The sequence below is a fragment of the Pezoporus flaviventris genome, unplaced genomic scaffold (assembly GCF_033815535.1).
Source record: "Pezoporus flaviventris isolate CSIRO_AGI_PZ_B2104156 unplaced genomic scaffold, CSIRO_AGI_Pfla_v1 ptg000055l, whole genome shotgun sequence".
NCBI lineage: Eukaryota > Metazoa > Chordata > Aves > Psittaciformes > Psittacidae > Pezoporus > Pezoporus flaviventris.
Window position 1 is genome coordinate 7340463 of NW_026892603.1, and position 72089 is coordinate 7412551.

The 72089-nt window shown below is 42.4% G+C and overlaps 2 protein-coding genes and 1 long non-coding RNA gene across 7 annotated transcripts in view; 2 read left to right on the top strand and 1 right to left on the bottom strand.

The window, feature by feature from the left end:
* Positions 1 to 1359: 1359 nt before the first annotated feature.
* SDHAF3 (succinate dehydrogenase complex assembly factor 3) lies at positions 1360 to 35513 on the bottom strand. 5 transcript variants are annotated; one of them, XR_009746214.1, is made up of 3 exons: positions 16574 to 16848; positions 14871 to 14978; positions 1360 to 2133 (listed from the first exon to the last, which is right to left on the bottom strand). XR_009746214.1 is itself a non-coding variant. In XM_061469298.1 (2 exons), exons 1-2 carry the CDS (start codon positions 35442 to 35444, stop codon positions 1930 to 1932), a joined length of 366 nt encoding a protein of 121 aa, XP_061325282.1. In that variant the 5' UTR covers positions 35445 to 35513; the 3' UTR covers positions 1360 to 1929. The 5 variants fall into 5 exon arrangements, 1 of the variants encoding a protein (XP_061325282.1); XR_009746213.1 differs by lacking the exon at positions 1360 to 2133 and adding an exon at positions 12294 to 14103; XR_009746215.1 differs by lacking the exon at positions 14871 to 14978.
* Positions 35514 to 64295: 28782 nt separating this feature from the next.
* Positions 64296 to 67126, top strand: DLX5 (distal-less homeobox 5). Its single transcript, XM_061469299.1, has 3 exons — positions 64296 to 64848; positions 66002 to 66186; positions 66418 to 67126. The coding sequence occupies exons 1-3, from the start codon at positions 64494 to 64496 to the stop codon at positions 66748 to 66750; spliced, it is 873 nt and encodes a 290-aa protein (XP_061325283.1). The 5' UTR covers positions 64296 to 64493; the 3' UTR covers positions 66751 to 67126.
* Positions 67127 to 71740: 4614 nt separating this feature from the next.
* The window catches only part of LOC133277393 (uncharacterized), a 2027-nt gene continuing 1678 nt past the window's right edge, over positions 71741 to 72089 (top strand). Inside the window, exon 1 of the long non-coding RNA XR_009746188.1 lies at positions 71741 to 72074. This is a non-coding gene — a long non-coding RNA (uncharacterized LOC133277393). The remainder of the gene's footprint in view (positions 72075 to 72089) is intronic.

A 72089-nucleotide genomic window follows, 5' to 3' on the forward strand; every position in this document is an offset into this window, starting at 1 on the left:
TTTTTCATTATGAATTAATTTGGTCTCTAGATACATGCATTAGCTAGGTACATAAACGAGCGGCCAGATGCAGAACAAGTATTCAAGCTAGCTGCACTGAACTAAAAGCTTCATTAAACGTGTTGATAAAAATAACTGCTCAAAATTGCAGTATTTGAAATAAATTTGAAGCAACTTGGATATTGACTGGAAAGTAGGCACATGTGTACCATCAATCAGGGAGTAGAAAGAAACTCTGTTATCAACACACAAACATTGCTTTTAGTATTAAAACGGAGCAGTGATGCAAATTACTGGTTATTGTACACCTGATGGAAGCGCAACAAAATACATCCTTATGCCTTAGACTCTGGAGTTGGGTTAGATTTTTACAGACTTTGAACTTTAAAAAGCAAAAAGCTTTTGGAATGTGTGAACGGCAGTATCAGAGAAATTTTCAAGCTTCTCACATGCACACCCCATCCACTTCCCACTCTGATGCTGGGGCAAAACCTCAGTACACAGCAGGCCAGAAGGCAGCTGCTATTCTCTCCAAACGTGCCCTAGAAGCTCTAGGAACCAAGACTTATGACCCTCAGCTCTGCAGTCTGGATGTCATCTCTGCCCTTTGACCCTGTCTGGATTAAGCTCTGGTGCACAAAGGATGTTCCTACAGCAAAAGCAAGAGTTTGGAGCTGCCAGAAGAAGATGCAGCAAAGCAATCCTACGAGTTCCTTACGCAGGAATCTTGCAGTTGTAATAGGAATGAGCAAGCCACAACCTAAAACCATAGCAAAGAATTGGGAAAAGAGGTAAGGAAGAGAGAAGCAGGCTGCGCACCAAATTGCACCCTGTAAGGATCCAGGAGCACAGCTTTGGCAAGCAGCATGTTCTTACGTTAGACAGCTCGAAATATGCTTACGTGTCAAAGCTGTTATCCCCCAGGAGGAAAGAAATTATGTTGTCTTGAAGATGCTGTGGGTAACAGACAGGGAAAGGTCCAGAAATAGAACAGAACTAATAATACAAAGCTCAGTTTGGAATACAAAATGAAAGCTGTCTTTTGCACAGAAAGGGGTGGGTTTTTTCTTAACAGATAGAAGAGCTGAACCGTTTTTTAGTCCTGATATAGTATATTACAATAGGCATGCACTGTCCTGGTGAAGACTTAACTTACTACTGATAAATTACTCATGTTTGTCATGCAGTATTATCAACAGGAAAATTTCCATGATTGAGGAGTTTAACAAATTCTGGTCTATACAAAATACCAAATAATATTGGATACCGAGCTTTTGAAGAGCCTTTGAATTCTAACTATCATGGTACTAACAATAATCCAAGTTTAGCTATGAGAAAAATGCAGAATCTTCTTCATCAGCCAGTGGTTCCTTTGAGCTCAATTTCATAATCACATACATCTTTTATTTTAAAGTACATTTCACAATAAAGCTCAAGAAGAAAACCAACTTTCAGTTGCAACAGTTATATGTTTTTCTAATACAGCTCATTCCTTTCCATCAAAACAAAGCCACTCTAGTACCATATCTTTGTTCTTTGTCTACTTAGTCCATATCAGAAAACAAATGTTAATTGCATCTTTTCCATTAAGGCAGAGGACAATATGCAAACAGGAAGATGTTTTGCCCTGTGGGTGCTAAATAAACAAACAAACCTTTCTATTTCAAATATGTCAATTTACTTTTATTGAAATCTTCAAGTCTCCACCTTCCATTAGGAGAAAAAAAAATTGCAATTAACATAATATTGTTGTGATCATTCCATTTTAACATTTATTCTTGCACAGAAACCCTAACAGCCAGACACATCTGTTTCAGACAAGTCATGGCAGCAGCAGTGCCCATTATTCCAAAGAAACCACATTCAAGTTCAGCTGTAAAGGAAGTTTCAAAATGCTTCCATATGCATTAAAACAACTTTTAAAACCCTTTAGGTTTTGTGTTCCGAGTCTTTAGAAACGGTGAGTTTTTTCTGAGGTTTGGTAGTTTCGTCCATCAGTTCCTTCAGCTGCCCAATTTGTTCATCACGGAAGTCATTAAGTTTTTCTTCTGTGAGCTGGATTCCATATACAGTCTTTTCTGTCAAGTTTTGTTTGTCCTCATTAATTTGTTGCTGTATCAGTGCTGCATAGTTCTAATAAGGAAGGAATACAAAGGTCACAAAAATGACAAATGCAGGAGTCAGGTCAATGTTTTTTAATACCATTATATCATAATAACATACTCTTGCTCAACCTTCTACAACAGTCTGTTAATCAACACCAAATAACAAAAAACTACACTTTTTATAAGAAAGAAGAGTTATTAAGGTACTTCTAGTATCTATAGTCAATTTTCTTAGCTAAGTTAAAATGCATATCATATATGTACAAATTAATTCTGCCACGTACTACTGAAAACAAAACTTAATTCTAGATCAAATATATTTATGTCATTGTAACTATTAAAATACACGTTTTCTATCTAGCAGGATATCATCAGGATTCACTTTGTAAACTGATACATCTGGAAAGTATTATTCTTGAAGAAATGTATGAGAAAAAGAAATCTATAATTAGACAAATGTCCTAAAGCCTTTCTGCCAGTCTATGCATTTCAGGGAACTGATAAGGTTATTTGCACCCAGTCTCTGGGATGCTCCAAAGGCAGTAGGAACTCAGCAATTGTGAGACCTGGGTCATTATGCCAGATCTGAAGAAATCAGTTGGCAAAATTAAAAGCTAGGGGAGAATAACCAGGGGCTTCAAGGACAGATACCTCCATACTGTGTCTCGTTCTGTGCTGTTTTAAATATAAGTAAGCTTGTTCAGATTTACTTTCAATCCTGTTCTAACAGCAAGTGTTTGGACCATGTTTACTTAAATAACAGCATTTATGTCAGTGGATAGTTAAAACAGTGAGTATGTATTATATCAATACCAGGCTGAGGACCATTATAAAAGCAAAACTTTCGCATGGGCAGAAATGCAAGTGGCCAACAGGTCACAAGAGTAATGCGGACACACGGAAAATTACTTCCTCAATGCTTAGGAGCAATCTTTGACCTTTATGATTTTCCTAAATTACAACATTTGAGGGTTTGCAAGTGGTTCTGCAAATTTAATTCAGCGAGAAGTGACACCTTCAAACCCCCTCAGCACTGATCCTGTGCGCTCCCTGGCTCCCCTCTGCCCAGCACCAGCACAGCACAGCAGCAACTCTCAAAGAAGTTGTACTGAGTGAGTCTAACAAAAGCCTCTTGGTGCATGTACTCACCGAAGTCAGTGAACCTAGTCAGTCATTCAAAAGCTAATCACATTTTTAAACACTGGGTTGGAAGGCAGCCTAAATTTTCATTTTTCTAAAGAGAAACTTAAACTTCACAATTGCGAAATTAACTTCAAAAGTTAATTTATTGGAAAAAATATAGGCTTCTCTCCTACTTTCAAAAGCCATCCTTTAAAGCACCCTTAAAGTTTCAAGCACAACTCTGAATATAATGTAAGAAACTGAACTAAAAAAAAAAACCCTATACTCTGAATAACAGTGATGACTGTTACATGGCAACACTTTTTCTTAAAGGATTATGTATCATGAGTATTCAAAAGCACATGATTATAGCAGTGAGATACGAGATTATTTTTATCTCCAATTTTCAGCTAAAAGAAGCCTCATTATTGCATACTGAATTGTTAATCCAATTATAAGTAAAGTTACTAAAGCCATGACTTCAGCTGTCTGTCTAGTAATTCTAGAGAAGTGGGTAAGAAGGGAGAATGTTATTCATGCGTATCTGATACATCTCAAAATGACATTTACTAACATAAATATACTACATTGATTATGGACAACACCCAGCCTCACTAAAGTCAGGAGGATCTTACCAGTCTTGCTGCAAAGCTTAATTTATGGCTATTTAAAGAAAACAGATAAACCAGCACAAACAAATGTAAATTTTTATTGATGCAGATTCTGAACCAAAATGATTCCTCATTTCTAACAGACAGATCTATTGTGGTAGAACGTTGTGTTAAAGTTACCTTATATGAAAAATAGCAACAGTTTCATAATCCTGACCTCCCCACATCACTTCTCTCCTTTTTAGGTTAAATGTGTATTCAGGAGTAGTGACACTACAGCTAATCCCTGTAGTAATCCAACACCTCAGTGGTATTACTTTATGGCAGAGCTGGTCCAGGGTTTAGAAGGAACTAAATGCAGTTTTTTTCCTGATAACTAAATAATCAAACAGTAACAACAAGGTAAAAAATCATAATGGGTTAAAAAGTCTTCAGCTTTGTGATTTACAGAATTTCTTATCAAGGCAGATGCTGAAGCTATTAGCATATCAGTAACACACCAACACATTACACATCAACTATTCCACCTCATTCTACCTTCAAATTTCTGCACAGAAAAACCCAGCCATTATTGATTCTGGACTCCAAAAAAAAGAAACTCTCATTATACAGAACAACAACATTTGCAGTGTGTAATTCATTAACAATACTGAAAGCAAGCAATGTGAAACTCCCCATGTCTTACCAAGAGACCTGACCAAATGTACAAACCCTAAGAACCCCTCCATGCAATGTCCTACCACTGCAGGTTCCACAACAGCAGAAAAGTCCTCCCCACTGATAAAGATGAACCCCCTGGAGCAGCCTGTGCAGGCACGAGCTATGGTATCTGGAAACAACTGAAGTCCAGTGAAAGACCAGTTATGAATTTACAAGCTTTGTTGACTAGAAGATCATCATTTCCAAAAATATCAAATTAATTCCTTGTAAAGAGTCTGCAATTAATTTTTTTTTTATATCTAACATCAAAGCATCACATTTCACAAAGCATCAGCTTTAAAGAATCCACATCTCAGAAGCAGTGGTCCTCAACAAAGCCGCAATGTCCACTCACACAGATGCCCTACATCCAGATGCACAGCGACTGACTGTATTGCCCCATCCCTCAATACCAGGTGTTCTGCTTCACAGCACTCCAACATGCTCCCATCTGGACATGTCACCACTGGCTCTTTTTCCCCACTTATTTTCAAGCTGAACAAATGTTTTGTACATGCCAGAAAGCCTCAATAGTTACTGTGTCACATCGATTTGTAATGTGAACAAAAATTCAAAATTGGACCCTGAAAACATGCTGGGCTTTGGTTGGCTTATGACAGAAAACAGAAAACTATTTTCTCACCTCATTTTACCAAAAGGCAGTGATACACCAAAGATAATACATTTCAGCCCCTACAAAAGCACTGGAAAAAGATGAACTATGTAGCGTTATCTCATTTTCTCTGCCTGTGATGCCACAAGAGGAACAAACAAAGCTTGGTTTAACACATTACTGTTCCCTCAGAAATTCATACCGTGGTCAGTGATTCGTAGAAAGGTACTACATAATTTGCTGCTACATAGTTTCATAATTTAAGATCCGGCTTCTATACAGAAAATGTGTCATTTTGCTAACTGCACATGAACTTTAATATGATGAACTCCAAAGTTCAGTAATAGGTTTAAAAGCATAATGGGGAGGGGGGAAGGAGGGAAAGCCAACATTTGTTCTTTCAATAATATACCTTTGGTCACAAAATAGGATGATAACAGTCCCTCTCAGGCAGTAAGGAGGAGCAGCATGTTTGTGTATCAGAACAGTGAGGGTTTTCATTAGAACTTAACAGATACAGAATTTAGCTATTTTCTAGTGTCATCTTCCCTACTAGGAGAACTGAAACAAACACTTGCTTAGCTTTCCCAAGCAAAGAAAATTACCTGGCTTCTGCCTCTCATTTTATTTTACATATAACTACACTTTCCAAATATAACAAAACCTCTCTGTCAATCATGACACAATTTTCTGTAATCTGGCAGATTTTCCAAGGGCATCTTATTCGAATTACAGTTCACACTGTACAGTTTGCTTACAGAACCAGAGCCAGGAGACACAAAACGGAAGGCAGGTAAACCCAGCCGTGACACAGGCAAGCTCAATGTACACAACAATGGCAGAGGCACACAGGGGTTTCTCTTCCCTTGCATAAATGGTCAAGTGTTGTAAATCAGTCACGGACAACCCCTGCATCTTGGGTTGTTTAGGTCGGTTGGTTGTTTCTCTGTAAGCAGCTCTTACAGCAGTGACACTCTGCCTGCACCAGCTGTATACCTTCTTGGGCACCTACATGGAAAAAGAAACCCAAACAAAATCCAAACCACCAGCTGAACGGTAAAAGCCTTTGCCCCTTGTCTATAACTGCCATGATAAACAATGAGGATTAGAATCAAATCCAGTTCAATAAAACCTTTCCTGACCATTTACCATCAAAAGACAGCTGATTTATCCAGTATTCAATCCCAGCTGGCCATACATATCACAGGCACCCTGAGTCCCACTCCTCCCAGCATCCATCCCAGTCTTAAAGGAGGGTAACAGTCCGATGTGCAGACTGGCCAGGTCCCTGCACTGCCAGCAGTATATGCATCCACAGAGACACCCCAAAACTCTCCGCATTGCCAATGCAGAGGCAGATGCCTCACCTGAATGCTCTGATGCACTCTTTAGAGATCCTGGTTCTGCCCACAGATCACGCTGGCACCTACACCATGCAAGCTGAATCTAGCCATTAAGGTCCTTAAAATCCTATGACATGATTAAATACTTGAACCTTCAAGTGATTTCTACAAAAAACACAGAGGGTATTTGCTGTAATCGATAACCACAGGGGTTTTTATTTAAATTCACTATCTGAAGCAATACTGTTTTCCTCTGTATTCACAGAATGCACAAATTCATCAAAAGGGCAAGGGGATGGGTGACATTTTAAAATACCAGACATTACAAAAAGGATGTCAGCCTTGTTTTCAAAGTTGAAAAAGGATTAAACATAAGACTAAAAGCAAAACCACAACCAAAAGCCCCACTCCCTCACTGCAGATGTATAGTCTCCTACCTGATTCAGTGCATGCTGACAGACATTTGTCTCATATGTGAATACAAAATGCTAATAGACATTTATGCTTTAATCATACGATTAAATGGGTTAACAGTCCATTTGCCCATTTTTACTGGGAAGAGTAGTAATCATAATTTCTATTTTCTCTGGCATCCTCCTCAACATGTACAATGCTACATTTTAGACAATTGCTAAAAAAAAGGTCTCTAAGATTCATTTAGAAGAATTAAGGACAGAGATCCCTGTTCCAGCAGATACATGTACAATTAACTTTCTTGCCAGATTTTCTCTTAATAAAAGATCTAAAATTTAGTACCGCTTAAGCAATTGAAATAGAAAGCCAATGTATTTATCCATTCCAAAAAGGCTATCTCCACGTGCAGTCAAATTAATGATAACACTGATAAACAACACTACTGGTGCCAGATCAGAAGCCACTACCCTGAAACATGTTAAACAGGGCACAGTCAGGCACTGAAAAATGCTATCAAGTTTAACTTTATTCTTCTCAGGATGATATCAAAACCCCAAGCATGCTCTCTGGAAGTTAACTTAAACTTAAACCCCTCATTGCTCTCTGGAAGTTAACTTAAAATTGCAGCATTTGAAATTTTGCTGCTGCTACTAGAAGCAAAATCAAACACATGCTTCTAGGACAGTAATATGAATAAACAGCTGTGAACGAACAGCATAGCAAGGAACAACCTGTTCTTATTACTGTGCAGAGATATGTTGAATGAATTATTTAATGCATGTTCAGACAGAATTCTGCAACTGATTTACTGTATATTTTAATACAAAACTGGTTTGTTTGTTAAACTGAGTATGAGCAAATGACAAAATCTTTATAGAACTGATTTTTATATGGGACATACACCTTATGAAATTCCAGAGCATCTTCATACACGTTCTACCTGAAGCTGTAAGTACAGTTGGAAATAAACTAAGAAACCCAGAAAAATTTCAGTAGATATTTTCACACACTCACATACACGCTAAGCCATAACAACCTACACTTTACCCCATAATATCACTTAAAACAGCCCATAAGCATTTGTAAAAGTTCATGAAATACAGTTAGTGTCAAATGTGAGTTACTCAGTCTGAATAAACAGTTACATGAAGTCACACATCCTATAACAGGAACAACATATTATCAGACAATTTCAAACTACCTTTGTTTTTGTAAAGGACACACAATGATCACTTAAAAAAAAGTCAATATACTATAGAGGGTAATGAGTAAACCTTCCCCCTGCTTTTGAAAATATCCATCAAATGGCATTTGAATGATAGCAGGTAATGACATATAGCTGGCATTATCAGAGTTTCTTATGTAGAAAATTAAAACAGTAAATGCTAGGAAAAGGGCAACAGAATGAAGATGGGAATTCCGCTCTGAGGTACTCGGCACAGCAGATGACCTCTGGGAAATAAAGATGTCCAGCTGTCTTGACAGAAGGTGAAAAAAACAACTTTCTTTTCTGGCATTTAAATCACCTGAGCATCCATCACGTGTGTGACAGCAAACTACAGACAACTCAGCAAGAAGAACTTGCACGAACATTCAGCACTGGCTTAACACTGCTCCTGCCAAAAGCCTCAAGGGTGTAGAATTACTGCTCAGTGATTTTGAAAAAAAAAAAAAAAAAGAAGAAGAAAAAAAATACTGACTGTAGTGTGAGCACTCTCAAAGATTATTTTCTTTCTGAAAATGCTACAGGACTTTACATGTAACCCTGGAAAACACCAACATCCAAAAAATTTGAGGCCAAATGCTTCATCCACAGACACTCCAGCTCTGGTGCAGCAGAGAACACTTACATCCTGAGGCAAGAGTAAGGCCTCTAGAACAGCACTGCACTCCAGGTAAATAAAGCATTACAAACTAGTTGATCGTAACTACAGGGTTAAGCTGTAAATTTAACAGGCATATTCAAGAAAAAAAAAAATTAGTTACAAGCTTATTTGTGATAGAAAAAGGTTTTCCTCAGGTTTTCGTTTCTAGCATCTCCTTCATTACCAGTGTCACAGCACAGACATGATCAAAATGTTTAATTATCTTCCAAGAGAGGCAGAGTTGTGCAAAGCAACACTAAGCCTTCTGGTGACAAAACCAGGAAGATTTTCCCAGGGCAGACATGTTAAAGAAAGCCTTAGAACAGCCTTTCAACAGGGTGATTTGGGCTAAGGTGCCCATTAGCTGCAAAGTCAGAGCTGAGATGGTGCTGCACCAGCAAAGGCTGCAACAACAGAGGTAAAGGAAGCAAAAGTTCTTCAAGTCTTGTGTTCACCACTGCCTATCTTGAGGTAACCCTTAAATAATATTCTAATCCTCTTTGCATTCACACACAAACCTCTGTCACTTAAACTACACATACTGTAAACTCAAGGTTTTTGGCTTAATGAAGCACCAGGGTTGCTAATGGACAGGATACCAGTGGCTATGCTATAAGCTACAGATTTAATTAGATCTTCCATTGAATAATTTATCTGTATTTCACGAGAGCAATTTGATTATAAATACTGCTGTTCTGAGAGCCATTTACCACCTTCTGAAAACTCTTAGACATAAAGAATAAGACGCTTTAAACAAAGAAAAAAAAAATCTGCTATTCTGTTACATTTCAAATTTCAGCCATCCTTGATATTTCCTGTGAATAACAGAAGGGTTCAGTTAAGCAGCAGTTAGGATGTAACATACTATATAGGTCCATTTTATTCAGAGGTTTGCTACGTATAAAAATCAGACTGAGTAGCTTATATGACCAGTCATAAGAACACTAAGTTGAAACTCTAAGGACATGTAAGTAAGAATCAAAAAGGGGATCTGAACAAGTACATTATTTTTATTAAAGCTAAAACATTACTCACACTACTAAAACAAAAACCAAACCACTCTTCTCAGAAATTAAAGGAAAACACATTCATACAAATATTTGAAAACTTCAGGTTATGTGAAAGAACAAAAATAAATTTGTTAAAGTATTTTTTCCTAATCCAGCAACAGCGCAAACTCAGTTCCTCCCAGGATGAGACCCCAGTTCTTCCCCCCACCCCGTGCATCATCACCACTTGAGCAGGGCAGTAGAAGAATCCCCAAAGGGGGAAAAGAAAAAAATCTGGAACAGGGCTAAATCAGAGCTGGTAACCAACAACCACTGTCCCTGCCCCTCTGCTGAGGCAGCCACTACAGTGACACTCTAGAAAGGCAAATAAAACCAGGAAGTGCAGAGCAGCACACAGAGTTCATTTAATCACAGCTGCAAAATGCAAAAGGTACAAAAATGACGTTTGACACAGGCCAAACTGGTTCCTCGAGTGTCCACCATATGGTTCCACCATAAGTGTGGAAAACACACCTCACTACAGGATACACCTCTTACCCCCAAAGAAAAACAATGCAAATGAAATAAAATCCTCCTTTTTCTCGTAAGTATACACAATTATAATTAATTACAAGCTCTAAAACCAAGCTGTGTGCAGGGCAGCTTGGATAAGCTATTTTGTATAGTTTATTGTTCATTATTAGATGGAAAGAGCTGTAGAGGCAATTTCAAGCCAAGGGAATAATCTAGCACTGGCAATGCAATGGGATTGTCTACATCTAAATGTTACATGTCTGAGTGAAGCTAGGGATGTAGGTTGTCTTTGTGCTGAGCATCGGAGAGAGAAACTTCTGTCTTAAAACATAATGTGATGACTGGATACACTGTCCTCCAGAGATGTGGGTCTCATCACTGCAAAAGCAACTACACCCTTCTCTGACTGGCTGTAGATGACTGGCTTCAATCAACTTCCTTCCTTTCTTATGGTAAAAGGAAAGTGTTCATTAGTTGCTTTGTTTTGTGTTTTTTTAATTACAAAAGCCAACAAAAATACTATTTCTCCTTGAATGAATCTATAATGTCTCCCCTGGAGTTTGCTTTATCTTTGTGTAACACTGCTGAAATCAGACTCAGCAACATCCTGAAGTGACACCCATGATGGGGGAAAAAAAAAAAAAAAAAAAAAAAATAGTTCCTTTTTATCTTTAGAAAACTTTGAATTATGCCTATGCTAATTTCTGAGGATGAAAGACCGTATCAGCATCTTTAAGTATAATGCACGGAGGTAAAACAAATTTCTCCAGGACAAAGTCACTGGATCAGAATGCAAACAAGCAGAAAACTTCAAACTTTTCTAAAAGTTAATCTGAAAGGAAAAGCTATAAGAACTTTAACAATATCCTGCTTTCCCAGGAGATTCAGGAAGGATGCTAGAATATGTGATTATGGACCAAATTTCAGGGCAGCAATCACAGTAACACAATGATGCACATAATGTAACTATAGAGAAGCACATAACGTAACTATGTAGAACTGTTACCGTAAGGGTTCAGGGCTTTTTGTTTGCTTGTTTGCAGTTTGGGAGAAGAGAATGAAAAATTGTTCAGTTGAAATGGAGCCAGGGAATATAATTATGTAATACTTAGTAATCAGCATGGAGAATTATTATTTGATCAGGAAAGTACAAAATGGACTACTCTTTTTGAACAGAACTTACTAATATCGTTGAAGTGGAAGAAATTACATTTATTTAGAGGAATGCAAAAAAAGCTCAAGGACTAGCTCAGCTTTGTTTGTAGTTTAAATAACGTGTTATTTTAATGTCCTTTCTCATGTAAGATTTAAGAGATCATAATTTGAGATAGAAGTCGGAAGTCTGTGGCCTGACCATCAAGGTAAACGTATATAAATGCTATTAAGTCCAAAATGGAGCACAATAGCATTACAGTGCATCACAGTGACTGTAATTTGTGGAAAAACAAGCTGTGATTATATTTATTTCTGGATGCACAATACTTACATCAGTATTGTACATCAGGGCCAAAATCTAGGTCACTAAAAGCTTTTTGCATCATATGATAACAACCAGAGTCTTTAAGATCCTCTCCACTAACGTTAATAAGCTTCACCTCAGGCCTTAAATAGAAAGCATGAGCTTGTTGTAGGGAAGAAGTAAGGAAAAAACATTGGTGCATATTTGAAAGAAGAACAACATTTAAGAAAAAATAACATGACCAATTAAGTTCTGCAAAGAGAGAGCAATCTGAAATGTAGATGCTGTACAAGAAACAGGGCAGGAGAAAGAGATGGGAGGTAGAATGGAAGAGATAGTCACATAAATGTGTTTGAGCAGCTCAGCAAGATCCTGCCATAGTTCTCTTCCCCTGGACAGGTTGTATCAGTCAAAGTACGAGCTCCATTAAAAAAAAAAAAAAAAAATCCACTTTTTTATGAAAGAATAAAAAATATATTCTTCTGTAAAGTAGGTATCAGAATTGGAGAGTCTTTTAAATTGGCACTGCAGGCAAAAATACTTGGAAGAAAAATACATTAAAAAAAAAACATTAGACCTTAACATAGTTAACAATTTGAAAACAAAATACGGAAAATTATTCAGCTTGGGCCTTCACCTGTAAAAATTATAATGAAATTACACTAATACCAAACTCTAAGACTGCTGTGACTGGACAAATAAGCTACAGACTAGAAAAGTTAAAACTTCTTGCAAAAACATCATTTCATATTTTCATACAAATCCTAATAACTCCTCAGCAGTTTGAAAGATCATTATTTCTTGACTCAGTTTCTATTTTGCTTTGACTTTTTATGCTGTGCATGGCAGCTCCTTAGCTAACAAAAAGCTGCCCTGTGCACTTTGGTCTACTGCTGATGTTTTGGCTGGCAAATATTATGCTACAATCCCACAGAATAGTCAAGGTTTTATCACATGCTGTTTTATTTAAAGCAGGGCAAAGGCAAAGACTGGAAGTGCTAGTATCAGTTCATTTTTAGGAACTTAAATTCCTCAATGCAGTTATACTGCTATATTTCTATTTAAATATTAAGCTAGGAAATCGGCAAAGTGCTTCACTGTATGTAACTCCCAGACAAGTATCAACAATAAGTACAGGCATTTTACCTTAAAAAAAACTAAAGAAACATTGTTTTAGCAACATAATCATACAACTGTAATAAAAGCAGACAATGCAAACACCACTTACAGGCTCCCATATCAATTATTTAAATAGAGGACAAGCATCTAAAATTTGCAGTTATTTCTTTCAGAAGTATTAAATCCAGATTTTCAAGGAAGACAATGATTTCACATCTAGATATCTGCAAAAGGAAAATAAAGCCTGTTTCCAAGACAACCACATTAGTTTCCAGACTACTGGATACCAAGAACATGAAAAGATTATATATCCCAGGTGATGACACCTGAAAAAACTTTCCACACGTTCTTCTACTCAATTTATACCTAATGAAGCACTTCAAGTGTCCAAAAGAGACTCAGTATTATTTTTCTATTACTCGCATTCCTATATGCTCATTAGAGCCAAAACCTTAAACTAATACAGGAACAAAGAAAACCTCAAGTATAAACAAAAATTAATCTGCTAACAGGCACCTTGCATTGATTTCCCTGACACCAGAAATAACCTCTCTACTGAGGGTGCACCGAATTTCTTGCTTTAATAGAACTGTAAAAGAACAATGTGATTGAATTAATTTAGTAAAAAGTCATGGGCCATATTTAATAAACAGACCAGAAGGTCATTAGTGTAAAAGTCAGATCCATCCATTAGGACAAACAGGCAGAAAGTCCCCTAGTTCTAAGTCAACATATTCTACGTTACCTGTTCCAATGCAATACATGGGATACTAATTTAGCAAAGCAAATCTGGCAACAGAAAATACAGAGTTGGCTGACATTCTTGGCCACTCTTACCAAGTTCCCTCTAGCAGCAGAGGAAAGAGACAAGCCCTCCCTAGATGCTTGTGGAGGCATCTAAAACAGACAAGCAAGGGGTCATTAAAGTTTCTCTACCTGCTTCTTCAACATAGCATGAACATTTTGAGGTTTCTCTTCACAGAGCGCTACCTAGGAGACTGGCAATTAATAGAAGAAAGCAGGTGGACTTGTATGATTTCAAAAAGAAGAACTACTGCCAATGGCAAACACAGGTGAATTCTTATTTAAGGGTGCTACTTACCGAAGTATGATGTACAGTCTGGTACTTTTGAAAGTCCTACTCTATAGAATTAACTCGGTGTATCTGACCACAGTCATCTGGTTACCATTCAGTACTTCTTGCTGTTAAACAGCAGCAATAGGGCATCTCTATGAAAATGAATGCATATTGATGTAACTGACATTTTCCTTAAGACAGCTAACAACATGCTGGTTTATATTTGCAAACTCGCTACATGGAAAGAAGACTTATTACTGCAATTAACTTCACAGTACTTAATAAAAAGCAAAAAAGATTAATTCATTAGTCTTTGTGCTAGATGCAGTGCAAATTTTTAAAGTTCTTGTTGCTACAGCAAAAGATGCTAAACGACATTCAGGTTTTAATCCACACCATACCTCTGTCAAGTTAAGTTTGTAATAAAAATTGTTTAAAAGACTCCCATATTCTCCAAGCAAGGGAACAAATCACAGCATTTCTTTTTTCTTTAGTTTTATCTTAAAATTACAACAGAAAGTTCCTTACTCTTTTTTATTTTCCTAAAAATAGTGAGATAACATGTACACAGCTAGAAAGCCCTCTGATACAATAGTGCCCTCTGATACAACAGTGCAGACAAAAAAAGCCAGAGAAATTAAAAGTTCCCATTCTAAATATAATTCTAAAATTGTGTTGATTTTTTAGCAATTTCTTAAGGTTAAACACTCTAAAGCCTACAAATCTATGTATCTTACCAAGGTTTTTTAACGTGCAGTTTTTCAGACAATCTGAACTACTTCAGAATTAGCCACAGAAGTTAAATGAAGAAAACAAATGTGTCATCAGTATCTTCAAGAGTTGCTATAAAGGAGCATGCATCTCTACTGATTACATCAGAGCCCCAAAATCTGAAAAAGCCAAAAACTTCTGTAATCACCTGCAAGTTGCTGTCTCTTTATGCCTTTATCCAACGGCTCTGGCATTTAAGGGGATTTTGATAGCGTCTCTCCCAACACAGCAAGCAGGGCTGGGCTATCACAAAAGACTGGAGGGATTAAGTACAAAAGGAAAAAAGGAAAATTCACTGATCTGCAGAGCAATTTTCAAAATTCAGTAAAGTACTGTAGAGACACCTAATTTGAAAGAACTTCTGGAAAACTCCATAAAATATTCTGAACTGTTCTCTGGGAGATAAAGCACATACCTAATTCAAGCCTGAACATGTTCTTCTGTATTCTCTATACAACAAATACTTCAAAATTAACTCACCTAAATCTTGTTCCACGCCTTTTTTTTTTTTTTTTTCTGATGTTGCAGGAGGCTTTCCAACTATTAAGGGGGTCTTGCTTTGAATTAGTAAATGACAGAGAAAACAGGGTATGGCAGTAATAAGGGATGGAAATCAAGTAAGTCAGGAAGCTTAGAGTTCTACATAATTCATTCTGAAATGAACACTCAATTAACAGAAACTTAAGCTTTTGCAACAAAAATCCAGACTGACTACTTATTCCAAGAAATTCTCACCCACCTAGCATGTCTCCTTTGTGCAAGCACAAGCTGTCTGGCCCCAAGCAAAAATGCATGTTTAACTGGAACAACAGTTAATTTACCTCCATGATTTAAAGGAAAGCATCACAAAAAAAAAAAAAAAACATGAAAACACCAGAGCCACGAAAATATCAAGGCAACCTTTCAGAAACAGAAATGCACCACATCAAGACTAGTCAAGTGGGCTTAGCCCTGTGCTCTGGCTGTCAGTATCCCAGGTGCTTTCACAGCTGAGTACTGCAGGCTTCAGCTACGGGTAAAGCATTAACAATTAGAGCAGAAGCTGCCTGCCTGTAGAAAAGGTATCAAATGGAAAGTGTAGTATATTGGTTCTACTTGGGTATCACCCCCAATATAAACTACTTCTGCTCTAAGTGGTACCATTTAATCATTTTGGTATGATACATCTGCATCCGCTCAGATGCTCTCTCCACACTAATGCAATGATACTTTTATCATTAGTGTCAAACTCCTGCACTGTTTATACTGTACTCAGAAACAAGGCCTTTCTCTTCTGACACACAGCTTTCAAACTGATTATATAGTAAGCTCCAGAAAAACCTCAGCTTGCCATCCACTGATGACATGAATAAATAGGTTGCCTCAAGGTGTCTGTCAGCCAGAAAAAACTACAACAATTCAAGAGGTTTCATTTGTGTTTCAAGACTTTCCAACATTAAGGAATGATCTCAATTTACATTTGCATAGCTTTAGAATTACTCTGGACTAGTTTAAAGCAAAGCAACACAATGCTATGAGAACAATAAAAACTTGAACTATTTTTGAGGTGTTTATACATTTTAATGAACTTTGCTTGCTAGCCAAGAAAAATACGGAAAACAAAGTCTTGGGTACATCTGCCCACAAGTAGTTATGTGAGAATCAGGATGACTTCTTGTCTCACTCTCCACTCTAAAGAGGGCTTTTAGAGCTACCTGCTTAAGGTAAACTCCCAAATTAAGCGACTCTCCTTTTTAATTAGCACAGGATTCACTGTAGAGTTAGGACAAGACAGTAAACATGAAAAAACTCTCAAATAAGTTGGCTGGAAACACCAGCAGAATTATCTTGAATAACATTTACATTAGATACCACCCAGCCATGCTTCTCCTCGAACCACACTGATGGTAAATTACAAGGTTTTCATGAGCAGAGGTTTATTTCAGTCCTAAAGGGGGGGGTGGATATTAGCATGCTTTGCTGCCCTGCAGACTGTTTCATGTGCCTTTGGAAAAAAAAAAAATCTGGCTAAATAGCAAATAAAATAATAACCATAATCCTCCTCCTCCTAGTAGTGTCAACCCCCATGCATTTGTGAAGCCACCAGTCCAGGGGAGAGCTTAGACTAGTCAACAATACATCTGTTCAGTGATTATCCATGTCATGAAGATGCAGCAAGTGAGCACAACACAGATGCAGCAGGGCACAGCTCTGAGCACTGGCCCTGCAGAGAAAGGCATCAGGTTGCAAGGGTTGCTCTACCATTCCAGCACATGCTCCATTTCTATCACAGAAAAGATAGGTAGACTAGAATAAACAGGTGTTTATGGCAAAAACCACTTGTGGGCAGCTCACCTAACTTCCCCTGTGGGTGAAACATTGCAGACAGCTGCCTGGGCTGGTGTCAGGGCCATGGCCAGGCATCACCCTGGTGTTCTGACCATACTGTGCTTCCCAGATCACGCCAGCTCCCTGTGGACCTCTGACCTGCAGGAACACGTACTAAGGTAAACTCAACCATTAAATCCACTTGCTGTTACTATAGTGCAGGACTAGCCTTTACTATTGATCACTGCTCTAGAAAATCAGAAAAAAAAAAAGTTATCTTCTCTATGTCAAAACATTGTTTTAACATTAATTTTCGATTTCTTAAAAGGAGAACACTAAAAACAAGACCGTACACCAATGAAGGTGGGTGGAGGCAAAGGGATCATTTGTATTCTACTGTGTTTATTTACAAGAAACATGCAACAAATCTCATCTTCACTCAACTGATTGCGATATCCGCTAGAGCAATGATTTACAAATAACAGCTTTGAAAAAATATCTTCTGTTGCAGAACCCAGCTTAGTAATGCTTTATTTCAGCGAGCAGGTGAAGAACTTCCCTGGAAAAGTTCTGCCACAATTGCTGTCAAAATTATCACACCTATTTGAAGTATCCTTAGGATCCTACCTTCCCTCAAAAATGCTGCCTACAAGAAATTCAATCACAAGTGAAAACAAACAGAAAAGTTCCATTACTCAAGAAAAAGTAAACCTTTGGCAAGTAACTTGGTAACTTGCCAGCAATAGATGCATTACTGTACCAAAAGCTTTAATCAACAAATGGAATATGCTAAATAGTACAAAGAGTCATGAGAACTTAAACTCGCAAAACGGAACTGAACATCTGAAGGTGAAAAAAAAAAAGACAAAGCCAAATTAAAACAAATTCAGTGCTCGATCGCACTGCAATTAAATCCATTACACACTTTTGCATGCTTTCTGCTAGAATAAACAAATTCAAATAAAGAACTGTTGGATATCAATCTAGCTAATGCATCCTAAAATTGTAATGCCATGGAAGAGTGGAACTAAGTCTTTTGGATACTACGGAATCGATTTTCAGAAAGAAAAACAGCACAAACTCATATGCTTAATATATTCCAATCTATACTTGTTACTCTGAATTAAAAGTATATATTTGTACAAGGGAACAAACAACTAAAAACAAAACAATAAAAATTAGTAATTATGTAGACAGCATTCACATCAGTATAATACTGGTTTCCAAGTCCTTGCTAACTGCCCTAAAAGTCCTTCCATCACAGTTATACTTCATGCTGCCTAGCACACTAACTCTCATCTCAGCCATTTATGTAATTTTTATAGCTGACTTTGTGTCGCAATCTAAAAATCAGATAAACTAAAGCATACTAAACCTATTGCTGAAATATAAATACACAGCCGACATCACACAGAGTTACATTGATATGTAAAGTAAACAAATTATTAAGCACAACCCACAACAGTATGATTTTCAGTTCTTAAGGACTTGCTGCTCTTGGACTGAAAACAAATTATTAGGTGAACTGCAAAGGATACCAATGTGTGTCGGTGATCACATGCTTTCAGAGTACTCCGCACTTGTACTTCAGTACCGTTTAGTCTTGAATGCTGATTTAAATTATGATTTTCTGACTTTTATCGCTGTAGTAAGTTTTGCACCCAAAAAATACCTGAGCAAAATTTACAAGCAAAACTTCCTAAAGAATACGAGTTCACCAAATTAGGCTCAACCACAACAAGCATAAATTAGAAATGCCCTAATCTACAAACTGGCATTACACAAAGAGAAATAAAGTCTATTTTTTGTCTGCTTGACCTTGGGGTACTGCGGAAGACGACAGTAGCTCTCACTATTGCAGAGAACTCAGTTCTTCTACACCCATCATTACCAAGCAAGTTTAATCAAGCTTCTTCAGGCTTCAAGATCTTCACCCATTCAACACCCTCTTACAGGCACTGTGCACAATGTCATAGTCTCATCTGCTGTGGCCTTTGAGAGCTTAAACTTGGCCCATGACCCACAGAAATGGGTCAGTATAAGGGAATGATGAGGAAGTGTGCTTACTTGCTTGATCAATGCAAGGAGCAAGTATGAATGACAGCTTCCTTATGTTCTTCTTGCTTATGTTCTCAAGAGGACACTGAAAGAGTTAATACAAGAGAACACTCTAATTGAATGGAAACAGAAATTAAATTTTAAAGAAATAGTAGTATTCAAATAACGTTTTTCAGATCTAGGATGCAGAGTAACAAGACACAGGTGTGGCAATCCCTCCTGGCTCTAAAGACAGCAACGAGGTTTTTTTGTTGTCCTTCCAGGAATACATTTTCCACCTATTCAGAGCAGAACATTCACAACTGCTGTATTCCGTAGATGAAATTGCATGACATGCATTTCCCCTTATTTCACCAGACCAGAAAAAGAACAGCACTACAGAGTTCAGAACTTAGAACAGCTCCGATGTGCACACAGGTTCCAGACATAATGACTTTTGATTTTGAGAAGTTATGTAAATCTAACAGTTGATGAGACTCCGATACTGCAAGAGAGAAAGAATCCAGAAAAAAAGCACCACTTGCACTTGACAGCAGAGGAGTCAGAGCTTTGCCTGCAGTAACAACTTAAAACACTGCCAAGGAATGCTCTGAGAAGGTGTCATACCTCAACCACCCATGATGGGAGCCTGGTGCCAGTCCCTTGCATAGGTTTTGATTAGGGATAACTAGCTTTCTCCCAGACAACTCCCCAGCCCAGGCAGTGAGCTGGCACAAACTAGGAACTGCTCCCAGTAGGCAGTTTTGATGTGGCCACCCTGCTCTGGAGGGTAACAGTGCAGCCACATGGACATGGGCTGTTCCCCTGCCAGCTGCAAAGCAGCCCCAGGCACATCTGATTCAGCAGTACAGACACAGCTTTAGCCTGGCAGTGCTGAGGCCAGTAAAACCAACAGATCCCACCATGCTCCTCAAGAGGTGTATTCCCAAGTCAAATGCTTATTTCACACACTGCTTGGTGTGAAAACTTTGGCTGATAATCTTCCCTGTGATGTGCAGTTTTCGTATTGGGGTAGTTTTTTCCAAAAAATTATCACTCAGCCTGTGAAAACTCCAGGTGACAGAGTATACCATCTGAAAGGGACTAGATTTAGCAGTATGTTATCAAGCAGCATTAATATAAAGGTTAGCTTCAATGCAAACAGGTAAAAGTGTAAGTTCTTCAATTGCAAAATTCAAACTCCTTTCTCATAACCAAACACTCTGATACATGAATGACTTTACTTTCATACCTCAGTAAAAGAACTGAAAGGAACTTCACCTTCACCAAGTTTCCCATGCTTTCCAGGGAGGCAAGCAACAGCCAGAGATTGGTGGGCTCGTTGTTAATCCTTACTGTTTTCCTCCTTATTATAAGCAATATCACAACTTACTTCCAGTGTAAAAATTCCACTATTTTCTTTTTTCGATTTTCACTGTCTTCCCTTGTGTATCTAGTTTCCTGTTTTATCCATAAGCAATACTTACGAGTACTTTAGATAAAAATACTAAAACTGTGTTGTACTGAATACAACAAGAAGTTCCTTACTGGCTTAAGCAAGATACAAATCTGTCTCCTATGTGCAAATTTTCAATTCTACTTAGTAAAAAAAAAAAAAAAAAATTACCACTATACTAAGTATTCCTCATGTTGAATCTGTTTAGTTTTATTAACAGAAGAAATACCTTTCAAGTATCAGTGACGATACAGCAACAAAATTCCTCAAGTTTGTTCTCCACAGAGTATGCTACAAAAAGTACTCAGTGGTCTTTAAAAAGGCCAGTCATGGCATAACCAGGTGTATGTTCAATAACAGAGTCTGAAGGTTGAATGTATATTAATTTAGCAAAGTCAAAACGAAACAGCAAGAAAACTACAAAGCATTTAATAGACCCCCTCCAGACTTCTGCCTGTTCCAGGCAACAGAGTTACAAACTGCAACACGTTGGAATGCTGATCATTTTGTCCAACATTCTTTTTACTAGAACTACAGCAGTTTTGAGACTGTTTTCCTGCCTTTTCAAGATGCTTCAAGATTTTATGAGTACTTGTCCTACTGTAAGTCATTGAGACTTGAGCTCCTAAATCATCCTCCTCATTACATCTTTTCAGCAATCCCAACAAAGACAACTTTCCATCACCCAAAATCCTTCCATAATGAAACTTCCTGATTCTAAAAGATTTCTGGGTCATCCTCTATCCAACCAAAATACTGTTCTACACAAAACTTTGTAGAACAAATGCACCTTACTCTATGTACTGCCATTTTTCCAGCCCTGGGCTTTGATATATCAGCAGAAAACAAAACTTTAAGCAGCTCTATTGTAAAATATAAATATTTGTTTATAGCATAGGCTGTTCTTATCACAGAAAACAAAGACAATCCCAGCAAACTGCCATCAATGTTTCTAAATATAAAGGTCTATCACAACTATTTCTCGGGTCAAGCCTGGGAAACCAGCCTGCTGCTGAGGAGTGGCACCTGCTGGCAGAGAGGCACTTCGCAAGAATCAGATTCACCAATAGAATTAAAAAAAAAAAGAAAGGGAAAAAAAAAAAAGGAAAATCAAGAGTTCACATGACTCACAAAGCAACTTTCACTTCCTTCTTGGCTAATAGGATGATGATGCTTAACAGTGGAACTCCTTTCACTTAAAGCAACGGTACTGAATTGCCCGTGAACTAGAACGACACTGCTAGCACTCTGTAAACCACTAAGGACACAACATACGTTTGTTGTATAATTAAAACTCTTCACATCACGAGTCTCTTCAATAAATTCTTACAATGACTCACTGTAATGGATGTTAAAAAGCTCACTACTCCACTGAGGAGAATGAACTGAATTTAAAAATTCAACAGGCCCAGAGAACAACTGAGTGTCGTGATTCACTAAACACATTAAAATTAATTCTAAGCATTAAATCAAATTTAAACTACTGTAAATGAAGTACATGCATAGAACAAGTCATTCCACCATGAACCAGAATTTCCTTAATTTTAGAGCAACCTGCTTGTACCACAGCCTAAAGCCGACCTACGCTTTTGAAGAGGTGCTATCATTACAAGACACAGCTTCTGTAACTGTGGCAGACTATAGTTTTTTGGCCTAATATATCATGATGGATGACTGACCAACAGTCATCCAACTACCATTATCCAGTGTTGTTCTGAAATATCAACAATCACCCAGTTGTTAAGACTTTTAGAAGTCTAAGGGAGGCTGCTGTTGGTAAACACAAGCCGTGCTCACAGAAAAACTCAGCCCTGGTGTCCTTATCCCCTCATCGGGGACCTAGGCACAACACTTCCCAACTCCCTTCCAAGCTCCACTGCACTGGAAGCCCAAAGGTGGAAACCAGGGAGCTGCTGTGCACATCTCAGTGCAGAGCCCAAGACGCAGCCTAGGAACCATCACTGATGGGGGTACTAAGGGTATTTCCTTGGACAAGAAAGCTTGCTGGAAAACTTACATTACTGATCTAGATTACAAGATGAGAACTTGGAAAGAAAGACTACAATGGGGGAAAAGAAAGAACAAAATGCTATATGATATGTCAAAAACACACACCCATTACGGAGTACAGGAAGAATCATAGAATCATATAAAGTATTTAAGCTGATAAACGTGCCAGAGAAAAGCCTGAAGAAGAGCAAACAAAGCAAACCTGTCACGCTAGACTGTTCAATCGAAGACTATGAGAAAAAAAAGACTCCAAGAACTTTCCAACTGCAAGAAAATAGGAACTTTTACCATGCCAGAATCTGTTGAAAAATGTGGAGCATACGCTGACAGTTTATAAAGTTCCTACAATGTGCTTAGCATATTTTTGTCATTTTTTAAATATCGTGGAGGCTTGTGCAGAGTGTTTATCTCAGACTGGTTCTCCATTGCAGATTTGACTCATCTGCAAATCCAATTGTGAAAAGCAAGTTGAGTAAAAATTATCATAAAATTAGATAAGCACTCTAAAAAAGGAAGTGAGAAAGAAGAATACATGAGATCTCTTAGCAGAAAGGTCAGACATATTTCTCCAATAGAGAAAAATAAAAACAGGCTTCAGAAAAGCAAACTTTGCCTTAGGCAACCGCAAGTGCCAGGGCAACATTTCAAGGGACAACAGAGTGTTCTAAGTGCCCTTTTCCCTGTTAGGGTATTGAAAGGTAGCAGTACTAAACACTACAGACTACTGGGGTAGCTACTGCTGTGTTTCTCTACTGGGGCAGCAAACTATCCCAATGGAAATCAGAACCAGAAAGCATATTATGGAAACATTATGGCTACACCACGTGGAAACCACAATAAAGTTTTTGAATTAAAAAGACTCAAAATCTGTAGCAGTACACTAACAAATCTCAATCTGTATTTTAATAAATAACAAGAATATAATCTGTGAAAATTCTAGTTTATATTTGAACATCCAATATCTTGCTTGTTTCTAGAACAGGAACAAGCCTTCTCAATTTAGGTATTTGCTGCCATCATGTGTACACTTCAAAAACTGCAATCTTAGGAAGGACACCTTTATCATAATCAGCCGCCAGTCTAATATAATTCCTACCTCGATAAACATTGAATATACATAAAACAGCATACAATTCAATTCAATTCCAAAGACCACATGCTATCATACAAATCATACAAAACAAGAAAATGATTATGTGCTAAATAGTATTTGATGGTCCACAGAAAATAAACCAATTGCTCTGGTTCATTCCATGTAGATATCAACACTATCAACACAATTCAAAGTTTTCAAGTCATGACACCTCCAAAGAAGCAATGGTGATGGGGACTTAAGTTCAAATGCTTCCAGCAGGCTCCTTCTGCTTCAGCTTCAGAAAAAGAAAAAAAAAAAAAAAAAATGTTGCAGTAACCTCATGATTTGTTCACTTCCTCTAAATTACGGAACAGTTCAGAAAGAAGAAAAAATAGTATAAAATAGCATAACACTAATTCATCGGTTTTACATCATTCAGGAATTCACATGGAGCAAGGGAATATGCATCTACATTTGAAGGATCAGTTGCTAGCCACGCTTGAAAAATGGGTGCATGATCAATTCAGAAGGTATTCTACAGATTCAGCTAGGTACTGCAGGGGAGGGGGAAAGTGCATCATGCTCTCTTTCACCTCAGCCTGCTCTGTCTCCCACTAATACCCCTGAAACAACAAAAAAGGAGCGTATTAACCAGACTCAAGCTCCCCACATACCAGGAAGCCTAAAAACCAGCACTCAGTAACTCTACTTCTAGTATCACTTCTAACATCACTTCTAACTTACTTTTAGTACAACAGACATTTCATTACAAAGACCTCATGACCTTACTTAGAATCACAGAATCATAGAATAGTTAGGGTTGGAAAGGACCTTAAATCATCTAGTTCCAATGCCCCTGCCATGGGCAGGGACACCTCACACTAAACCATCTCACCCAAGGCTCTGTCCAGCCTGGCCTTGAACACTACCAGGGATGGAGCATTCACAACCTCCCTCGGCAACCCATTCCAGTGCCTCACCACCCTCACAGGAAAGAACTTCTTCCTTGTATTCAATCTAAACTTCTCCTGTTTAAGTTTTAACCCATTACCCCTTGTCCTATCACTACAGTCCCTAATGAAGAGTCCCTCCCCAGCATCCCTACAGGCCCCCTTCAGATACTGGAAGGCTGCTATGATTTCTCCACGCAGCCTTCTCTTTTCCAGGCTGAACAGCCCCAACTTCCTCAGCCTGTCTTCATATGGGAGGTGCTCCAGTCCCCTGATCACCCTCATGGCCCTCCTCTGGACTTGTTCTAACAGTTCCATGTCCTTTTTATATTGAGGACACCAGAACTGCACACAATACTCCAGGTGAGGACTCACAAGAGGAGAGTAGAGGGGCAGGATCACCTCCTTCGACCTGCTGGTCACACTCCTTTTGATGCAGCCCAGGATACGGTTGGCTTTCTGGGCTGCAAGCACACACTGAAGCCGACTCATGTTCATTTTCTCATCAACCAACACCCCCAAGTCCTCCTCCGCAGGGCTGCTCTGAATCTCTTCTCTGCCCAACCTGTAGCTCTGCCTGGGATTGCTCTGACCCAGGTGTAGAACCTTGCACTTGGCATGGTTAAACTTCATGAGGTTGGCATCAGCCCACCTCACAAGCGTGTCAATGTCCCTCTGGATGGCATCCCTTCCCTCCAGCATATCAACCAAACCACACAGCTTGGTGTCATCGGCAAACTTGCTGAGGGTGCACTCAATCCCACTGTCCATGTCAGCAACAAAGATGTTAAACAAGACCAGTCCCAACACTGATCCCTGAGGGACACCACTCGTTACTGGTCTCCAGCTGGACACTGAGCTATTGACCACATCTTTGCATGTGGCCACCCAGCCACTTCTTTATCCACTGAGTGGTCCATCCATTAAATTGATGTCTCTCCAATTTAGAGACAAGGATGTCGTGTGGGACAGTGTCAAATGCTTTGCACAAGTCCAGGTAGATGACATCAACTGCTCTACCCCTGTCCATCAGTTCCGTAGCCACATCATAGGAGGCCACCAAATTGGTCAGGCAGGATTTCCCCTTAGGGAAGCCATGCTGGCTGCCACCAAGCACCTTGTTGTTTTTCATGTGCCTTAGCATGAAATCCAGGACAATCTGCTCCAAGATTTTGCCAGGCACAGAGGTGAGACTGATGGGTCTGTAGTTCCCCGCGTCATCCATTTTCCCCTTCCTGAAAATGGGGGTTATATTTCCCTTTTTCCAGTTGTCAGGAACTTCACCTGACTGCCATGATTTTTCAAATATGATGGACAGTGGCTTAGCAACTTCATTTGCCAGCTCCTTCAGGACCCGCAGATAGATTTCATCAGGTTTGGGTTTATTTTTTCATTTTTTGTTTTTTTTTCCCATTTAGTTCTGGAAATGACCTTTAAAAACCTGCAAATTCAAACAATTTATTGGGCACTATGATTAAATATGTTTTCCAAATGGTATCTTTCAAACAATGCAGTTTGAAATTAGCAGCTCTGAGACACAGAAACAAAAATATTTCATCAGAAATTTTCCGCTCAGTGTATTCCCAGGAGTGAGCCACATAAACAGCAGGGTATCAATTAGAAGATGTATGACTGTAGATACAGTCAGCTTCAGTGTTAAAACAGCCAAAGCTCTTGGCATCACAAAAGGCAGCTAGAACAACATGAAGATTGATAAAGATGCTACTAAACACAAGATTATGAAGTCAAAATCTCAGGTTCAGCTTCTTGCAAAAAAACATATTAACTGACTTTAGTATTATATTAACATTATAAAAAAGCCTTCATCCATTAATGCATCCAAACATATCAATGTGTCCTAAGTAGAGCTCCATATTCAGATATGATACACAGATTCAAGGCTTCAAAAATCTTCCAGTTCGCATGTTACTTGTGCAGACACTTCACATTATGCTGCAAGAACAAAAAAAAAAGAAATTAATTCTGAAACAATTATTCAGATGTGCTCCAGATTCCATTTTAACTCACAGAAAATATCAATTTTGTGTCTACACAGGACAGAAAAGCACATCTATACAGTGTGCGCAATTACACCACTCATAATATTATTGCAGTAATTACAATATATGATACTTGACAGCACTTGTGGAAAGTTGGCAGTGTTTATAGTGGAAATGCACTGAAAACATAGGAAAACTACCATGCTTACAAAGCACTACAAGCTGACAATATTCACACAAGTACCAAACAAATGCTAGGAGAAATGTGTCAATAAAATAGAAACAAGCAGAAATCCTTATAAATTTGCAACTCCAATTCATAGTCAGTTTGTCAGTTTGACCTGCTACATTGTCTTAAAATACAACAAAGTTCAAAGATTTGTGGATTAGTTACCTCAATATTATATTCATCTGAATACATAACCTGGTATGATTCTCTAAACTCTACTGTAAAATAATTTAAATAATAAAAAAGACAGCACTGTAAAATGATTTAAATAATAAAAAAGACAGTACTGTAAAATACTTTAAATAATAAAAAAGACAGCTCCTGACAGAACATCAGGATGGGGGCAAAGCCACCAGAATACCCATTTCCTCTTTGTTTTGTGGGGTTTTTTTAAGTCTAAGATGAAACAAGAAATCTAACAAGATTCGTATTTGCATGCATACAACTTAAAAGACAATTTTTTGAGATACCAGTTTTCTTTCTGTATCCTGTGCCAAGTTAAACTTTCTGAAATGCCTGTACAGGAACACAGAAAGAGCAGAATCAGGCTAATTTGCAGCAGGTAAAATAAACCGTTCAAGTCAGAGTACTCAGGGATCTGAATGCATGCTGCCAAAACAATGGATTCCTGATCATTACAGCTCTAACTTAAAAGAATCTGGTGGCCCTAAGAATTATGTGCTATTAGGTATATAATTTATACATAAGAAAGGATTTTGATTTCCTAAGTATCAAACACATACACAAGTACTATGGTAAATTACCTAGAACGGTTACGCATATGCTCTCATATTGCTTGGACAGAATTTTATACCACCACTAGATGGAAACCTGAATTACCTTTTAAACTGATAACTGTAAATGCTCCATTGCTGGTTCTGCTTCTACCATGTCTGACCATTCCCATTTTTTTATTTAGAGATTGAAACACACACTGGCTGTCACAAACCTGCATCCATTAGGAAAGTATCCATGAGCAGGCATACACATAACTTCTACAGTGTCTTCAAATCTCAGAGCACCAATATAAATCTGCCCTGCTCATTTCCTAAGCCAGTAGTACTCAATGCAAGGAATATACTCTTACGCATCAGAGATCTATCCCACTTCCACAGCAATATAAACTTCTCCATCTAGGTTACAACTAAGAAAAATTACTGTATTCTGCCAACAAATTTCAGCTGGGGTTTAACTGATGCCATACATTAAATATCAAAAGCATCTTATATACTTTACAAATGCATGTAACAATCAAAAAAAATATATATTTTTATATATGTATATATATAAATCTATTTGCAAACGATGTATTCATACAAAGTTCCACCACCTCAATGGAATTTACCACACAGTGTATTGTGACTTGAGGTGACTGGCATACACAAGTGACTGACATTACTGTCTGATGTGACCCCAAAGACTCAGATATTATTTCCTGCTGTGTCAAAACAGTTGTAAATAAAAACTCCAACTGGCAGAGAGGCACAGTTATCAGGACAGCCATCTGACTAGCTACATGCAATGGTAGTTATGTTAATAAAGAGATAATTGTCATAGTAACATGACAGAAGCGTTAAGAGTACTAATGCCACAACTTACGAAGTTTTGAATTTGGAAAATACAGTAAAGGTCTAATGAAAAATCCTACATTTGCCTTTAAATCTCACTTTCCATCAATCCCAGACCACGCCATTTTTTAAAGCTGAAGAAAAAAAAAAAAAAGAAAAACAATGGAGTCTATTTACAGATAACAAAGTTAAACAAGAAAAGTTAATCAGATGCTATCTCACACCAGTAGGTACACCAAGAAATTACTGGCCTTAGCAGTGGGCAGATGAATCTCCAAGAACAATGCTTTCCAGATGAGAAGCACCAAATGTCCCTCCCTGCAACGGGCATGCGCCACACACAAGTTAGTGGGAATCCACCAGGTTGCCCCAAGCCTTTACGTATGAGAAGGCTCACAGGCTGCCTTTATTATCCACAGAAGAGGCACAGACACCATCTCCTTCTCTAAATCCAAATTTGAAGGAGCACTGAAAGGATGGAAGTGATACCATAATATGAAATGTTATTCCATCACTTCCAGTCATGTTTTTACCATGAAACTTTGCTATAGGGATCCATATGGTCAACCTTTGCCTTTATTTTTTTGGTCAAAGGGACAATTGCACATGAATGCTGGCTCAGGAAACTCACTGAATCATAGGTACACCAAGCTGCAATCTTACACAGGTAGACTTCAAACCTGACAGCAAAGAAGGCCACCATGAACACCAGGTCAGAGCAGCAGGCTGATTTCCTGTGGCTGGTCATACCCAAATCTCACATGTTCTCCAATTTCTCAGCCACAACTCCACATTTCTCAGAGAAGTGAGAAACTCTTTCCTGCCTTTTGAGAAGTATCAAAGAAAATAGAGGAAATTGTCTCCAATTTAGTTCTTACAAATTAATACCCAGTGAACACCCTAAGTGGGGGTTAAATACGTAAATCTCAGTAGGAATTTACTCTTAATAAGAGGGTTTTCATCCAGATAGCCATAAAAATCACTAAAAGCAAATTCCAGTGTATCCGGCAATGTTCCAGTGACATAGTACTCTTAAATCCTATTTCACAACTTTTATTAAAGTCATAAAATGGCAAAAACCTTAAAGTCATATTTCACTTCCAAAAAATGTATTTCTTTGTCAGGCAAAGAAAAGATCACTTATATAATGCACTTCACTGAAACTGAGAGCAGAATACAGAAAATCAGCAGCAGGTTTAGAATTACGCAACCTATATGTTTGCTGAAAGACACTACAAAGGGCAACCCACACGTCCCATCCCTATCCCAATCTGACTCCAGCACTGGCCAGAGCTGCTTCTTCTACCCATCCAACTTTCTTTGGCTATTTGCTCTTCAAATTCTCTTTTCAACATCTTGATGTATTTATCAGTGCCAGTAGCTTAAAAATAAATCAATAACGGGAAGACCTTAATAGCCCAAAGAATTAAGAAAAAAAAAAATCTGTTAAGAGTATCCACTCACAAGCAGAAAAAGATGTATCAGAACAACTATCCTGGGAAATAATGAGACCATCCCACAATCACCCTAGCAAACTATATACTACAAGCAACATGGGCAATGGAAAACAGATTTGATGAGTGACAATTATTTGCATCTTATCAAATAACATACCAAATAAAAAAATCAGCCATTCTTGAAAGGCTACATGATCAGGTTCTCAGATAGATATAATTCCACCTTAATTACCAATATAATAACCAGATTTGTTACCAGGAATGAAAAAAGTCACCTTTTTTCTGAGTACACAACAGCAGATGCCAGCTCCCAAATCAGTCTCAGTTCATTTGAAAGCTTATAAAAAGGTTTTCAGGGTCAGAGCGGCCAAAGCATTTCAAAGGCAATTTATTCAATATATTAGGTGTGAGAAAATGTCATGTAATTCTGCAGAATGATTCTGTTAATCTCAAAATAGTCCAGACCTTCCCATCTACAGGGTCAGACTTTTTAAACAAGCTAAGTATGAAATATTCATTTTCAAAATTAAAAGGAGAATTAACTTATATAAAACAAATTACTACTGAAATTACATAGCTGAATATTCTACATTGTATCATTTGTAACTTGGAATAAAGTAATCAATATTATCTTAGTATTACCTATTCTTAAGTAAGTATTCTCATAAACTACCATGAGATTTAGAAGACTTGAATTACTTCATCATATCTGTCAACATTAATTCAATAGCATTCCAATAATCACTATCAATCTAACTGTATCAGCCATCTCCTGTAAATGAGTACCGATTATTTTAATTAAAATATTAAATATTTACAAAATAGAAAGGAACATATATTAATAGTTTATATACTTAATTTGAATCTGATCAACCATAATTCCTGAACAACAAAGCTTGCTTTCCTTGTACTACTCTTTAACACTTCCCAGAGGATATCAAGACACAAACCATCAATCCAACACTAATTATAGGAAAAACACCTGAGTTTACATTGTTCTACTTTTATATAAATGTACATGTACATGGAAATTATTTCTATCAGTCTTATTCACTTAAGAAGTCTTCCAAGAATATTCAAAGGATAGTTTCCTCATTTTGTCAACACAAACAGGTCAGTTTAGGTTTCTCATAAAATGACATCGCCCATCTGTACAGCTGGGTTCTAACACTAAACCACTCAATTCCACTGCACGGCAAACAAGGTGATCCCTTCTCAACTCCTCTACGTGAAAACGATACAAATCATTCACATATTAAGACAATATCATTTAGGAGCCTTTTTACCTCTTTTCTGCCCGTTTATTTTTAAAGTTAGTCTTAGAAATTTCCCTTTAATACTCCATCCATCAGAAGGACTGTAAGAATATTCCAAATGCCTGCGCCCCTGTCTGAGAAACAGGCTGAGTATTCAGGCCCTGCACTGAGATTTGGGTTCTTCCCAAAAGCCATAGAACAGAATCTCCTATTAAGGAACTGCACCAACATAAGAAGCTACAGTTGCTTGAATGCCCTACAAGATTAAGATTTCTTTAACAGTTCATTTTAAAGCTTTTAACAGCAAAATCCTACAGGTTTTTCATCATGTATCACAAGAAATAAAGGGAGTTTGCTCAGCTTGTTTTTTCTGCTAAACAATAAATGCAGTTGCCTTGAATTATTTAAATACCAAGGTGGGGAGGAGGGAATCATAATCACACAATCATAATGCAATAAAAATGCCAGGCCTATTAACCAAAAAATTAGCAAATATGAGTCAAATTGGAGGACAAAAAAAGCATACCACAGACTATGAACTAGTATATTCAAGCACATAAAGGTCTGACTATCCAATAAAAGCCTGAAGAGTTTTAACAAAAGTAAGTAGTTTCATGTCAAATTAAGTCATCCTTGGAAATTTTCATTCAAAAAGCATATGGGATGGCTTATTAAGATTATACTTCATAGTGAAGTCCTTATAAAAAGTCAAGAAACACTGATTCAATCATTATATCCCTAGTCTTTACCCTCTGGTGAATATACAGTAAGATATAATATTTTAATATATATTCCTGAATACTATTTTTCTGTAACATGAGACATCATGCCACTCTGTACTAGACAACCTGCATGCAATAGAAGACATGAGAAAATAACTATTCCAGATGGAAGCTGAGTATGGCCAACATTGAAGTACATACAGAAAGGTATATGCGGAACTTAATGAACAAGCAAATAGGGAAGAAAAGTGCTTGACATGCAACGTACCAAAATACTGCTAACAGAGCTGTAACTTTGCATTTAACCCCTCCCCCTAAGGAAAATCAATATAAACACCATTTTGTATTAATGCTGAAGTGATTTGTTTGATTTGCTTGGTTGGTTTGGTTTTTTTTTTAATGTTTGCTTTTGTGTTTGTTTCTTTTTAATCAAAATAGATACAGAGGCAAGAAGTACAGTTACTATTCATGTATGTGAAGTAGCCTAACAACTGGGTGCTTTGTGGGCACACTGATGTGTTCTGCAAGAAACATTCTAGAGCCTCCAGCCTATATCTGATTTTAAAAGTATCCTGCTGCCCAGGAAGGGTGCAAAGAGGACTCCAACTAGAGCGTCCTTCTCTGTTACCTAATGTGTCAGTGACAACAGATAATGGTCTGTGGTGAGACACACAAAAATAGAAAAGTAGTTTGGCACAGGTTGTGGTAACATAGCCTTGAAAATACGGGAGTTAACACCGCTGTTAGCAAAAGGGAGTCTTACACCAGTAAACCTCTGTTCCACTCCAACCCGAGGGGGGATATAAGGACCTGTGCAGTGACAGATGGGTGAGAAGGCCATATGCACATCTTGATACGGGGGACGCCCTGACAATGCACTGCCTACCACCCCTCTGACTGGGCAACATGCTCCACCTCCTTCTGCTCAGCGGTATCCCATGCAACCAGGGACTGGTATGTATGTAACCTGCTTTGCATTGATATATATATATATTTGCTTTGCACTAATAATAAACAGACTGGAACATTGGATTGTTTACATTGTGTTTAGCGTCCAGTCTTTGTACATGCAAATCCTACAAGCCTGGAACACCTAATCAAAGTTGCCTACAGTCCACCTTCCTCAGTCATCTAGTCCAAGTTTTCAAGAGGCTGGAAACCACAGCACAGTGTAAGATACAGTGTGAGTCCTACAAGCCAAAAATGTGGAAGTCCAATTTAAATTCCACCCTGATTATTCGGGGGAGGGAAAAAAATCCCAGAATAAAACAAAAATTAAAGATGAGAAGAGCCACATCAACTACATGCTAATACCCAGTATCTCCCAGCATCTTGTTAGAAGACAGACATATTTGCAAAGTTCTTTATATGCACACGCTCAAAAGAGTTATTAGTTTCCTTCATAGCTAGCAGCACTAAACATCGGGTTTCAAAATATGACTTCTGTTCCTTGAAGTCTAATCTTTTCCAGTTTTTCCATGTAATATACAACATTTTAAAACTGAGAAACATTTTCACTACTTGTTTACTGCACAGGAATGACTAAAGATATTTCAATATAAACATTTTCTTCCTTTTCTAAGATTATTTTAACAGAGATTTTAGCACTGAAAATAGTAACCTGCAACTTGTCTTTTTACATCATGTTAAAACTGGAAGCAGTGATGTGGAAACATTTTGGCAATATCAAGTAAACGGCAATTGAGAATTACAATACCATTAGGTACATCTGAGAGACAGATACAGATTTTCCCGATCTAGGGAATCTATTAATTGGCAAGAGGCAATTAAAGTACACCTAATACCAGGCAGTGTTCTCCTTGCTGCCCCCTGATGCCCCAGCAGTAGAGAGCTGCTTTACCACTAAGATTCCAGCTACAGCAGGCAGAAGGCATGTGTCAGATTTCCACACACCACCCTTCTGCTGGCAAAGCGGGAGGCACTGCACGCTACCTGTGCCAACCAGCCTCCAAGACTGAACAGCATACAATTTTCTTCCACAGAAAACTACCAAAACAGCAGTTCAACAAACACAAAAATCCATGGAAAGCTTGCCTGTAGGTCAGTCTTTTGCAGTTGCTTTCATGTTCATATTTGACTTTTTCCTCTGTGAAGCATCGCTAACATTTGCCTGTGGATTTTGGGGGGTCTATTAACATGGTGGCATCTGATGGAATCAGGCATGCAGGGAAAGCACCTCTGTAGTCTCCTTCTTCTGCTATTTGTGAAACTCCTTACATCTTCATCATTTCTACATAATCTCCTTTTCTGTCTTGGTGAAACTGAGCACTGAATTCAAGGGGTAAGGCGGCAGGGGGTAGGCAGAGAAGCAATATTCACATGAGACTTGTTACCTTAGGAAACACTCCAAAAAAATGTCACTCAAAAATGAAATTCAAGTTCACATGATGGTCTGAGTTGGAAGTGACCTCAAAGCTCATCCAGTTCCAACCCCCTGCCATGGGCACGGACACCTTCCACTAGACCAGGCTGCTCAAAGCCTCGTTCAACCTGGCCTTAAACACTGCCAAGGATGGGGCAGCCACAACTTCCTCGGGCAACCTGTACCAGTGTCTCTCATCACAGTGAATAATTTCTTCCTAATGTCTGACCTAACTCTCTCTTCTTTCAGTTTAAAGCCATTCCCCCTTGTCCTGTCATTACATGCTCTCGTAAAAAGTCCCTCTCCAGATTTACTTTAGGCCTCTTTAGGTACTGGAAGGCCATTATAAGGTCTCCCTGGAGCCTTCTCTTGCCCAGGCTGAACAAGCCCAGCCCTCTCAGCTCATGGGGAAGCTATTTACACCTATGTATTTAGCTAGCTATAATTATGCAATTAGCTATGCATGTAGTTATAAATATATACATTTATATAACATATTATTATAAATTATACAGATAAATGTGCATCTATTTTTATATATGCATATATAGCTAATTATGTAACTTGCCATTCTGCCATATATACTTGTGTATAACTGTATACACAAGTATATAATCACACATAGATAGTACCAAGGACATATGAACCATAAAAGACAGCCTGCCCAGAGATGCAGAATTATGGGAAATTTTGTAACTCTTTAACACATTCACCCTTCAGAGGAGCGTGCTAGAGGAAGCCAGCCCAAGCACTCCAACCAGCTGTTCACCCTTCAGTGGCCACAAGCAGGGAAGAAACGAGCAGGCATTTCCTATCTCCCTTTCTATGACACGTGTCCTTAAACAAAGCGAAGTCCGGGAGCTGCTACCTCTGCTTCCACAGGTAACAGCAGGTCCGGCTGAAGGCCGGCTTACGAGTCCCGCTGACCGGGGCAAGCGCCTGGGCCTTGCGCGGGCCTCCCCGGCGCTCCTGGCCGGGGGAGGGGGAAAACAAGCGGCGGCTGCGCGGCACCCGCCGGCAGCGAGGGCCGGGCTCGGAGCCACGCCGCGTACCCACGGCTCGGGAGGCGAACCCGGTCAGAGCGAGCCCCGCGGGGCGCCGGGCACTTGCCTCCCACTCCCGCAAGAAGCGCTGGGCCTCGGCAGGTCCAGCCGCCTTGTGCTTCCTGAACTCCTCCTTCACGTAGCGGTCACCCAGCGCCCGCAGGGCCGCCGGCAGCGCCCGGTGCAGTAGCAGGATCCGCCGATACAGACGCCGCGCACCGCCCGGCATGGCGACGGCTGAGCTGGGCCCGGCAGAGCCCTGAGGCGGCCGTACCGGGGGCGGGGCGAGGGGGCCGAGCTCCAAGCAAGGCAGGGCCCCCAGGTCTTGTAGCGGAGGGAGAGATGTCCCGCTTGCCAGCTTCAGTGACTGCGGAGTGCAAGCGCGTCTTGGAACTAAAGCTCTGCTTTATATCAATGAACCATAGAACACCAGGTTGGAAGGGACCTCAAGGATCATCTGGTCCAGCCTTTCAATCCCATGTATTTCAATTCCAAATTACAGTACATTGCAGAAATGCAAAATTAAGAGACAAACAATGACAAACTCATCTGTTTGAATTTTCTGTCTGGCTGTATGTCTGTGTGCATAGAATCACAGAATAGTTAGGGTTGGAAAGGACCTTAAGATCATCTTGTTCCAGCCCCACCTGCCATGGGCAGGGACACCTTGCACTAAACCAAGACTCCATCGAACTTGGCCTTGAACACCACCAGGAATGGAACATGCACTTGTGTATGTGTACACCTGCATTTTAAAAATCAGATGCTTTCATTAATGCAGTAAGAAGATGGTCCACTGAATGTTAATGAACTTAACCTTAAAAGTGAAACCAGATAAATTTAAAAATAATCAGAACAAGAATATTCTCTGTTCTGTTAATGGAGTACTGATGAACAAGGCTTCCAATTAAAAAAAAAAAAAGTAGAACAAACTTAGAGTCTGCTGAAAATTCATCTGCACCATGTTCGTCTGTGCAGTCTTTAAAAGGTTACCCAGAAATTCAGCTGCAAATACTACTTTTAAAATAGGTAGAAGGTGAACAAGCAATTTGCATCGTTTCAAAAAGATGTGTGCAGATGGCAGGGGTCACGATAAAAAATTAAAACCCAGTTAATTTTTAGCTCTGTTTTCACCACCAAAGGAACAAACCACACTTTGTGCCTGGGCAGAATTTGGTACAAATTAATTAGTCCGCTAAAACCAAACTTAGATTTAATTTACCTGCACTTTTAAGCATGGGTGACAGATGAGAGGAGACGTAGTAAGAAATCTCACTGCCTCCATGTAGCTGCCCAGGACTTTGTGCCATCTCGGTGTTACCACCAAGCTCTGCTTTGTTACCTTCCAAGTACCTTCATTACCTTCCAGGTACCTTCCTTACACCTACAGCCTGAGCTCCAGCTCCCCAGTTTTCCATGAATTTTTTTCATCTGCTTAACATCACATCCAACCCACCCACATGGAAAAATCTTCAAATGTCAACAGTTACGGCTATTTCAGTAAAAGCAGAGTCTGAAGATCAGGCGGTGGCAGCAGTGACGGAAGCTCTGCCTCATCACGGGTGCCTGTTAGGCTCCCTCCAGCCAATCAAATCACTGATGTTTCAAAACGAAAAGGAAACATTTCCATAGGCCCAGGGAGCATTAAGCTTTGTCAGAATACTCAGAAATGCCCTAAAAATGCACTAAAAGCCCAAGTTGTTATTTGGGAGCAACAGAGGAAAGAGCAAACTACAGACTATTTTACTCACTACCCTTTCTTGATGTTTATTTATTCTCCTAAGTACTTCGGTGATGGAAAACTGACGTTCCCAGTAGCACAAACATTAAAACTATTGTAGTTTCACTTTTTTCTCAGTCTCAGTTTCCAGTTCTCTTTGTGCCTGTGATGCTCTCAACAGATGGACCCTGCCAGGAGAGGCCTGAGCCTCAAGTTGTTTGGTCTTGCTGTTATTTTCAAACTGTTTTCTACAGACATTTCTTTAAGGAAAGATTTCTAGACTTAATGCATTTTGTCTACCCCTGTGCCCTTCAGTATGTTCAGGTTTTTTAAAGACTGAGGTTAAAAACCTCATTTGCTTGATCAGTTTTTGCATTCACTAGCAGAATTTATTTAAATTTATTTTTATATAATGACCACCATACTTATGTTGCACATTGATAGCTCTCTCCTTGCTGCATCCACCCTGCATGGTTTGTAGGAGTCCTTTTCCTTTAGTGGCCTGCTTAAGCCCTCTACTGAATGATTGCTCTGTGGATCAAATACTGACCACAATGCATCAGCCAGCTCTGTGATCTTTAACAATTTTTCCGCCTTGTCTTTCTGTCCACAGAGACCAAAACCCATTTTGCCCATCCTCAGGGGCAGGTGGCTCTTGCCCAGCAGAAGAGAAGGATTCTTGCAGTATCTGTGCATTACTGGGTTGCTTCAGCCTTCACTAGGCACTGACAGAGGAGCAAAGTAAACTCCTCACGGAGCAGAAGATAGAGCTGTAAGATCAGCAAGCAGCTTGGTAACAGAGTAAATTGTCAGCCTTTGCTCATTAATTGTTTTTATATCCCAAAGTCCTCGAAGGGCTCTGCAGTGTCAGGGAATGTGTAGAGGCTGCAGAGGTAGTTGAATGGCATATCCCTTGTGTATGGGCACAGCAGAACTTGTTAAGATATGATATTAGAGGTATTATTTCCTTACAATGACCTCTCAGTCATCAGGACTCAAAATAGCTATGCCACAGCTGGAGTCCAGACACAATTTTAGCTAATGTGTGTGAGAGCAGCTCCTCCACTTGCCTCTTGCAGACACCTGCCTGTGCTTCCAGGCAGCTCTGCTCCTGTGCAGGGCACTGGGGCATCTGTGCTGCCGACCCCAGTGTTCCATGGCCTGGCAGCACTAAAGAAGGAGGAACCTCTGGAGAGGGATTCATCCCACCCCTTTTGGGCAAGTAGAGGCAGTTAATACCTTCTTTTTTTCAGCTGTCAGTAGAAGGATATGGCGGGGTATATATGATTTAGATACCACATAAAGGATTTTTCTGTATGCAGCTGGGCTTTTGAGCACTGGCTCAGTGTTAGTTATGCTACAATCCGAGTTGATCTTACAAAGAGACCAGAGTATCTCTGTGCCATATTCCGTAGCGCCTTTGGACCTGGGGAGGCAGCATAAGCTTTGCCATAGGACAGCACAAAGGCAGGCAGTGGCTTAGCCAATATACTAAATTTTTATTTATGTGGCTAGGACTCTGTGACTAGCATCTCAGCCTTTCCCCAAGGATACACAAGAGATCTGTGGTAAAGCATAGAGGCAAAGTGCTCTAGTTGCTTAGCCATCTTTCTGAGCTAGGAGCAAAACAGATTTTAACCTTGTGAATCTGCCAGAGTGGCCATGTTCTTTGCTACAGTCCTAACTCCAAATGTAGAAAGACTGGAGGAACATTTTCATGTTTATTTTTTTCTTTTATCAGTAATGTGTTGACTAAAGAAGATGAAGCTGAAGTATTTATTCAGCTGTTATAATTGCTGTAATTTTAAAAATTATCAAGAGCATCCTGAGTGGAGTTCTTTTTGTGAATCAAAATAAATTATTAAATATAGAATGCAATGACATCCCTTTCCAGAACTGCTGATAGTCGTGACAAAGCTAAATTTTATTGTCATCTGGAAAAAAACAGGATAATCTCTAATCTTCTTCCTTAAACTGCAGATAAATCTTAAAGTATAGTCTAATTTTCTGCTATTAAAGAAAAATAAAAAACAAAACCATATATTCCTGTGTCTTTTCCTGTTTTTGCATTTTGCAGATAACAAAATGCATCTCTTACTTCAGAACTATGAAATTTTTAATAAACTCTCTAAATATTAAATAGATTCAAGACAGTTCCTTTTTGCATACTATTCCAGACCAGGCAGACTCTTCTGATTCAGAAGCCAAGCCAGAGATCTGTTATGACAGCACAAATTGCTGCTAAATATTCTGCGGCATCTTCCAGTGTGCCTCATAAACTGAAAAGACACGGAATTATCCCTTCTTTGTGGGAAACAACTGCAAAATGAATAGTTTCACGAACAACTTAGGAAAAGCTCTGGGTAATTGGAGGGTGCTTCTGCCTGTGTCAAAGTGAAGCAGAGCTCTGTCCTTGATTCAACAGGAGCAAAATGAGTCTTAGCATGGGACGGGGACGGTTGCTTCAAAACTCACCAAAGAGTTGGACATGCAAACTGTTATACATGGATGCTGTTAAAAAATGGACCAGCTCTTTCCCCAAGGCTTGGGGAAACATAAGCTGATGAAGGTACCAACCATGTTTGCTGTTGGCTGCAAAGACAGCTGTCAGTGCCTGGCCCAGATGAAACTGGCATCCTTCACACAGGCTGTGCCTGGTGTGCCCCAGGCTGGGCAGCAGGGTACACAGAGCAGGACAGATGGTTTTCATTCAAAAGCTCCATTTCAGTGAGGAAAAAAAGATGCTAGAATAAATGCTATTTGGTGTAACTCATCTGAATGGCTTCAGGTTCTCATGTGTGCATCTTGTAGTATGAAACCAAATAACAGTATCTTTTATGAAATAAATAAATAAAATACATGATGATTTTGGAAGGGAGAGACAGCCAGCTGCTCCTGAACTTCAGTCAGTTGCATTCTTGGTGTGTTGATAGCTTTTGGACATTAAAAGGAAGTTCTGCTTTGGTTCAACTTATGCTTGAGCTGCTCATTCATTGCAGGATTTCTTGTTCTTTCATCTGAAGCATATGATCTGTATCATCCAAAACACATTTTTTTTGACATTCAGAAGAAGCAATTCCTGAGGAAGTTCTGCTTGCCTCCTGCAGACTTGAAAGATAACACATGCATTGGAAATCTTTAGGGAATTTAGCTGCCAAACTCTGTCAAGTTCTGTTTGAACATGTGTGAGCAGAGCTTTGCAGCAAGCCAAATGTAGGCAGCTTCCCACCAGGCTCATACGTGGACCTTCCTGCTCCACAACTCTCCTCTCCTTAGTCCATTGCCATATTTCAAGGCAGAGAGGCACCAGTGCTTCTCAGGTGATTGTGAAAGAAAGACAGTTGCAAAGAACCTCTGAGGGTTTTCTCTAATCTCATTTTCAGAAACATCTGCTATTCAGCTGAAACATTCTAAGTTCAACTCTGTGAACTGATCCAAAATTAAAATGCTAGGTAGAATGATTAAAGAACATCAAAACTCAATGTAATGACAGGCAAGATATTTTTAGGGGAAAAATCCTACACCTTCATTTATAGGCAGTGGTGCTAAATCAGACTGTGAGCTGAAAAACTTTTTGTCCTAAAGCTATTATTGGTTTCAACAATCAAAGAAAACATCCAAAAGATGGCCTATGTTACAAAACAATCTTTCTACTTCTAATAATTCAAACAGAAATTGAAAAATGTCAATATGATCTTTGTGTGTCTTCTCGTTCATGAACAATCTTTTTGACAAATCCCTACTAATCCACTTGGTTACTCTGCCACTATGCTGTTCTGTTCAACCACATTAACATTCTATAAAAGCTGCAATTTCTCCTATTAACTCACATAAAAACAGTTTGAAAGATCATGTTTTGTTATTTCAACTATAGTATAAAGTGTGCACCATTCATGGGTAAATCTTTGTTTTGCTGGTCTACTTAGTAAGTCATTGTAAAACGTAAAGCTATGCAAAGATGCTTCTGCAAATCCATTGAAATTGCTTCCAGAAGAAGACAAAAAGTGCACATAAGTTGTTATGCTGATGATTGTAACAGAGGGGAGAAACAGAAAAAGGGAGAAGGTGGCCAAACTAAATAAATGAATATTTTGAAAAGCTGCAGAAAAGACCATATGTGTGCAAATGCAAAACCATTCACCAGCCTTGGAGCATCAGGAGGGGAGCAGAAGCAAGCCCCTTCTGAAAACCAGTGTCCATGGATCCTGGGAGTTCCAGATGACATGCTGTCAGGCCCTGAAGTCTAAACTCAGGGAATAAAACTAGCTAGGCTACATCACTTTTAAACTTTTATCCCAGCTTCACGTTAACCCAAGGGGAATTTAAAACACAACATAAACATGTGCCTAAATGAAGTTAGAAGAAAGCTTGTTGTCCTGTCTCCTGTTTTAATTAAATATGTTTTATATGAAAAGCATAGCTTACAAATGCAAGCTATGTGGTTTCTCTGGCAGCATTGCAGGTCTAAATAAACACACTATAGTATTATTTTGTTTGCTTTCTTCCCTAATTAAGTTTTAAAAGTTTCCTCAGCTCTCTGTGTGGCTGCTTCAGTTTTGGCAGCAGTACTGTGGCAAAGGGGACTGGGAAGAAGATTATGCTTTCTCTTTTTCTTCCATCCACCGAGTAGACCAATCACAGATGGATTGGAAATCCCTTCTCATTTTTTTATGATATAGACGTGACAGACTACAGGCCACAAGGGAAGCTTGAGCCCTATGGATCACACTGGTGTGCGAGCTCATTCCCTCCCACTGGGAGAGAAACAAAGCAGTTAACAGCACTGATCTTGGGAGGTGCATGTAAACACCAGACTGTGCTGCACACTTTAGAGAATAAATCAGAACTGAAACACAAAATTTGAAGACAAACATTAAATTTGTCATCCTTTGAGCATGTTTGGGTTTCTCCTTTTACCTTTCTCAGAGGCTACAAGTTTTCAGGTTCAGGTCTTTGCTGCGTTTCACAAATCTGATCATCGCCTGCAGTTTAAAATGAAGCATGTATAATCCAGTGTCATTGAACATTTTGACACAAACAATATGCTATCAGAAAAGTACATTTCCCATCTCAGACTCTTCCTAACATTTTGATAGCCCTCTGAATGCTGAATGCATCCAGTCTGTCCAGGACAATTTATCATACTGGCCAAGTACTGGAATACATAACTGGCCTTGCATTAAAACACTTGACATAACCTTTGATGTGAAGCGCTGGATAGGCATCTCTTGTCTCTGTCTAGTTTCTGATGTTGTGATCAATCAGGAAAACAAATCTGATATAAAACTCTAACTCTGTAGCTCTGTAACTGTTTATGCCTGTTTGTGTGTGCTCCCTACACTTCAGGCTGGTTACTCATCCTGAGTTTATTATTCACTGGATCTGGTAATATCTGGGATTGCATTTCTTGGTAGTCAGGATTTTCCTTTCTGGTTTCTTGATGTAACATCATGTATTAATGGTTGAGATTCAGGATGGAACTGCAGGATACCACATGAAAAAAATGTAGCTTTAGTATAAATACTCAAGGTTCCTTAAACACATTTCATCCAACAGCGCAATCACTGTTCATCAATTCCTCCCTCCGCCCCCTTCCCAAACCACCTGAAGGCAGGATAGGTAGTGATCAAAAGACATGCTGCATTTCTTAGTATTGAAATTATCACATCTGTGAAATATGGTTTTTAATAATGAGTTTATTGCTGTTTGCTTTGTGAATTATGGCTTTGCACTTCTCCTAAACCAAAACAAAAGTTATTTACAAGGTGTCACAGGAATCATTTTTAGACTGAAAAACAAGTCAGTTAGCGATCTCAAACTCCTCACTGATTTGGGAAAGTGCTATTTGTTATTTTACTTCTTTGAGACTTGATTTTACACTGAGATGTTGAATGTTCCTGTATGCCATGGAACAGTGGAAGCTCCAGGTGCACAAAGCCCTTCAATTGCAAAAGCAAGCTGTAGAAGAAAAAACTATCAACTGTTTCAGTCTAACTTGCTAGATAGTAGGATGCTCACAATCTCTTCAGAAGAAAAAGTTGGAGACTTTCCACTGACGGGAGGTAGCCACTACAAAGTGTCATGCACTGTTTCTTTTTTTTTTTCCCACCATATATAAATTATATCACTCTTATATCAATCAATACGGTAGAAAAAAATAATGTATATTTTACAATCATTGACCATGAGTCTTGAAAGCAACGTGTTTAATGATGTGATTATGTACTTCTGGAGCTAATGGTGAAAACAGCATTCTGTAGGACAGCTGATTTTTCTGTGAGCTCTAAATTTCAAACATTTGCTGCATCATGTTGAGAAACTGGAGAATCCCACCCAGGTCTGTGGTACAGTCTGTATGTCAAATGTCAGGTTGTTTAAGAAATGGATACCCAAAATTAAGCCCACCATTAAAAAATAGCCGGCATTAATATGTCACAAGTCTTACTGCGATCAAAGGATAGTTTTTTTATCTTTTATGCATGGAGCAGCATGAGCATACCATGAGCTGTACTGGAGGGGGTCAATACTTCAGAAACTCTTCAGAAGGAGAACAACTGTATCCCTTTTGTTGTTCAGCTTCATATATCAAAATTTTGCTCTTCATAGCTTCCAGAGGGCTTTGCTGTGACTCATTTACTGTCTTCCTGCACTCTGTGTTCAAAGTTATGCCCTGGGAGCAAAACTTCTCATTTAAGACCTGGATTTCAAAGTGCTCTAAAATCCACAGGCATCTCCAGCATGTTTTGAAAATTGTTATACCTCATCAGAGCCAGGGGCAACACTGTCCATGCAGGTCTGAAGTCAGTTGGTTTAGTAGGTCTTTAGATAATACCCCTTCTTTTAACCTTTCCAAGAGGACTGCATTTAACATGCTCTTGAATCCACTGGGATATGATGGTGGTCTTGAAAACTCAGCCATGACAAGGATTTCAGGACAGTTCACATTGCAAATCTGGGGTCATTCCCCCTCCCCTCCCTACTTACAGCAATTTTTAATTATCTTTTCATGAACAGCTCATGAACCCTCAGAGAAATCTGAAAGTATGAATCCCATGAAATAGGCACGTGTTACAGTCTGATACTGACCTCTGCTCTTTGGCTGGCCAAACTGATGTTACTGAAATTTGGTAGACAGCCAGTTCAGAAATACTTACCAGTACTGATTGACTAGAAAAAGAGTAAAACAAAACTGAAAATTGCTTTTCTGTTTTTCTGATCCTAGAAGTGCTTTTCTGATCCTAGAACACAAATCATTTTTTGTTGCTGTCAGTAAATGCTTTCAATTCCTGCTCAGCTATTGTCTGTATGATACACGTGCTGTTGTACAAGCAAAAAGACCACCAGTAGTGTGTGCATATATATGCATATACCTATTTTTATATAAATGTATATACATATATATACACCCACATGCCCCTTCAAACACACATACGCCCATACACACACACATAGACAAGTGCACAAACCTGTTGTGTTATTGTAGCGGTCTGAAGTAATGTACCAAAACCATACTCCTCTGTTTTACTTTGTAATCAGATTTTTTAAGGTTTTTTAAACTGTGACTTTTTTCTTTTTTTCTAGTAATTCATCCCAGTACTACCCCCAATGTAAGCTGTACCCTGTGCGTGTGTACTTGACACTCACCAATTGCTTTGCATGCTTGCATTTCAAAATGTGCCTTCTGCTACATCAAGATTGCCTGTGAGTACTACATCCCCATTCAGTAGATGGGAAGCTTAGGAAACAAGGACATCCTGCAGACCTAGCACTCAGTAAGACAGTGGCAAAGATGACACAATAACTTAAGACTTTCCTGGGTCCCAATTCAGTGCTTTAGCCAATAGCTCATATTGTCTTTGAGGTTTGCACAACTTTGTATTAATCCACACTGTGCCAGTGTGATGGCTTTTATTAACAACTTTTTGGACAATACCTCGTTGTTGTGTGATGTGGCCCATACAAAACCATTGACTTATGGGAAGTTTGGTAGAATCTTTCTATATACACTGTAGAGTCTCTCTCAATAAAAGGAACATGCAGTTGTCAAGACTTGAAGCCTTAACCCTAAAATGAACAGAAAGATGTTCCCACAGAAGGTTTCCAAATGCCCCAAGCGGCAAAAGACTTGAAAGATACTGATTGTCTCTGACTGACATTGAGTAACAGTATGTCTTAAGGCAAGATTAAACAGGGAAAATAAAACAGCATGACAAAAAAAGAGTTTTTTCCCTTACGCTTTAGTAGTTACAAAATATTCTTCTGGCTCTTTAATTGCAGCTTGCAAAGGCTCTATACTGAGTCATTTAGTTTCAGTAACAGCCCTGTCCTAGCCTTCTTATTGGCATTTACTCCTATGCCACCCACATTGAACTCCAAATCTGGATCCAAGGATTGCTGAGCTGTGAAGACTGTATTTGTATAATTCTGCCAGTAACCACCCATATAACCTCAGAAGAATCAAAGAGAACTAAAGATATGCTGAAACATTCAAAAGTCATATGAACACCTCCTACCGGGAGGTGATCACAAGTTTAAGGATATTTTATATGTGTCTTATTCCATTCTCTGGTTGGTCTTTCCAGGGTGGACAAGGATGGGAAGAGGTCAAAGATGAGTGTTTGTGTTTGGTCATTTAGCAAAACAGAAGTTTTATGTTCCATCCATCTCACTTCCAGATGGTGGTAAGTCAAATCTCAGCACTGTGCCACACTGCAGCACCAGAGGAAGGCAACTGAGTGTTGCCACAGGATGAAAAAGCATGTTTAAAAGGTGATGAGGAATAAAAACTGCTAAGAATAATTAACATGGCTATGCTGTTCACCCATTCCACAGTTGGCTCATTCACTATCTAGTAATCATCCCTTCCTCAGCAGCTGTGTCTTCTTTTTGCCTGCTTGCTAAAGAAAATTAAGAGACATATCCAGGGCCAACGAGAGGTCAAGGCAAGAGCAGAGCACCTCCCTCTCCTGGCTTCACCCCTCACCTGGGGAGTTCCCATGTCTAGTTTTGCCATGTCCCAGGGGAGTTCTGTATTTAGGCTCCACAGACAATACTCTAAGGCTGGAAACAAACTGTTCATCACTTGAAGTGTCTGAATTAAGTGCCCTAAGGACGGTATAGGTTTTGTGCTCCCGAGAAGCAGGTCCTTCCAGGGTGTCTCAAAGTGAGCACCCAAAGATGAATAAGGCCAGCTCGTTCCTGAAGTGTGTCCAGATGGAGACTGCAGCTCTGTGCATGCAAAGCTTTCTGGTTCATCTCTACACACCTTTGTGAAAAAGATACATCTTTATGCATCCATATATGCAAGCAGACCTCAGTATTGAAAACAGGAAAACAGAAAATTATGTGGAAGCCCTCTCCCAGCTCTGTTTACCTGGCAATAGCAGTGATCTGGCAAACCTGAGGACAAAATGTTCTTCTGTGTTTTTAACCAGGGTGCTTAACCCTCCCACCTTTATTTCCTCAAACTTTATGAATGTTTTTCAAGCATTTAGCTGCCTTTCTGCATTTCCTCATTCTCCCAACTCAGACAAACAAAATGGATCAGTGAGTTTCAGGTTGAAATAATTAATTTCTCTCCATTTTTTCTCCCTGGCTCCCATGCACAAGCATAAGGCTGCATTGCCTGGGATGCATCGGCTGTGTGGAAAATGTTTATTTTTAATAAAGATACATCAAAATCCCCTCTATCCACTGGAAATTATAAACACAGAAATATCTCCATGAGTTTTTGGTTTGTTAAAAACCCCCTGTGTTTACAATTACAATGTTTAGGTCCCAGTTTGACATCACACTGTCGCTTTAAACAACCCAGGCAATGCAATGCTTTTCGGAGGGTAAGTGAAGGTTACCACTGGCTGTCTTCTTGCTGCCTAAGAGATTCAACAGATTTTTTGGGGTCTGGATGAAAAAAAAAAAACAAAAACAACGCATCCTTTACTATCTGAACAAATATTTTTAATTAACAGTTCCTATGTAACCAAGTTCATAGGAAATGTACGTAGAAGTCAAAAGAGGGAAGAGAATACTAGGGGGACTCTGCAGAGTGTTTGATTATTACCCGAAATTACTGTGGAGTGCACCCATGGACATTTACACATGTCAGCATTAAAAGCAGAAGTTTCATATCAGCACTAAACAGGGACACAAGTGTCATGCTTATGGTTTTCAGGCTGCATCTCAGTTACTGCAGTGAGAAGCCACTAGTACACATGACCACTTGCAGAAGCTGTGGTGGCATGGTAATGTAGGACAGCAGCCCAGAAGTCTGTGTCTTAATTTATGTTTTATTCTTTATTAGGTGCCACTGTGTTTAACATGAAAGTTCACATCCCATAATAGCTCTGTTTAAAGAAGTTACATATATCGGAAAATATGGAAGACATTTTCTTGCTCTTGGTTTTTTTTTTCTCAATACAATATAGCCATTCAGAACCAAAACCCAGGATGTCATACCCAAACAAGCAGCTTTGCAGATACACACATTCCTGTTTTGTCCTGCACCCTGAATGCTGCCAGTCAGGAATCAAATGCCACTTCTGATGCTCTGAAATTATTTGTGGAGGGAAATCCAGCCCACAGTTATCCCACTGCTAGCATCCCTACATCCCCTCCAGGGGATGTGCAAATTCGATGTGCAGAAGGATACATCTGCTGTATGTTGTCTGGTAAGAACTTGCTGTAATATTTTGACTATCAGATCATTTTTATCACACATTTCTGTTTTACTGCTATGAGGAAGGGCATTTTTAGATCTATATAATGACATACTGAAGTAGTAATACCTTACCATATTTTTCTTTTCTGTGTTTTGGTTTTTTTTCCTTCTGTCTCCTCCCTCTTCCCCTCTCTGCTCTTCTTCCTTGCAAACAGCACTGTGAAAAGCCCTTTGTTGAGCAGTGGGGTTGTGACATTAGGGTCAAATCCCTACCCCTTCACTCACATTTCCTCTTTTCCTCTGTAAGGGATGAAATTAAGTGAGGGAGTAGCATGCTACTGTGTTTGTACAGAGCTTTGGACTACTTGCTTATGTTATACAAGATGCTGCTCCAGTTCGAGCACATTCTTGACTCCCGCTAAAACCAATGCATAACAGTACTCAAGTCTCCATAAATTAGGGTGATCACCTGTAATACAGAGCTTTACATCAGTGCATTGCTTCTATTTGCTGCTCTTGCTTCTGTACACAATATTCACCATTTTTGGTCAGCCTAGGTTTTCTTCTTGCCACCTAGAGGCCTGTACAACCCTGAACTATATCTAATCCATGCTGTATCTCCCAGCTCTGGATTGTTTCCATGAACTGGAGGCAAAGCCTTCCTTTCTGCACAGTATATTCCTCTCCTGGATGCTACAACATTTCCAGCCCAGTGGTGCTCCCCAAGTAAACTGGCACAGCCTACCAGTTTAGAAAGCAAGTATGATGATTTTCAGAGGTGCTGGTTCTGCTGAACTGCATCAACTTGTTGAGACAACAGAACTAAAAATTATAGGAGCAAAGTTGATGGGGATTTCAATACAAGGGATTTCAGAATGGTGCACTTTGAATGTAAGAAGTGTGAGCTGGTAGGAAATTTATTCTCTTTGCTATCATTAGCATTCACATTTCCAGAAACAGACATGTTTTGATTGCCTCCTTTATTTATTTTTAATAACACTATTTGCAAGAGAAATACCCTACTGCTGGAACACTGTGTGTTTGGGGTTGATTAAGTATAATTTTCTGCATTAGACTTATAGAGATTGCATCACGTTAAGAGAAAAATGCATTAATAGTAGTGCAGTGCAGAAATCAGGACTCTGTCAGTTGAGGCTATCATAAACCCCCACTTAAATGTATCTCTTTCTGAAGAGCAGAGGAGGTGCATTTTTGCATTTTGGAACTCACTTGTGGATTTCATTTGATTATACACAGTGTAAGTTGCTTTAACTCTGTTTTTTCTCTGACAGCCACTACTGAAGGCAACAATCAGAGGATTTGTCTCATGTTTTGATTTTCTGTTTATTTGTTTTTCAACTAACAATAAACAAGTGGTACATGAGTAAAATACCTTCTATTTTCTGGTTTGCGGTTCCTATTGTATTACTTGAGGTATCTGCAGATGTTCTTATTTATCATCCTGCTTCTCAAAAGGATGACATCTCCTTTCCTCCCAGAGTTGAATCTGTGCTGTTTTCTGCATATAATCCTCCTGCAAACACTCCTACAGCCATCTGCATTGGCCAGTAGATGTCATTGTGTTTCCACCGCAGGAGCACATCAAACATACTAATCTGGCTGCAAATGCATGTTCAGTCCTGCAAACAATGCTGTTGACTATTTAGGACTTTTTCTACCCTGCAGCAAAATATTTGTTAAAGATGCTAGCCAGAAAAGAGTGAAAATTAAGTTCCAAGCATTTGATAGCTGTGACTAACTAGCCAGAATACCCTTGGTCTCAGCTAATACAGTGCCAACAGTGTTATACATAGATTACTCAACAGGACACAAATCATTCTTAATAAACTATTACAAAAGATGCCAACAGAAGAGGACAGAAATAATGTCTCATGGATTAGCCAGCTTCTTTAAGTAACCAGCTTGCTTTGCTGTGAGGTAATCTGCTCTTCAGTACTCAAAGAGACAGGACTGACGATTTATACTCCTGAACTTTTTAGGCCTTTGGAGTGTAATGAAAGCTGTGGCTGTAGCCTGTTATTTTTCAGCTATTTTATCCTGGAGTATGTTAACAGCTTCCTAATTTGCATGATATAATAATATTTGTGATGTAATTAGAAAGTTCCATTTGAGGTCAAAATAGGGTAGCAATAGAGAAGCAAACACTTGGCACTAATCCCAGAGGTAGGGTTTGCCAGAAAGTCTGACATATTTTTTATCAGCAAAAACTCAAGAGACATCATTTTAAGTTTTATTTTTAACCATGGTTTCATAAACTTAATGAATGTAAACCGGCTTTAATATCTAAAAAGCTACATTCTTAGTTACAGCTCATTTCCCAAGCTAAAGAAGAAGCACAAGATGAACGGAGGGTGAAGTCAGCTTGCAACATCCACACTGGAAATGGCACACAGAGCCAAATTCCCCACTGGCAACAACCAGAGAGGCTCTGCTGGCTCTAAGAACACAGGAGACCCTTGACAGATTCAGCAGAGAGCTGAACTTTTGCAATGTGTTTTGAGTCCCAGGGGCCAGCCACAAAACTGAGTGAAGTCAATGGAAATCTTTTGCTTGCTGGCAATGGACTGTGGATGAAGCCATGAATCAGGTTTTCTGGAGGCTGGGTGCAGCACATCTGTCTTGGGATGAGGTAGCTGAAAGGCGTGGGCTTGGATTTAAAAGGATGAGCTCTATCTCGAGTCTGTGCTCAAACTTTACTAGCTCAGGAATAACCTAAGATGATTCTGTGATAAATGATGCTCTTCCCGTGCAATGCCTATGGGAGCTATGATGAGAGTCGCTCATTCTCTTGCTTGCTCACAGAAATGTTGAAACCTCTTTCTGGCTTTGGAGACTTTTGCACAGGGAAAAATCAGAGTGGTTTTCATTGGAAGGGACCTTTAAAGATTATCATGTTCAGCCCCCCTTCCATGGGCAGAGACACCTTCCACTAGACCAGGTTGCTCAAAGCACTGTCCAGCCTGGTCTTGAACACTTCCAGTGATACGGCATTCACAGCTCTAGATGGGAACTGTGGCTATTTCCAAGTTTGGATATGAGGTGTATGCTGTACATACAGCAACCCTATAACTGCAAATACAGGAACCATCTACAGAGCAGAACTTGTCATTATATTCCAATGTCATCCCTTATAAAAAAGTAATTTCATGACAAAACAGTTCATCACTATTCATGGTCCAGCTGCAGGTGACATACCCATTTCCAACACACCACTCCACACTCATGTTATACATCCTGCTGCTGTTCACTCTTCAAAGCATGCAGGAAACTGCCCTACTCAAATGAGACTGGGCTCAGGCTGCTGAGATCCCATTGCTATGCCTCTAGACTTTCACATTTACCTGACATTTCTCATTGGAATAAGATAATTGAGACTTGCTCCCAGGTAACTTTTTTGATCCACATCAGCTGAGCCATAAATATAAAATAAGAAACATGCATCACTGTCTCAAAAAGCTGTATTCCCAGTTGACTGCTTTCCCATCTGATTCCTCTCAGTCCTGCTTCCTGTCCCACACAGCCTGGGCTTGCTGGCACATTTAGGTGACTAAAAGCACCTCAGGAACTTCTCTACTTTCAGGTGCATGCTATTTCCAGGCAACCTACCACATTATTACAGTATGACACTGTTAAACATACACCAAATGTAAAGGAGAAGAAAATAGAGCCCTGTTTTTCTATCTGCCTGAGGACATCCACACACAGGTGGAGACAATGGCATGTATGCTGGTGGGATGGATGTGGGAGCTGACTGTAATCTGGACTCCAGCAAGTCTCCTTTGTCTCATTTTTCCCTCTCAGACAGGGAAGGTAATGGTATTCATTATCTCATTTCACCTGAGGAAAAATGTTATCAGGGTTGGTAAGGCACTTACATACTGCAGAGACTAGAAAATTCCCACTCCTGCAAAAGATCATGAAGAAATGACTGACTCTACTTGTTGTACCAAATGCAGTAGCTAAGGGAGAGGATCACTAATTTAAAAATTACAGTGAAAGTACTGACCTGTCTCACTTCCTAAGCATGCCTTGGATAACCGCGCCAACAAAACTGTGCCAATTAAAACCAAAAAAAATAAAAAGGTGGTTGATGATGTAGTTAGAACCTGCGTTAGAGCACACTTCCAGGAGGGAAATGAATGAAGACTTTCTCAATATCATGCATTTGGATAAATCCAAGGTTTGCTGCATTTATAGATGCCACTACCTTAATATTCCTTATTTTTTCATGTTACTGTGCGTGAGCTTGCATCTCTTTCCTTGCTTAGAACAGATCCAAGCATGGGAACAGTCAGGTGCAGTGGAAGTTTTGCAGCAGCCCTCAAGGAACCACACCTTTACCTGTACTGTGAATTACAGAATCTTAGAATAGTAGCATGGAAGGGACCTTAAAGCTCATCCAGTTCTAACCCCCTTTCTATGGGCAGGGACACATTCCCCTAGACCAGGGTGCTCAAAGCCCTGACCAACCTGGCCAAAATATCAAACTTTGCAACAGCTGAAAATTTAAGCAAGAAAACCTGCTCATGTTCATGCATAATGATTACTCTTCAGCAGGGTTATTTTGCAGTCAGGTTAATAACCTATTTGTTCTAACTGTTCTTAGTATAGTATCATCACAAAACTCTCTTGGTGTGCTCACTGTGGAAAGTCAGTTGAGATGCTATAATGATGTCGAAATGAAATGCTGTCAGCGCAAATCCATAAAATGACATAACGGTGTCAGAAATGAAAGGGAATCATATCAGAGTGTGTTCCAGCACCACTCAAAAATTTGTGAAAGGGTGCCACAATTTGGGGACAATGTTTGTTATGACAGAATCGCTCAAACAGCTTAAAAGGAAAACTTGCCAGCCACATCACTTTTTAATCCAATAGATTTATCAAGAAGTTGTGCTAATTTCCTCTATAAATGTCTCTATGAGCAGAACGTGCTTTGTGTTGCAGAAAGTGGGTTTTAAGTAGTTGCAACTGCAGGTTTCTTTTCTAAAACAGAATAGGAAGGTTCATTGTATTGTTTGTTTAAATAAACAGTCATTTCTCTTTTGAGAGACAGGAAAACAAAGCACTTCTCATCCAGTTATCCTCCTTAAGGAAGCCCACATCCCCATGTCTGTAGTACCTCCTAAAGAAGGGACTCTCTAGGCATCACAGGTAGGACAAATCCCTGCACCTATTTTTCCTACTTTGTAATGCTTGCAAGTATCTAGAAGTTCTCACACCCTTGGAAGGAGGATCTGTGTTTTGCTGCTGTTCACCTCCCTACCCTGTAATATCAGGCTCAGCCACAAAACTTAAGAAGAAGGGGTGGGGAGCTGCATTCCAAGGTTCCCTATGTTCAGCAACTGGCTGGGCATCAGTCTGCCCATGGGAGATGGTGAGTGGTTGCCTTTGCTTTGCTTGCTGTGTTTTCACTCTTTCCTTCACCTACTAAACTGCCTTAATCTCAATCCAGGAGTTTTCTTGCTTTTGCTTTTCCTGTTTCTCCCACTGTCCCATTGGGGCTCAAGGGGAAGGCTGGCCAGCTGAGTGAAACACAGACCTCCCAAGCTTCAGGAATATTTTGCATTTACTTGATTAAGTCTGTGACACAGGCTTTGCCAAGCTATTTCATAACAAAATCTACTTCTAAATATTTCTTATTTTGACATATTAGTTTTAAATTTTATGCATTTAAAAATTAAAGTACTTGAATTTTAAGTCCTCATTAAAGCCAAATGCTGCGGGAGACATAGCAAAGGGTGAAATATCATGCTGCAAGAGCAAGCAGCCAGCCTCATCTGCAGCACACAGATATAAAACTTCAACTATCCCCACCCCATTCAGCAACTAAGCTAAAGCACATCACAGTAAACTGAGAATTTGTGAAGCCTTGGCACTTGACCTGACCCGGCTTCTGGGGAAGCCCATGGTAAACCTCCTCCAGCACCAGTGGGAGCAGCCGGACTCCAAAACAGTTGATTTGCTGGTGGTAATGAATTTGCCATGACCTTTACTATAGTGTCTGAGCCTCAACTAACTTTGTTATTAAAAAGGAGTGGTGTTACTAATGTTTGGAGGGCTCTGACTTCAGCTTCATCTGGCAATATACTACACTTGTCCCTGTGTTAGAATACCCATCCATAGTGATAGGAGTGGCAGCAGTGCCAGGGAATGCTCTGGTTACCTACCAGTTTGAGGAGTCAAACATTAAACTCATGGCATACGCACACACACACAGAGCAAAAACATCTTTATCTTCTGGTTCTTGGTGGACCTCCTGGACTACATGCGGTTACAGGGCTAAATATTCAGATAGTATTATGGATAGTTTGGCAAATTCTCTTGAAAGTCAAATTAATACAACTTGCAGTGCTTATATTAGCATCTACTTGTATCCTAAATACTAGAGTTTGATAGTATTCTCGGTAGAAGCAGTAGATCAGGTATGAAGGCACGCATCTGCCTCACAGTGTCTCTCCTAGGAGAAAAACATACATCTTTCTCCACCTCAACAATGGAGGCTGAGGGTGCTGGCCTAGACTGGAGGCAAGCTGCAAAGATCACGTTAGTGGAGCTTACAGACCAGATTCTGTCTGATGTTCTTGGGTGGAATCTTCAAACAAGACAAAAGAGGTTGCCTAACATTTCATCTGATGAGAAGAATTCTTCTAAGTGCCTATCTGCTGCAAGGGCTTACATTACATTTGCCAGTGCTTGATTTAAGAAACAAAGTCGGTTCTGATTACTTCTTTTCAGCCAAAGTTGTCTCTTAACAAAAACTGTAAATTAGGTTACTCAGAAATATTCCATTACTTGATTTGAGAGGTTTTTATCTTCAACTGCCCATACTGAAAACAAAAAGATAAAAAAAGACAAAATAGTATAGAAGTCCAAAGCCCACACTGATGTTTTACAGCACTTTTGGTTTTTGCAATCATGATTGCAAAATTTCTTTCATTTCCTTTGTATAGGACTAAAGACCTTAAAGAAATACTTGAAGCTGAAGTAAAATATTTCATTTCAGGTCAAGAAAAATATATGTTTTACATGACCTGAAAAATTTATCAGAATTTCTGATTTCCACAACATTCAGAATAATTATTGAGTGATCACTCAAAATAAGTTTTTAAAAGATTCATCAGACTTTTCACTGAAATAAAATCCTACATAAAATGCCTGGACTTTTTGAAAAGGGGTTACTTCATGTCAGCAATGGCTGAAAATTGGAAGGCAAGATTGTTCATTTCAAGGGAAAGGTATTTTTCTGCAATGATTGTCCAGCTTATTTTTGCCGTAGAAATGATATCAAGAAAAATTTCAATTTCATTTCTAAATAGATATTCAAGCACATTAAAACTCCTCAGGAAATCTCTGAAGGTGCTGCTGATTTCAACTAAATAACATTCTTCAGATATTTGCAGTTTTGACAAAATATTTCTATCCGGCTACGAATCATAGCTCATTAGGCTTTCATTTGTGTAAAACATGCTCCCCAAAGTACTAAAGAAAGTAGAAAATCATGTTTCACATTGCGGTAAAATAAGGGTATGTTTTAAAGCCTTTCAATTAAAATTTTGATATCTTCAATGAAGGTTGAATATTCTTTTTCTCCCTATAAAAACAGGATTTTCACTCAAAAGAACATTCCAAGATCTTCTGTAGATTCATACATTTAAAAAGTAGGTCTATTACTATGTCAAATGTCTCTCACTGGAAAAAGCTATTGACTTTTCCATTCTATTGCTTTAATTTTCCACTACTCTTGTGCATTGGAATACTCCAGGTGGGTGCTGCGTGTGCTTCTGATTATGCTGTGTTACACAGCAGGGAAACCTCTTATCTCAGACTGGTTGCCTGGTTGAGAAAAAAAACACATTTAAGGTAGTAAACACAGCTGTGGAAGAAGTATTTTCTATTTCCTTGGTGTTTGTTTTAATGTACTAAAATAACATAATTATGGAAGTTTGCAAAAATGCCAAAATGTAAAAAACACAGTAATAATTTGGTCATGTGTTTCTATTATAGTCTGTATGTCTTCAGATATAGCTTTAAACAGTCCAAGAAAACCTTCAGAAATGTCTTTTCTGCTTTATGCTCTGGTTTGCCCTGATAAATAAAATACAGAATTTCAGGGAAAAGGAATTTAAAAGTAATCTCGTGGTTACGCTGGTATTAAGAAGTGTTCAAATCTTGTTCTTGCCATTTTTCATGCCAGCTTGAAACTCTTGGCTTGAAGATTTGTGTTTCTATTGTTTTCTTTTTGACTCTGTGCAAACACTTTCAAGATAGGAAATTTGCAGATCTGTGAAAAGGAAAGGAAAAAAAAAACTAAAAAAGAATAGAGGTTTTGTAAATCTAACCACCACAACTTCATTTGAAGAAAATGAAATCTGAACTCTGAAAGAAGACAATGCCTTTTATTTTTATTTTTTTCCAGCTTGCAAAGAAATAGAGTAATGCAACCCCTTTTATTTCCTATTTAAATGAGGCTGAAGCATTTTCATCTGTGGCATGTAAATTCTGCTTTGCAAAGAGTAAATTCGGCGGACACATATTGTAAATACTTGCCGAGAGCACCAGGCTTACATTGATTGGGCAAATAGCGCTATATTGTTACAATTATAAAAACAAAATGTGCAGAAACATGTGATTGTCACTTTTTTATCACTCTATTAGTTTCTGAGTCCTAGTGGGAAAAGGTTAAATGTGAAGCCCTCAATAAGGAGCTCTGCAGCTGCTCTCCATCACCTATTATTTCACCAAAAGAACCACATTTTGATAGAGATCCTCAATCCAAACTCTGCCCACACACACCCGAAGCCATCTCCCCTGAAATCCTATGTAAAGTAACACTGATGATGTCCTGGCCTCTTCGGTCTGTGGAAGATTTCATCTTCCATATCACAACATGCAAGCCAACAAAGGGCTGCAAAAAGTTGTTTTGACCGTGTCTGGAAAGACTTGCACTGGCACCAACACATCTTTGGATCACATTGTACCATCCTTCCACTCCATCCACAACAATTATTTCGTTGCCCAGAATTGTTGTAATATGACTGCCTCCCTTCATAATGTCTGCATTTTATCTAGCTGCTTTTCCAAAGACAGAGAGGATAATTGTCATCTCTTGTACAACACAGCAAAAGGGCCAAGGACAGGCTTTGGGCTCTCTCTGCCCTCCAGTCTACCCGTACCTTCTCCAGAGTGTAGGTATGTTGAGGCAAAGAGCAACAGCAATCATGACAAGGATTTCTGATCTGCCCAAATTCAGTAACAAGCGCCAGAGGAAGAAAAGTTTTTATTTCCAATGCAACACAGCAGAGTCCTCCAGCAAAGTAAGGAGAGCAGGTGAGAGGGTCTGAAGTAGGGGTATCAAAATGGGTAAGCTAAGGCAGAAGCTACAGCTCTGTGGTTCAGGTATTGAACCTGGAGAGGGAGCACGAGCACACAAAACATCCCCCTACTGAATTCAGTGGGGACCCTTTCTATTTATTTTAGCAGGATCTGGATCATGCTGGTGGTTTGTAGCAGGTGGGTTCTCCATGGAGATCAGAGAAAAGGAAGAGGGAGCCATGCACACCGCATTGAAAGAGCTCTAGGGTTAACTGCTGGTCCTTCAAGTGATGAAAAGTCCCAAATCTAAACCCAGGCATCATCATGCACCCATTATTTCTAATCAAGAAGGATTCTGAAACCAGGGTGTTGGCATATTAACCATGAGGACTTTATTTGGCAGCATGTGAAAGAAAAAAAAGGGGTATTTTTTATGAAACTGACAAAAGATTACTGAAAATATGCAGATCTGAAGGCTAGAAGGGACCATAGCAATCATTTGCTCTGATTTCCTGCACAGCACAAGCCATGCAACCTCATTTGGTCATGTTTGCATCATTCTTTTATCCTCTACTGGATCCAAGGATCTCACTTGGAAAGGGAGGCATCTTCATGAAAAAGTACAAGTCAAGTCACGCAGAAGATGCCAGAGCCCTTTGGTTGGTTGGTTTGATTGATTTTTCCAAAGGTTAATTTACCCTCTTTGAAAGAAGAAAAAACTAAAACAAAATAAAAATTAAAATTAAAAAAAAAAACTTATTTTGAATCCAAATGTATTTTCAACTAAATACCTTTCATGATTTTTTTTTTTCCTTCTGTAGGTATTCACCCAGGTGGCATGGTGCTTTACCTCAGAATACATGCCTGCCTCAAAGTGTCTTAAGAAAATCACCTTATTTCTCATTCCCAAACCAAGGCATTTTCCTAATAATAAAATCACTACCGGGCTCGCAGAAGCAAAAATGATACAGCCCCAAGGGCTATTTTTCAGTCACTGCCTAGAGAACATTGTGATGAAGAAATCTGAGCTGAAGAAGAAAATAACCTCCATTTTTCTAATAAATTAAGATCTTCACAGGAATGTAAAATGAATCTTAAAGCAGAGCATCTTGATGCTTCTTGCAGCAGGGCCTCTTTCAAGGACAAAGATGTAATTCAAACATAGAGACCAGAAAAAGAAGAAAAGTGTTTTCGTCTACACTTATGAATATGACGGTGACCTTACAGAGCCCCTTGAAGAGGCAGCACTGACAACGCAGCCAGTAACATCCAGCTTCCCTGCAGAGCTGCTCACAGCTGCATGCTGGATTGTGAAAGATGAAGGAGCAGAAGGTTCCCCTGTGCTGCACAGGAAAATTTTAGGAGACAAAGTCTGGGTTATGGCAGCATACGTTTTCATGAAGGACATAAAAGCTAAGGCAGAAGATGAAATGTAATAATACAGCCCTGGAATTGCAATCACGGGGAAAGTCTAGCATATATTTGTTTAAATAATAATGATAATAAGGCCAAGCTGTAACTGAGGAACTGAACATGAAGTGGGTTTTATGACAGATGCAAGTTATTAAGTCACTTATAGATACTATCTACTGCTCGCAAGCACATGTGCTGTCAGTGAGTACATACTGGTCATAGGTGAGGCCAGAGAGACCATGTAACATAAGCAATAAGGACAGAACCATATGACAAGAGATGCGCCTTTGCTATTTTGATCTTTAACCTGCAAGGTGTCCTGGCCCCTTGCTCAATGTCACTTCTCATATTCACTGCTCCAGCAGCCTAATTGCTGTGGTTTATTTCTGCATCAATTTGTATGGTTTAATGCTGACTGATTCGAGCTGATTGCACTGGCATGCCAACCTCGCACTAAACTTAGCATTAGCTAAACAGAAGTTTCCAAGAGTTTCTTCTAAGGCTGCCATCATCTGCAAATCCTTCAAGGTCTAAGTTATAGAAGTTTGGCTGACCTCTGTAGGATAACAGCCTATTAGATCATCATTAAAAGAGCAAAAGGGGAATTGTAAGCTTAATGCCTGAGGTTTGTAGGGAAAAAGCCGCATGCAGTGCTGCACGCCAGCCCCCATGGGCTGGCTTCCCTGAGCCCCTCCACCAGCACCACTGCCCTGCCCTGCCCTGCCCTGGTCCACTCTGCTGAAAACACACCAAAGGGCCTGAAGAGCTACGCCTCAAATTCTTTGACCGGTCATCTTTTAACAGGGATGTCAGAGATCTGGGAAAGCATTCCTGCGTCATTGGGATGCAAAGGGATTTATCTCACATCTGAAGTCCTGCAGAGAGGCAGTGACCCTGCCCCTATCTGAGCTGCTGAGAAGTGAGTTACAGCTGAAGGAGATGTGACAGGCGGGAGAGAATAAGCAGAGTGAATGGCTGTACTGGAGATGAATCAGCCCTCTTCCTTGAGGAGCAACTGCCTTTGGCTACTTGGAGCTAAAAGCTACAGTAATAAATTTTAAGGCCTGAAAAGATCATTACAGTCATCTAGCCCAGCTGCACACTCACCCAGGACTCTGGATTTCCTGAAGTCATTCCCTCCTGCCCCTCCTGCCGACACAGGGACACAGCTGAGGTCCCTGCCTCCTCTGCTCTCAGTCGGAGGCTCTTCCCAGTGTGCCAGTGCCACCACCAATCTGACCGCCATGCCAGACTTCTGCAGGGCCTCCCCATGGCACCATAGCCAGGCAACTAGCGTGTTTCTGGCCAAGAGAGCTTTTATATCCAGCTCCCGGGTGGTGCTGGCTCATGCTCTGCATCAGAGCAGCACATCCAGCAGCAGTTTTGCCCATGCGGCTCCAGGTCCATGCTCAAATGTCTGCTATAGAAACCTCAGGCAACAGCCGACCCGAACTGCAGATCTGAAGATGGCTTCATCTGGTTTGTGAGTTGTACTTCTTAGAAACCATTGGGCCTCACATCACAGTACCTATGCTCCTGGGATAGCAACACCCAGCTACCTGGGGAACAGGCGGGTAGAACAACTCAGTTGGGAGAAGTTGGATTTTCTGCTGATGTTTCTCTGCTGGCCTCCATGACCTTAGAAAAAGGCCAGTGTTACACTGTGATGGAAACATGTGGGCCAGAAATGGGAAACAAGAGACTCGAATGGGCTTTTCTTGAAAAATCCTGCCCAGCCCAGCGAAGACTTCCTTCTTTATAAAGATGGGTCACCTCCATGCCAAGCCCTTGAACTGAAGAACAACACAAGTTCTCCATATGCCCCATGAGCTCGTGTGGACAGAGTTCCAAAAAGAAAAGGAATGAGTGAGTGTTTCCCATTCTGGAGGGGCAGGCCAAAGAAAGGCCAGGCAATGGGAAGGTTGTGGTGTATCACGAAACAGCAAATCACCCCCTCGGTGACCTTGGCAGGCACACCCCAAGAAAGGAAGGAAGGGGGGCTGCAGTCTTGTGTCTCCAGGAATATCTCAACATCATCTTGTCCTGCACACTTGGCTTTGTTTGCTACAGGGAGCCCCAGCTCCTCCCTTCAGTCAGGTCAGTGCAATTTGGGAGAAACAGGCGCAAGTGTAAGTTTCTCCTGTCAGCTCCTTGGCAAGTCGAAGAGACAGCCACAATTTGCCCTAAAAAGAAAATTCTAATTCTTAACATTGTACGTCATGGTTTCTGTGAGCAGTGCAATTTACAGGCCGACAAGCGAGGCCGGTGGAGCCCAGGCTGCGGCCAACCCCAGCACTGAGTCCATCAGCCATGGAAATGCTGAAGTGACAGGTCCACTTCGTTAACCAGAGGCACAGTGTTTCCTGGGCACCCACAAGCAAGGGAAGAGAAAATGCTGTTCCAGGGGTGGGAGAGAACCGGAGCCTAGGGAACACTTCGGGATGGAGGGCAAAAACAGCGCCTGCCCCAGTGCCAGAGACCAGACAGGCTTCGATCCCAAGGTCACATGAGCATGTTTCCATCAACACCAATGGTGACCTTAACGAGAACACAAAACCTGCTTTTCCTTTGGAGGGACATAAGCTCTCCAAAGCAGCACATGTCATGCCTAGGTGGAGAAATGCCCATTTTCCTCTCTCTGTACCCAGAGCTGGAGGCTCTGCAGAGAGCTGCTGAAATCTGAACAAAAAGTCCTCGGCTCCTTCCCTGAGTTTGTTGTGGGGTTTATTTCTCCCCCCCTGCTCCCAAGTGTTTTCTTCTAAATCCCTTCCTGCGTTTTCCCCTTTTATCACTGCCCTGTGAACATCCATCTGGGTAGCTCGCCAGCCCTCCCCACTGGGTAGCTCACCAGCTTTTGCCCATACTAAACATGACAAGATTTTTACTTTGAAGCAGATGTAATGTTTGGTTTTGCCCAGCCTTAGGTGAGAATACAAGGAGTTCCAGTCCCCTTGCCTCCTCATTCTGAAAACACTCCCCTAGGTAAGTAAACAACTCCTAAGCTTAAGAGGATGCACTGGGGTGCCAGGAAAGCCCTCAGCTGTTGAAACTGTTTGGAAATCACCGTTTTCTGATGCTGTAAAACAAGAGTTAATGCATGTTTCCACTGTGGAGGGCTGTTTGCGTTTGGATTTTGTTGGGGTTTGTTTTGTTTTGTTTTTTTTTAAGAAGGAAAAAAATTCCTTTCATTCTTTGCCAGCAATTTCCATGGAAATAAAGTTTCCAGCAAAAACTCTGTGCCCAAACGAGAATATTTTATCCAGAAAGTGAAAGATTTTTCTCTGAACAATTGCGAGATTTCATCCAAAACTCTTGAGCGGCTTCAATCCGAAATGTTTCGCTTGTTGGCTGGAGACAAAGCACCGCCGAGCGAGTCCCCCGGTCTCCAGGCAGGCCTGGCGCGGGGCTCTCGGCCCGCGGGGATGCTCCCGCGCCAGGGCCGGGCCAGGGCGAGGCGGGGCGGGCACCGGCCGGGGCGCAGGGCCCCGTCCCGCCGTGGGGCTGGGATGGGGGGCAGCAGCTCCCCGGCGCGGGTGGGAACAATCGCCGCGTTGTCCGGCCGCGGCCGCCGGCGCGGCGGCTCCCGCGCCCCGGTCCCCGTGCCCTGCGGGGACAACGCTGGCGGGGCCGCCCTGCTCCGCGCTCGCCGCCGCCGCTCAGTCTGGCCCCGGCGGCGGGAGGCGGGAGGAGCGGGGGGGTGCGGGTGGCGTGCAGGTAGCGCGGCGGCCCCGCGCAGCCACACCGTGGCGCTCTTGTCACGGGCATCGCCGTCGCGATGCCTCCGACGTGTCCGCGCCCGCGGCGGACCCGCACCCTTCGCGGAGGGACCGGCAGGGACCGCGACCTTCAACCCTCCCGACAGCATCGCGGATGAGCTGGGTCTGGGCCCGAGAGGGCCGGGGGTGGACGCGGGGGCCTCGCGCAGCCGCTGCGGCGGCGCGGCGGGCATGTGCCGGTAAACAATGACCATATTGTGAAATAGAAAACAGACTCCGGCTCCCTCAGAAAGGCTCGCTCCCCACCGGATGTGTTAAATAAAAACCGCTGGGGGAAAAAAAACAGCAGAAAGTCAAGAAAATCGGGTTTGGGCCGGGAAGGACGGGGGCGGGAAACCTGCGAGCGGGCGGGTTTGTGTGCCCGCCTCACGGTAGCCCTCGCACGGACTGCCGCGGCTGCGGTGCCCTCAGAGAACCTAGCTCGGGGGGGAGGGGGGGGACGGGGACGGGCGGTCCTGCCCGATGGATTTCTGCCTTTTTTTAATGTTTTTCTTTTAATATCGAAACTTTTGGGGGTTTCCCCTGTCTTGCCACTAAATAAAGCAAGAGCAAACTTTCCCTGATGCAGGATCCAGAACCCTCGGTGAGCTGCAAATCCCAGCCCTGAGGAGGTAGTCTGGGCCGGGACCCGCTCCCATCCGATCGCCCGGTTCCCCTCCTGCCTGCTCCCTTCAAACGGCACCTTCCTGCCCGGACGTGTTGAAGTGCAGCGCCCTGGAATTTATGATACAAATAGGCTTCCCCCCACCATCCCCCTCTCCCCCTCTCCATCCTTTTAAAGTATCTACCGTCCCCTCCAACTGGATGCAAATTGGGAGCTTTAATAAACTTGCTTTCTTCCCCCTCCCAGCCGTAAATATATATATGGAATATATGAACGTATAGGAACCCTCTCCGGTTTCTCTCTTTAGAGAAAAAAAAAAAATAAAGGGTAGGGGGGAGATATTTCCAATGGATTTAAGTAAGTGATTCATCTAATGAAATGCTTAGGGATTTGTTTAATATGATTTTATATGAGCTGTGGACATTTCCAAAGCAAACAATAAGTTCAAGTACAACATGCATGGTTGTGTTACAAGTGTTACCCAGCTGGCTGGGAGATCTTCGGTGAGCAAACAGGCTAAATCTGGAGAGTAAACAACTTCAGAAAAATCTACAACTCCAGGTCACTGAAAACAGCTTTTTGTTTTCCCTCGTGTCTAGTAAAATCTGATCCTTTTTTCTCTCTCTCTTTTTTCCTGCCACGCGTCTGTAAAATCACCGGGGACGGGCATCGGCATCACCAGCCCGCGGCTCGCCCCGGCCCGGCCGCGGAGCCCATCGCGTGGGACCTCGGTGCATAGACGTGTGTGGAAGACCGGTTGCTGGTGAAGAAAGATGCTGAGGGGAGGGGGGGGAAAGAGGGAACAACACCAGCCTCTTCGGGGGGTCTGTCACCCGGAAACCGGGCTCCGACTGGTCCTGCCCACGCGGGAGCATGGTTTGGACTCCTCTCAGAGGGGCATTAGACCCTGGGCCGGAGCGTGAGCATGACCACGGTGCTGTGAGAGCGGCCATGCGTGGGGACAAGCGGCTAGCGGCGTGCCCTGGGGCTTCGTGCTGCAGCCAGGCCGGTGAGGACCCCCAGGCCTCAGTAGCTTCCCGGCACCCCTGTGGCAGAGCGTCTCCAGGTAGTGCTGGGGTCCTGGACGCAGGAAATGATGTAACTAAAATTCACAATTCTGGGGAGTTCATACGATGCACGTTAACGCGGAGGTCCCGGACGGCGTCCACCCCGGGAGAGGGAGAACGACCCGGGTGAAACGACCCCGGTTAGACTGCTATGGTTACTGCCACCAGACCAGAAACCGCGCTGGGAGGCAGAAGCGCCCAGTGCGTAGTTCCCAAGCCCTCAGCGTAGCCAAGAGGGACCGGACGGCTGCCGCCTCCGGGGCGCTGCGGGCTGGAGGTGAGGAGTGGCTGTGGCGGCCGAGCCCCCTCCCCGGCTGGGGTTGAGGGAGCCGGAAACCTCCCTATCGCGACGCTCCGGCTCGGAGATTGCTGTTGGTATTCACTTTAAAAGAGCCTGAATGGGACTTCTTTTTTTTTTTTTTTTTTACTTCCCCCCACTTTTTTTTTTTTTTAAAGCCAAAGCTTTGTTGTGCTAAACTAGTTGGACGAGTTAGGGTGTCGCTGCTCCCGATTGCTCTGGCCAATGGAACCCGATCCACCCTGCTGTGCGTAAGAGCGCAATTAAGGATTTAACCAAGCCTATGCTGCGCCCCAGCCAGCAGTCTGCCGGAGACAGACACAGCGCCGCAGCCTCCTCCCCCAGACATGTCTGCTTAGACCCGAGCAGCCCCACAGCCAGCTCCAGCCAGCCGCCGGCTCCGAGCTATGACAGGAGTATTTGACAGAAGGGTCCCCAACATCAGGTCCGGCGACTTTCAGGCTCCTTTCCAGACGGCCGCAGCCATGCACCACCCGTCCCAGGAATCTCCCACTTTACCCGAGTCCTCGGCTACGGATTCCGACTACTACAGCCCTGCTGGGGGAGCCCCGCACGGCTACTGCTCGCCTACCTCGGCTTCCTACGGCAAAGCGCTCAACCCCTACCAGTATCAGTACCACGGTATGAACGGATCTGCCGGGAACTATCCTGCCAAAGCCTACGCCGACTACAGCTACGCCAGCCCCTACCATCAGTACAGCGGGGCTTACAACCGTGTACAGAGCTCCGCCAGCCAGCCAGGTGAGAGCGGGGGGCAGGGGCGGCAGACCCCGAGGCGAGGGGGGAACATAAGGGACCGGGACAGCGACCCCCGCACATCCCTGCCCAGTGTGGAGGCGGCTTGCCCTGAGACATCGAGAGAAGTTAAAAAATAGTAATTAAAAGAAAGAAAGGAAAACAAATAAGGGAAAAAATCGAAGGGGGGGGGGGATAAAAAGGAAAATTACAGGGAAAAAAAAAAAGGTGAAAGCTGTTCGAGTTTTCCTGCCCAGCCCGCAGGATCTACAACGCAAATCCTGGGACAGTACTTTAGGGAAGCAAGCGTCCGTCAGCTGCCCCCCGCCCCCGAGCTCCCCCAGCTGCCTCCCTCCTGCTTCCCCCCGCAGGAAGAGCGGAGAAAATAGCTAAGCCTTGTTGCATGTCTCAAACTCGGGTTCGCGATGGCAAAGAAAGTTTCCTTCCCTCTGTGCTGGAGGGGAGAAGAAGGAGGCTGGGAGGGGGAGCCCGGGCGTGATGAGGCTGCGGAGCCGGGGGGGGTTGTCCCAGAAAGCACCGAGGTTTTAGCGTTTTCCATTTACTTTTTGTAAGTTGTTGAGGAGGAGGAAATGTGGGGACAGGAAAGAAAATCCTAAACCCAGCCGTAGCCAAGCCAGGCGGCCGGGGCTTGGCTGGGACGGTGCCGCAGCGGCGGCACCTGGGGACAAGCCGGCAGCGCTGCGGACGGCTCGGTTGTGAGGGGGAATATGCCGGTGCCCCGGCTGGGTCTCGGCTCCTCTCCGGGCTGGCCTCTGCCCAGCGGGGCACCGGTCATCCCCCTAATCCCCGCGGCTGCCGCGCATGCCCCGCGCCCCCGTCCGCGCCCGCGCAGCGATGCGCTGCGCACCAGTTGGGATGCCCGTGGCGGCCGGGGTGGGCAAGGCCCTTCCCGGAGGGGGCGCGGCCCCCCGCGCTGCATGGCGCGGAGCCGGCGGAGGGTGCGTGGGACCGCGTCCCAGCAGCGGGAGCCCCGGGGAGAGCCGCGGGGACCAGTCGGGCAGGCGCCTCTCCCCGGCCCGGCCCGCGGGAGGGATGCCGGCGGCGCAGGCTGCGCGGGGAGGAGCGGCGCGGAGCGGAGCCGTGTCCCGCGCCTTAACGTCTGCGTCTGTGTCTCTCTCCCGCCCTTGCGCCCGTGCAGAGAAGGAGGTGGCGGAGCCCGAGGTCAGGATGGTGAACGGCAAACCAAAGAAAGTGCGCAAACCCCGGACTATTTATTCCAGCTTTCAGCTGGCGGCGTTGCAGAGGAGGTTTCAGAAGACCCAGTACCTCGCCCTGCCCGAGCGGGCCGAGCTGGCCGCCTCTCTGGGACTCACGCAGACACAGGTACCGCGCTTGTCTTGGTTCAGCTCGGCTCGGGCCGGCGGGGCGCAGAGCCCTGGGCCTCCGCGGCGGGGAGGGATGGTCGGGATCGTGCCCCACGGAGGGGCCGGTAGGGCGGCGGGGGAGAGGGTCCTTCGCAGTCGCAGAGCGCCGTATTGCCAGGCGGGCATTAATGGTGTCGGTTTCCCTCCCCCCCTCCCTCTTTCCTCCCCTCTTCTCCCGCCCCCCTCCCAGGTGAAAATTTGGTTTCAGAATAAAAGATCCAAGATCAAGAAGATCATGAAGAACGGGGAGATGCCTCCAGAGCACAGCCCCAGCTCCAGCGACCCCATGGCCTGCAACTCTCCACAGTCACCTGCGGTTTGGGAACCTCAGGGCTCGTCCCGCTCCCTCAGCCACCATGCCCACGCACATGCTCACCCTCCAAACTCCAACCCGTCCCCTGCATCCAGCTACCTGGAGAGCTCCGCTTCCTGGTACCCCGCTGCCAACTCCATCAACTCCCACCTCCAACCCCACGGCTCCCTACAGCACCCGTTAGCGCTGGCCTCTGGGACAATCTATTAGAGTCTGCCCCCTATTATTTTATTTTTTATTTTTTTGTTTTGTTTTGTTCCTTGGACTCCCGTGTTTTACTGTTAAGGAATAATAACGAAAGGAATGCATATGGGGAATTTTTAAAAGGGAAAAGAAACAAACAAAAAGATTAAAACGTGTAAAGCTTGTGCATGTAACTTATTGCATTTCAAAGGAAACCCTTTTTTTATACAATACGGACATTTTTTGGCTCAGCTGTGGACACTATCAATGGTGCCTTGAAATCTATGACCTCAACTTTTCCAGAGACTTTTTTTCAATGTTATTTTAACCCTGTAAATAATTGTAGATAGAGGAATTAAACTGTATATTCTGAATAAAATAAAATTATTTCGACCACGAGAAACGTTTCCAAATTACCCCTTTTTCTATCGATAAGAGGGAAAATAATGTTAAGAATTATCATAATGCCAATTTGCTTGCGGAGAGCGAGGGAGGAAAGAGGGATTTTGATGGGCCTGATCCTGGGAACCCCTGTTCAGTCACCGGGCCAGGTCGGGCCGTGCCAGCGCAGCCCGAGTATATCGGCAGGATCTGTTCCTTGTAGGTATCTCCCCAGGGGCGAGCCGATGTCCGGCGATGCTCTCTCCCCGCTGGAAAAGGGGCTTTTGCCGGATCACTTACACCTTCTTGCACAATGATTTAAGCTGAAGCCATAGCTGCCCATCCTGACGGTAGAAATTAAATATCTCGTCTTAAGCCGCCCTGAATCCTTTCCTGAGAGCAATTAGCGTCGAGAGCTGCACACTCCACAGCCCATCAGTCGCCCGTGTGCGCTCAGCTAATTACACAAATTACGTTTCCGTCAAAGGGAGCCACTAAATGTGAGAAAAGGATAAAATGAGGGCCCCGCTCCCTTCACTCCTGGTAAAAGCCTGCGGCAGCTCCGGCTGAAGGAGGCACGTTGCGAGGTACTTGTATTTGATTTTTTTTATTTCTATTTGCACGATTTAGGTCAGACCCCAGCGGCGGAGCCGTGCCTGGCGCAGCCCAGTGCTGAAGCCCCTCTCCCAGCAGAACCCCCAGGTTTTCCCCGGCAGCCACCGGGGTCCCCAAGGCGACCCACGTTCCCGCGGGGCTCCCACCTCTCCTCGGCCATCAGGGAATTCGGGGCCGCTTGGGGTAAGGTGGCAGCAGGGAACGTGCCAAAGGCGTCGCTCGAAGGATCCCCGAGATTAACACCCCACTCCCCAACCCCCCCCACCCCGCTGCCACCCGAGGCTGGCGGGGCTGGGAGGCGAGGCTTGGAAAGGCACCTCCTGCCCTGGGGCGCACTTACCTGTCTCTAGTCTTCCTCCCTGCTGCCCTCCCCCTCCTTCCTTCTCCCTCCGCTCCCGCCTGCCATGTTTTGTGCGTGTGCGTGTGCGTGTTTCGCCACGAAGAAAGAAGCCCGGGGTTGCTGTTTTGTAACAGGTTCGGGGGTTGGTAAATGGCTCGCAGTACAATAGACCAGTTTGTTCGGTAGTGCTGCTCCCTGCACGCCGGGGAGGGACGCGTGGGTGCCGGCGGAGGGCGGCAGGGGCCGCACCGGCTGCCCACCCCTGCCCGCTGCCTGGTAGCGGGCCTCCCCGCCGCTCCCCGCGTCGCCTCCGCGGCTCTGAGGACCGACCGCTGCTCGGTTCACTTGCAAAGTTTCAGGGACTTTCCGCTAGCTGAAAAGCTTGGCTTTGGATCTTCTGCTAACTTCCACCCCGTGCAAAATAAAGCCCGACTTTTTCCTCCATTCTTTTCCTCGTTTCCCTCTAGAAAAGCATTAATATTTCCTTTTCAACCTGCAGTAAGAGATTCTCCCCTCCCCGAGGTCCCTTCCCTTTGCAGAAAGGCTTGGATACCAGAGGTGGAAGTCTATTTCCCAGGTGGATCCACCCACTCCTTTCTTTGAGGAGCTGCCGCTGGGCCGGTGGTGACGGTGACCTGCAGGGACCGGAAGGGCTCGGGCGGACAGCGTAGGAACAGCTCTGGGGAGGCGGGATGCCGGCAAGGCGGGATGCCAGGCAGGGATGGGAATTCACACAGAGTTACTGGGCCCTGACATCGCTCACCTCTCCAGCCAGCCGAGTCAGCTCGGTTCGGCTTCCATGCCGGTCCTCCTCCTCTGCTTAAGTTCTCCTCCTCCCAGCTTGAGGTGCTGTTGGGCAGGTCGGGGAGAGCCTGGCACCTCTTCCCTGGGAAGGGTAGCCAGGCCCCATTCAGGAGATGCCTGGGGTCCCCGTGGCCTCAATGCCCAATGGGGGATCTACAGCCGCCCGTCGTTCTTAAGAGCCCCTGTCAGAGCACGGTGGATGGATGTTCTGTCCCCACCATATCCCTTATACGCAGACAGACACAGCCCGGCGACTCTCTCCGCCGGGACGCACCCCCGGGGCTCCGGCGGCGGCCGGAGGGAGCCTGGCTAGTCCGGGCCTCCCCCCCTGCCTCCCCGGGCAAGGGATGGGATGAACTGTCCTTTGTCTCACGCTGGGTTTAGGCTCGGCGGATTACTGGCTCGGGCTTTTTTTTTTTTTTTTTTTCTTTTGACTCCCTCTCTCTTTCCCTCCCTTCTGTTTTCCTGGCGGCCACTTCCATGTGGAGCCGGGGCAGCTCGGGGAGCCGAGAGGAGCCACATTCCTGTGGGTGCCGAGCGGCTCCAGGGCTGAGCCACAGGGCTTGACATACACACAGAGGCACAGACACACAGGCGCACAGGGAGAGGAGCCTGCAGCCCCGGCTGCCCCAGACCCAACGCTCCCGACTCTGCCCGCTCCCTGAGGCTCTCCCACTCACAGCAGATCCAACATCCCCTGCGCTCACCCACAAATGGGGCACACACCCACAGCACCCACACCCGAACCCACGCACCGATACCGGGGGAACCCTTTCTCTCGTTCCCCAAAGACCCCTCGCTGCTCCCGCCCGGCAATCTCCCCCTCTGTCCGGGAGAGCGCCGCTGCCACCTCGCCAAGCCATTCGGGTTCCCTCCCCCTTCACCTCAGGGAAAAGCACCAACCCACCCCTCCAACCTGTCGCCGCCTCAAGGCAGCCCGGCCCGCTCGCCAGGCTGTTCTGTAGCCCTCGTCTCCCTGCGGTGTCCCCCATAAATTCGGTCCCCCCCGGGCGCTGCCCGCTCCGCCGCCGGCAGCACTCTATCCCGAGCGTGCATTGCACATGTGGCATCCATTACAGATTTCTACCACGCAGTTTTGCGACTGACAGACTTTAGGTAGTTCGGTTGTGGATTACGGAAAGGAGATCTATTGCTTCAGGAAAATCGGGGGGGCGGTGGAGGGGGACAATCCCCTCTTCTTTCTCTCAGTCATTTGAGCGGCTGCCTGCAGTAACGCAATAACCTGCTTTATAGGTCAGACAAGAGCCGTGAAAACAGGAACCGCGGAGTTTACATTAAGACTCCCTTTCTCTCTCTTTTTAGGGAGAATCTCTGTTGCATCAATTCAATGTTTCTCCTCTTTGTTCGGCAGTGCGCCTATTTCCATGCGATGTGGGAGGATAAGCAATGGTTTATCTTCTATCCTCTAAGATAAACCAGGACTACAGACACGATAAATCCCGACACGCACCCACGCCCGGGTATCTGTGTGAACACCTTCCACGGACACGACCTTCAAAGCCGCAGGAAAAACTCCCAGCCCCTCTCGCCTCCTCACCCTTTAGGTGAGGGCCCGGTCAGGATCCACGATGGCTCCAGTCCTTGGCACGGAGGAGCCTTGAGATGGCTCCTTCCTACCTCCTGCTCCTAGGCAGTCCGGAGAGGTTGCCTAAACCTCAGCCTGAGCTTTGTAGCAGGGATCAGCGAGCCTTGCCGGGCCGGATCCTGACCTGGCTCCATGCTCTGCAGCGCATCCCCTGCCTGACTGTGGGGCTGTCCCTCCATCCCAGGGAATACTCGCCGTCCCCTCCATATGCATCGTATAACCCGCTTCATAGGGCTTTCTCCTCGCGGTATCCACTGAGCGTTCTTTTCCCTTTCTTCGCGTTATTTTTTATTAATTTTAATATAATTAATTTTATTAATTCCCGTTCCCGTGCAGAGGACGACAGGACTGCAGCGGGGGGGGGGGGGGTCTGGGGGCTGGCCGGTGGGGGCGGGGATTGGCAATAAGGGCCCCCTCCTGACTGCTCTCAAGCCGCCCCTGCCCTGAGGTACCTGTCGGCGGGACAGCAACACCACTTTGATGATTTGGGCCACTAAAAATGAAGCAGGTTTGTGCATTTCGTGTCCAGGGTTAATAAAACCTAATCAGGAGTGGAAAGCCAACTAACCCAATGAGTTAACCTCGCTAGCTGCAGGTAGTCCTGTTAGCCAGGCTCTTTCAGTTAATTAATTACAATTGAGTCGGTTCTGTGATAATTTCCTCAAGGACCCCTGAGGACTGGTCCAGCGGGAGCGCAAAAGGCGGCGGACTCTGCAGCTTCCCGCGGAGGGAGCGCGGCCCCCGTGTCCCGCACCCCTCACCTTCCCCGCCCGGCTACGAGGCTCCTGAGGCTTCTTCCCTCAAGCTGTGGTTCAGGAACCCGAGAGGAAGCAGAGGACAAGGGGGACCCCGCTTCTGGGGACGACTGGGAACCCCGCGGGTACCGGGAGAGGCTGCGGGAAGAGCGGAGCCGGGAGGTGGCCTAGGGCAGAGGATGCCTGGAGCATCCTCCTCCCCCTCCTGCACATCAGGCTCTCCCTCCTCTGGATTTGGACACGTAGCGATTCAGACCACTGATTTGTTATTTTCTTAATTCCCGCTCTTCTCATTCCCTATGAATCAAACAGTCTTTTGTCCTTCAGAGTTTGATTTGATCGCTACTGTTCACATTTCACTTTTGTATTTTTCTCTCCCTATACCATTACTCATTGAGTGCCCCGTGAAATTACAATCGTACATTTTCAACTCAGCAACCCATTTGCAGTGCAAAAATAGGGTCTAAATAATGGCTGAATTAGCCCTACTGGACAGTTTCAGATGTAACACTCTGTAATAATTATATTGCAGGCTGGATTAGGATGCTATTATCATAATCTGGACGTTTACAATTATCTGTAATTTGCAAAGATGCGCCAGGTCTTGATTACAGCAGGGTTTTTTTTATCAAGCTAACCATCACTAAACAGTGACAGTAATAACAGCTAATTTTGCTGGCAATATAAGAGGTGCTGGGGTGTGCAAACAATTTCACACCTGGATGTGCTCACTCAACCAAGAATATAGAGAAAGAGCTTCTGCCCTGAGACTCAGAAAAATATTCTCCACTGCTTCTGTTCAGTGTAGATTTCTAGACCCCGAGCCTTGCTTAGCAGATTTGCACAGGGGGTAAGTTTTGGGGCT

Bases quoted from the DNA above. Each gene is read 5' to 3' on its own strand.
- SDHAF3 (XM_061469298.1), bottom strand. From the start codon at position 35,444: ATGCCGGGCGGTGCGCGGCGTCTGTATCGGCGGATCCTGCTACTGCAC. The intron at 2,134-35,282 runs GCAAGTGCCCGG...CTTCCTTATTAG, and splicing joins GCTTCTTGCGGGAGTGGGAG to AACTATGCAGCACTGATACA.
- DLX5 (XM_061469299.1), top strand. From the start codon at position 64,494: ATGACAGGAGTATTTGACAGAAGGGTCCCCAACATCAGGTCCGGCGAC. The intron at 64,849-66,001 runs GTGAGAGCGGGG...GCGCCCGTGCAG, and splicing joins GAGCTCCGCCAGCCAGCCAG to AGAAGGAGGTGGCGGAGCCC. The intron at 66,187-66,417 runs GTACCGCGCTTG...CCCCCCTCCCAG, and splicing joins TGGGACTCACGCAGACACAG to GTGAAAATTTGGTTTCAGAA.